Source organism: Cornus florida, unplaced genomic scaffold, assembly GCF_030987335.1.
Source record: "Cornus florida cultivar Cherokee Brave unplaced genomic scaffold, ASM3098733v1 CherokeeBrave_3.0.0_Hap2_Chr01, whole genome shotgun sequence".
Taxonomy (NCBI): Eukaryota; Viridiplantae; Streptophyta; class Magnoliopsida; order Cornales; family Cornaceae; genus Cornus; species Cornus florida.
The window spans coordinates 98,136,059-98,208,147 of record NW_026775571.1 but is presented as its reverse complement, the minus strand read 5'-3'; the positions used below and the strand labels follow the sequence as shown (position 1 = coordinate 98,208,147).

Genomic DNA, 72,089 nt, shown 5'->3' with positions numbered 1-72,089 from the left:
TTGGAAGGTTGTTCAAAGATACTATACTTTGATCGTTGAAAAGGAAAGAACAACACTTTTAGGAAGAAATTTAAGAAGGTTAGGACTCAATGGAGCCATTTTACAAATAATCTCTTATGATATATTTTCAGATCTTACCAAAACATTGTTTTCAAACCTTTAGGACTTAGGATTTAAGTTTGGCAAACTTGAACCGGTTCAAGCTTCTTGGAACCGGTTCAAGCCTTAAAACTTTGGCTTCGAAATTACTTTGCCATTCTTATACTGGTTCAAGGTCTTCTACAGGATTTAGTAACTTTTTTAATCATGTTCTAATTTATTTCCTAGTGGTTTATAATTATACCAAAAGTCCTATTCACGAAATTTTCTTTATTTTCTGAAGGATTAGGTCTTTGAAAATTCTATAAATAATATATCTAGGTTTATAATTTATTACGGCTTTTGCATTACAACTTCATTATTCTAAAAGCCTAAGGAAAATTATTTTTGTAAAAAATCCAAGTTGATTTCTTTGTCAGTCTTTCAAGAACATACATACACATAAACAGAGTGAGTTTAGAGTGTTATTCAAATCCTGATCGTAATCAAAGTCTTGCATCTACAACGATTAGAGAAAAACAGATCTACTTTGAAAGAGTCAAAGCATTTGAGGAGTGTTGTCTGATCTACTTATAACCTTTCTATAGAGCTTAAGAATAAGCTGGAGGTTAAGTGTTGTTGGACAGGACATCGCAAAGCCAGAGGATTGTAAACGATTGGTGTTTGGTGTTTGGTGTTTGGTAGAATGATAGGTGTGAGCCAGAGTCAAAGTTCAATGTACTTAGTTTCATATATAGTGGATCGGTTTACTTTGGACTGCATAGTCCACAAGGTTTTTCTTACGTAAACAGTTGATCTATTTTATAAACAGGGTTTCCTCGCTAAAAAACTTGGTGTCTTCTTTAATTTTTTTCTTTACTTCATTTTATCTTGTATGTGATTAATTATTTAATTGCTAAAATAAATAAAGTTTGAAAGACGCATATCTGTTCCTAATAATACAAAACTTTCTAAATATTTCGCTGCGTACAACTCACACTAATACCCATGTGCTTTAGAGGGTGGTAGATTTTGGTTGCCAATATTTTTTATCTCAATTTTCTTGTGCAACCCATATTTTCAGTTGCCAAAATCTAGATCTTATCATACATTTTTTGCTTTGATTTTTGTTATACACTTATTTTGTAAAAATTTGGCTTATATGTTACATGAACTCTTTTTAGAGATTTAACCACTCAATTCTATTCATAAACACTTGCTTACATCCTAGTAGTACCCATATTCACCTAAATACGAGAAAGTATTTAGGAACTTATAAAAAACTGTAACATTAATCAATATTGGAATTGACTGATTGTTCCTACTTGGAATTTTTTTTCTACCTTTTCACATTTGATGAATTAATTATGCAGGGGCTACACGTTCCATCTAAGTTTGGGTGTTTTCACTCTAGAACTTAGACATTAACTCAAAAATAATAGGATGAATTATAATGACACCCACACCCTTGTAGTCACTTTATTCCAATAAAGTGAGATTGCTCTTTATTATTATTTTTAATGCAATAAATACATCAGGAGATTTAAATAACAAAATTGCCCTTGATGCATTATTAACCAGTATTTCGCACATAACTCAAATTAAAATCAAATGAACAGGATATAGACATATATGCTGTATATATGTACGCCAATAATAAGGAGGTGATTGTACAGGTTAGGGCTGCAAGTTGGGTTGGCCCAACCCAGCCCAATCCCAACCCAAACTCAACCCGAATCGGGTTGGGTTGGACCAACTTGAATTGTACTCAACATGGGTTATGATCATAACCCAGCCCGAATAATTTTGGACGGGTTGGGTCGGGTTAATGGGTTGAAAATTTTTTTTTAATTTTTTTTTTTGGAAATTTATATATATATATATATATTATATTTGATTATATTATTATTAAAAACAAATTATATATATATTATGTATTTTATTTAGGGCAAATCATTTTAGCCTCCCCACTAGCCTCTCTCTCGCCTCTCTCTAAACTTCCCTCCCACCTCTCTCTCTCTGTGCAACAACTGCAAACTACAAAATCTACAAGAATCAGAACTTCAAAGCCCATATATTTCAGTTTCATCTATGTGTCTGCAACAATCAAAAGTTCAAAACCCATATCGGCATATCATTTCAGATTGTTCACAAAATCAAAACCAAGATCTTTCGGTTTCCATCGCCCGCTGTTCCAGATCGGGTTCGTCGTTCGCAAAGCTTCAACCGCTGTCTCTCAACTCTCAACCATTTCAGATTGTTCAAAAAATCAAAACCCAGATCTTCCAGTTTTCATCGCCCGCTGTTCCAGATCGGGTTCGCCGTTCGCCTTTCACAAGCTTCAACTGCTATCTCTTAACTCTCAAACTTGCCCCCATCTTTCTCTCTGCAACTGCTAACTTGAATGTATGGGGACGGCGGTAGAGAGAGAAAGAGAGAGAGAGAGAGAGAGAGAAAGAAGAGAGAGGAAAAAAAAAAGAAATTGTTTTTTTTATTTTTTTTATTTTTGGGTTTTGACAAAATCCAACCCGAACATGAATCCGATTTATAAACTTAAAGTCCAAATTTTAAATTTTCAGGTTGGGCTTAGATTAACCCGCCCAAGTTGCGGCCCTTATAACGAGGCACAAATCATTTGTTTTCATAAAAGGATGCAAAGTGGAGACTTAGACCGACGCTTTGGCAGTCAAGTCTGTTAACAGCACAATATCTTCTTATCGTTGCTATATCCACCATCAAACTTCCTCCGTATTTTGAAAAGTGGAACCTAAAGCCTATATAATAGGTGAAATCACTCTCCTTATATGCAACCTGAAAAGGGGAAGGCTTGAAAAGAGTATAGAGGAAAAATAACAAATAAATGCATTAATAGAACAACATCGTCAATTTTTAAAACCTCTATATTGACCTAAATCTTAATACCAACTAATTAATTCCAAAACAGTTTAAGTCTTGGAGAAAAAAATATTAATTGCAAAACAGTCCAAGTCGTGCAACGTTCAGTACATATCCCCACGCACACTGTGTGTGAACGGTTCGCCCGAGTATGGGAAATGAGCAAACCAAATGCTGTAGAAGGAGGGAGGAGGCATCTATCAAGTAACAGAAAATGGGGGTGCTAACGTGAAGTTTAAAATGTTGTTGCTAACGTGAAGTTTAAAAATGTTGTTGCTGTCACTTGTCTATCTTGGTGGTGTATTGTCCACTTTGTTTGTTGTTGCTATTGATCTTGAGTTCCTATGTGTTGCTGGTTGTAATTATTAGCTGTGTTGTTTCTTATTTTAGTCCCTACTATAATTGGGGCTTCTTGTACAATTCTCCATTATTTATACACAAGCTAACCTTTTAAAAAAGAAAAAGAAAAAAAGTAACAGATATTGGGGACATGCTAAAATTAATGGAGTGATCCATGAAACTGAACTAATGGACCATACAAGACACGATAAATTAGTGAATCCTGATAGATATATTAAAAATATATATTGTTTATTGAAATAAATAACATTATACAAGTTTAAAATAAATTATAAAAAATTAAATGTAAAAATAAGTTTTTATATAAAATTCTTAGTTTAGGATTTTATTTATGTATTTTGATATAAAATTGTTGTTATGTATTTATTGAAATAAATTATATATTTACTTCTCTAATTAAATTTCTTTTTATTGAATTTCAATATTTATTACTATTATGTTATAAGTATTAGTATTTAATTAGAGAAAGACATATATAATAGTAAGGAAATACTATTTATCTTCTAATTAGATTTTCTTTTATTAAATTAAATAAATATTTTTTTAATATTATATATGTCCTTATAATTAGATTTATCAGCTTTTATTGAATTTCAGTAATTCAGTTTTTGAATATTATAATTTTTATTTAATTAAATTTCCGACTAATATATCATAATTATTAGTAATTTCTACAATTATATTATTAAATATATTTTTTAATATTATATATTTCCTTCTTCAATTAGATTTTCGTTTATTAAATTTTGAAATTTCTTGAAAAAAAAAAAAAAATGGTGCAGCATTCGTGGAAACCATAAGGGGCTTAAATAAATCCAACTGTTCATAAATCTTTTTTTTTTTTTTTTAAATATCTGACGAACTTTTCATAAATCATCTGGACTTGACTCCATTAAAAAAGGTAATCCAAACATGTCCAATAATAATTGATGGGGTGGAACTTCTCCAATCTCATATTAAAATACATCATCTCATTGTGAACAGTTTAGATCAGTATGGTTCAAAGAAACCAGAAACCGATCCTATTTTCGATCTTTATCTCCAAGCCGACTTCGCAACCAAGTTGGAAAAAGAAAACAAAAAACGTTTAAGATCATGACCTAATTGGTTAAAGTTCTGACCTAACAAGATCATGACCTAATTATATTGTCCCAATTATTCTCATTTTCATAATTTTTTAGTCATTCAGTATCTCAAAATTTTCATTGTATTTGCATTTTATACTTAACTTAATAAATGGGTTAAATGACTTATTTAAGTTAAATAGGTTAAAGAAGTCGAGTGGTGCCATACATGACTCATTTATTAAATAAATCACATGAGTTATGTTATCAAATTATATACGGGTTGAGTTCGTGTCAAGAGCCGTGACGTTTATCAAATTAGTCATGTTTATATTGACTTATTTAGTAAAATAATTCTATGATGACACATAATTATGACCGGACCCGAAATGTCACTGGTATGCGGCACCTCGTCATTGGTGTCTGAAACACTAACCCTTTATATATGGAAGTCATCTAAATTCAGACACAAAATTCGCCACATTAGCTTACTGGTATATCAAGTGATTATTAAGGTCCAACAGCCTGCAAAAGAAATGAAATAGGGAAGATCATTTCATACAAATGTTGAACTGCAACAGAAAGAAGAAATTTTATAATTTCCATTAAGGGTTTTATAATCCAATACTATGTTACACTTTCCAAAACCAGTCATAGAAGCTCACCTTTAATTTCTATCGAATCCCGCAGATACATTTCCAAGCCTTCCAGATGATGAATAATATAAGACAAATAACTAAATAATCACTAGAAATTGTTACCCTCCCTACTAGTAGACATAGGACTGCAATTCTTTTTTTTTTTCTTTTAAACTAAAGAATCACTAATTCAACCGCTGCAGGTAATCTAGTAATCTTGTTTCTAGCATACTGGCAAGCTCTGTAGCAGCTTCCATTGTCCTAACTTGCCATGAATCTCCAACGTATAACACGGGATGGGGATCAATTATTATTCTTCTCTAATGATGTGGCAACCTCGAATATGTGCATAACAAGATCAATTTCGCTGCTGCTACTCCCAACAAACCCAACCAATTCCACCACCTTAAGGCATTGATGATGACATTTAGTCGCCTCTTTTTCAGCATCTATTTGACCATCCCTTACTACCTATTAGCACCACAAAAGAGGCATTATTTGCAGACAACATTAAGAATACAACAAACTCTTAAACCACTACAGATCTGTAATTTCAGTACCTGTTTACCATTCTCTCCCAGAATCATCTGCCATAGAGGAAGATAGTCAGACAAAAACTTGTTCACACAAGAAGATTTAGATAAAATAATTAAGAACCACCTACAGAATGAATTAGAAGCTAAGAACTACGGTTGGTTAACACGAGAAGATTTCGTTCTGCACTAAATGTGAAGGAAGCCAAGAGTTTTATTAAATAACAATAAGATATTTTCTTTCTTTTTTCCAATACTTTTCCAAAAGGTTTCTAAGAAAATCAACAAATGGCCTTGTCTTAACATTCCCATGGTGATTCAACTGCTCGTCTGTTCCCCGCACTGACGCACATTAGAGTCCCCAAATCATCCTGTCTAGAAGTAGGAGCAAGGCTGCCTACCATCCACCTCTTTTAGACCTTGCTAAATGTAGGAACCTTCTCTACTGGGTACGATAATGCCACCGGGTTATGCAACACACTATTGTCACAATCAGAGCAACTCAGTTACATATTTGTCATCAATAGTTGATACAAAATCAGGAATCATCCATATAAGAAATCCATTAAGAAACACCGCCACAATTTGGTTATTTTCACTATTCCTTCAGAAATTGAACCCTAATGCTTTAACTGGCATTGGAAGCTACAAAACACTCTAATAATAGCCACTCCTAGAAAGTAATCGTAGATTAGTAGCTGAGGGGAAAAAAGAAGAAGATGTCTTACCATCCATGCCAAGAGCCTGACTCTTGTCAAATCTCACTCACATTCTAATTCAATCTCTCTATTCAATGTCAATTATGAAAACAAAATTCACTTCATGCTTAGGGGACTTCATGCTTTGGGGAGGATTCAAGTGAACAATTCTCCATACAAATTTACTTCCAGTAGTACAAGGAGATCGAACATGCTTAAGACCAACGATCTGAGTTAATTCCTCAGGGCATGAAGGTTTTTAGGATAGCACAAAGAGTATATCGTGATGTCCTTAAGTTAATACTTTTTTTCCCGGTCAAGTAAAAGCACCAAAAAGGGGAGAGCACCCAAGAGAATATGTACAAATCAATAAGCTCCAAGCCAATAAAAATTAGAGGTGCATACGTTCCGTTTTGAGCCGGATTGGGAGTTTTTTGAGACCAAATAATTTATAATGGTTCTACTATTTTTGAAACCAGACCAAACCATAATGCGCATGGAACCAAACCAAACCAAACTGCAAAAAACTGGTTTGGATCGGTTCGGTTTGGTTTGTCAATTTTAGTAGATTTCCTTTTTATTTTATTTTTAAAACAAAATATTTTATTTTTCCCGGTATATAAGGTTTCATGACAGCCAAGGGAGGAGGTAGGATTTTAATTCAGAAGAGGCAAAGTTTAAAAAAAAAAAAAAAATCAACTAACATTGATATAACACATAAAAAGAAGAATTTTAAAAAGAAAAAAGGAAAGAAAATTGAGATATATTTAAAAGAAAAGGAAAAAAAATTGAGATATATTTGAAAGAATAGGAAAGAAAATTGAGATATGATTCAAAAAGGGAAATTTGACTTTTAAAAAAAGAAATTTAAGGAATTTAAAGAACAAAAGAAAGAAAAAGTTAAGATAATTTTGGGACCACGTGATACGTGAAAACTTTACTTGATTTAGATTTAGGGTATGATATATATATCCAGGCCGATTCGGTCTAGCAGGACCCTAAACCATGACCGGACCAAAAAATTACAGTTCCATAATTTTTAGCACAGGAACGGACCAAACCTCTATACAACTAGCTCAAACCACTCAATTCAATCCGATTCGGTCCGGTTTTTCGGTTTACCGAATTTTTTGAACACCCCTAATAAAAATCCCCTATACCCTCAAACTATCCACAGAGGCTACAATCCCTCCCGTTTACCCAACAAAGAGAATAAAAAATGGAAGATTTTAAAACCAAATTAGAAGATTCCAACCCTTTTTCCTCCACACCACAAGCCCCACCAAATACAAAGTGGAATCAGTTCTCCATGTATCCCTATCCCAGGCAAGTGACCCGATTATACAACTGTTCCAAGCTTCGAGCGTGCTCAACGTGGAACCTTGCAACAACCAGCTAATCAAAAAAGTGAAACAATCATGTCCATCCTTAGCCACAGCAAAATGTATGAGAAGATGCAAGGGTGGATCCAGTGTATGCTTGGGGGCACCCATTAAATATATATGGTAAAAAAAATAATAATAATAAATTATATACATAAATATATGAAAATTTTATGGTAATTTCCCCCTAAAATTATTAATTTCTAAAATTATCTATTAGTTTTCTAATTACTGTAAATTCTTTCAAAAAAAGTTATATTTTCCTTCTTAAATTAAACTCTAATTTTTTTTCCAACAATATTTGATGCTTCTTTCTTGTCAATTGTCAAGATCCTCCCCAAAGTAATTGTAGATTTGTAGTTGAGATTATTTATAAAATAAATTAAAAAAAAAAAAAAAGAATCCTTACTATGCTATGCCAAAAGCCTTGACTCTTATCAAATCTCACTCACATTCTAATTCAATCTCTATTCAATGTCAATTATGAAAACAAAATTCACTTCATGCTAGGGGGAGGATTCAAGTGAACACTTCTCTAAACAAATTTACTTCCACCAGTACAAGGAGATCGATCATGCTTAGGACCATCGTAAAATTTAAACAATCTGAGTTTATTCCTCGGGGAAAGACCACAAAGGGCATCAAGCAAGAAGGTTTTTAGAATAGCACAAAAAAAATATCTTGGTGTCCTTGAGTTAGCACCTTTATTTTTTTGTTAAGTAATATTTCATTAAAAGGACTCAAAAACGGAGTGCGCCCAAGAGAACATCTACAAAACAAAAAGCTCCAAAACAAAAATATCCCCTATAACCTTAAACTATCCACAAAGGCTACAAAATCCTCTTCAATCTTTCCCAATAAAACAACAAAAAAGAGAACAAAAAATGGACGATGTTAATGTCAAATGGAAGACTCCATCCCTTTTTCCTTCACATCACAAGCCCCACCAAATACGAAGTGGAATCAATCTCCATGCATCCCAGTCTAGCAACCCGACTATATACCTGTTCCAAGCTTTGAACATACTCAATGTGGAACCTGGCAAGACCCAGCTAAGCAAAAAGGGAAACAAACATGTCCACACATCCCTAGCCACCGCAAAATGTAAGAGAAGATGATCAATCAACTCCTCATCCCTCTTGCACATTGTAGATACTAAAATTTTAATGGACTTTGGTTTTGACAAATTAATCGATCAAATATGGATTTGATGTTTAATTAAATTATTTAATTGGCCCAAACTTGGTCCACTTAAATTATTTAATTAGCCCAGCCCAGATGATTAAATGGAAAAATAATTATTCCTAATAAAATATATTTGAAATAATTATCATAATATAACCGGCCCAACCCAGTTATAATTATCCTTATCAGGAGATGACAAGTGTCATCATCCTATTAATCCAAGAAGCCTATAAATAAAGGCCAGGAGGAAGAAGGAAGGGACAGAAATTCAGAAAATCCAGAGGGTCCAAAAATGGAGAGACTCAGAAATTCAGAGGTTCCAAAAATTGAGAGACTCAGAAATCCAAAGGGACAAAAATCCAGAGGAACATAAATTCAAAATTCAGAAATCCAGAATTCCAGAGAGAAATATAGAAACTCTTATCCCCAACATCCAAACCCAAAGGCAAAGAACACCAAGCACATCAAATCGTGCCATTCTTCATCAAATTTCACGATGATCAACAACAAGCACATCAAACCGTGTCGTTCTTCGTTCAAATTCTACGGTGATCAACAACAAGTACATCAAATTGTGCCGTTCTTCATCCAAATTCCATAGTGATCAACAATAAGCACATCAAATCGTGCCGTCTTCATCCAAATTCCATGGTGATTCAAGATCAAGCTCGTGCAACCCTTAGATCTAACCAACCAAAAAAAGGAGATCGAATCAGAGGACCTTATTCTTTGTAAAGAATATTACAGAGGGTTGTACTCCAATTTTTTTAAATTAATAAAATATTATTTTTACCCCATATTTTGTTCTTATTCGCAGATTATAAAATTTGTGTGTACAATATCTGGCATGCCCGGTGGGACATCCTCAGCCTCTCATCTCTTTCTTCTATATCAAATCCTCAACAAATTCATCGTCAGATTCTATGACTTCCAATAAGATTCAGATAAAGAGCAAGAATACCACCAAGGACATCGCAGTCATAACGGACAACATCAATACCACCACAAAAGGTGGCAAGAAGGTTACAACTTCGTCAAGTGGTACAAACACCTCTGCAAGTTCAATGGTGTGGAGCATGGTTAAATCATCCGTTCTAACTAAAAGACAGCACGTTGCGATGTGAGTCAATTCTGCTAAATCTGTCAAAGTAACAACTCAAACTTATATCGCCTTTACCTCACTGGGGGCAAGGAGGAAGGTTCCTACAACCTCAAAGGTTACTCCAGTCACAAGTTCAAGTTTAAGGCTGGTCCACTCAAGGCCAAAGATTTTTTCTAACTCGATCACTATGCCAGTCATCATGACGAGTACTACCTTGTACGAAGAGCAATTGATGAGTATGTCCCGTTCAATTGAAAGATTACAACACTCTCTTAAGGAGCAAGATCTGAAAATTGTCTCGCTGACAGACAATTTAAAATTGCATGACGACAATGCTCAGTCAAGCAAAGGCCGAATTCCTCATTCTAATTCCATACCAAAAAACACTATAATTGATGATCAAAATGACGTGTCCGCCAATCCAACAATTGATGCTGCCTCTGTCACCTTACTTTCTATCCAAATACTTCAAGACATGATAGTGAATTGCATAAGAGAACAATACAGTGACGTTTCTCAAAGTGCTCTCATGTACTCGAAGCCTTACACAGAAAGAATTGACATCTTAATTAAAAATGCCGGTTGGGTATCAAACTCCAAAGCTTCAACAATTCGACGGAAAAGGCAATCCCAAGCAACATGTCGCACACTTCGTCGAAACTTGCGACAATACTGGTACAAATGGAGATCTCCTTGTCAAGCAATTCGTTCGTTCCCTTAAAGGGAATGCATTTGATTGGCACACAGACCTCGAAGCTGGGGGTATTGACAGTTGGGAATAGATGGAACAAGAATTTCTCAACCGTTTCTACAGTATTCGACGTACTATAAGTATGCTGGAGCTTACAAATACAAAACAGATGAAGGGTGAACTCATGGTTAACTACATCAACTGTTGGCGAGCTCTAAGTCTTGACTGCAAGGATCGTTTGTCTGAAATTTCTATAGTTGAAGTATGTATGCAAGGCATGCGCTGGGAGCTTCTTTACATCCTATAAGGGATTAAGCCTTGCACATTTGAAAAACTTGTAACTCGAGCCCACGACATGTAGCATGAAAATCATGGTGATAGAGAAGATGTTCTTGATATATCCGACAACCTTCAAGAAGATGAGAGAAGTGAGTCCGAAGAAGAAAACAAAATACTTCCTAACTCGGATGACAAAATAGTTTCATCTTTCATTATAAGCATCATCTCTAAAGACTTGCATCAAAAAATGCATCATGCTACAACAATGACTTTAACCGAAAGTGCAAAATCACAGGGGGCATTAAGTAAAAGAAATTAAGAAGAAAATCCTTAAAGTGACGATGAGATAGTCCATACCCTCTAGTATAAGTTTGGATTGTCGTCTAATTTTTGCAAAGTTGAAGAATAATTAAAATTAAAGTGCTCCCAAATACGAGCCTAAACTATCGATGACACTCCTTGATACGAGTTTAAACTGTTTACCTGAAAAGAAAAAAAAATTAAGAACTACTTGATACGAGTTTAAACTGTCTCAAAAAAAAAAAAAAAAAAAAAAAAACGACACTCCTTGACACGAGTATAAACTGTCTACCTCGAAAAAAAATTCAGAACTCCTTGATACGAGTTTAAACTGTCTCCAAAAAAAAAAATCAAGAACTCTTTAATACGAGTATAAACTGTCTGGAAGAAGAAAAAAAAATGAACTACGTGATGACTTGATCCCTCTTTTGAGGGTACGTAGGCAACTTAGAATTTTATTCTAAGTTCAGTACGACGCTAAAAAAAAAAAAATCAAAGTACGCAAAATGGTAAAATGTGTTCGTCACGAGATATCAAAAGTGCTCGTTGCACCCTGTCAACTTGGCACACCACCAAATTGTAGCTGTAAATGAAATTTTGGCCTATCACCAAATTATAGCTGCAAGAAAGAAATTAGGCCCGTCGCTAAAGTGTAGCTGCAAACAATAATTTTGGATCGTCGCCAGAATCGTAGTTGCAAAGGAAAATTTGATTCGTCGGCAAAGTGTAGTTGCAAAAAATAATTTTGCTTCGTCACCAGAATGTTGCAAAAAAGATTTTTGGTTCGACGCCAAGGTGTCACTAAAAAATATGACTTGCCGCTAAGGCGTTGCTGAATAATCCGATTCGTCGCGATATCACTGGAAAGAAAAAAAAAATTTATTTGCCACTAGAATGTCATTGCAAAGGTTGGTTAGTCGTCGAGGTGTGGTTGGAAGAAATAAATAAATTCGACTTGCCACCAAGGTGTTGCTAAAGAATCCGGTTCATCACCAAGGTGTTGTTGCAACAAAATTTTAACTCACCACTGAAGTGTCGTTCAAAAGAAAAAAAAAAAAATTTTCTGCTCGCCGCCGAAGTGTTGCCGAAAGAAAATTTTGGCTTTTTGTCGAGGTATTGCTAAAAAAATATTTGCTTGCTGCCGAGGTGTTGCTAAAAAAAAAATTTGGCTTTTCGTCAAGGTATTGCTGAAAAGAAAAAAAAGTTATGCTCGTTGCCAAGGTGTCGCTGAAAGAAAAAAAAATTCTACCACTGAGGTGTTGCTGAAATAAAAATTTGACTTTCCGTTGAGGTATTGCGTCAAGGGAAATTCATAGCGTTGCCAAGGTATTGTTGAAGTAAAAAAAAAAAAATCTCTTGAATGTGTCTTCATTGCCGATGAATGTGGATAGGTATATTTATCTGCCTTATGTGAACATGAAGGAGGACATTGTACAACCACCTTGTGTTAATTAAATCAACATCTGAAGCATTCCAAGTTCTTGCAAAACTATTATGTTTGAAGCTCAAGAAAATTAATAAATTCAAATACAATATGTTGTCTCATGAGAATGGCAGCAAACTGGAACCAACTCCGTGACAGCGCAATTGGAGACCTATGGATCATGGTTATCTTCGTTGAGAAGAAAGCTTCCGGTGGAAGAGATGGATTCAATTAAATTACCGATCAAGGTTGACTGCGTTGACTGCATGGAACAGCTTCTGTGTTGTTCTTGGTTGGAACTGGAGAGCTGATTCCTATCGAATCCTTAAAAAAAAAAAAAAAAAAAAAAAAGGAAAGGAAAAATGCGTGAAAAAAGAAGAAGGAAGCATGAAAAAAAAAAAGCATGGAAAAAAAAAAAAGAAAAAAAAAAAGAGAAAGAAGCGTGGAAAAAAAAAAAAAAAAAGGAAAGAAAAAAAGAAGAAGAGAAAGATGAGTGAAAAGGAAGGAGGGAAAAAAAGAAGAAGAAAAAGACATACTGATTATTTGCTCCAGGCATGCAAAGTAATTCAGAGACTGCAATCTAACAATTATTATGATCAGATGCTGCAATCTAACAATTATTATAAGGCTTTGGAATTGATGTCTAACCCTATAGCATGGATAGGTATATATAGACAATAAAATATTTTCTATTTGTACTAGGATTTGTATAATTCAGTTCAAATAGGAAAATAAAATCCAAATCCAAAGTTGGATAGAAAAGGGAAAGAGGAAATCTTAGCATCCAAAGTTGGATAGGAAAAGCCTTTTACAATTCAAAGATTAAGTTGGATATTTCAAGTCCCAGTTGAAAAAGGAGACAAGTCCTATCAAACATGGGACTCGAAGTGGGGGCAATTTGTAGATACTAAAATTTTAATGAACTTTGGTTTTGACAAATTAATCCATGAAGTATGGATTTGATGTTTAATTAAATTATTTAATTGGCCCAAACTTGGTCCACTTAAATTATTTAATTAGCCCAGCCCAGATGATTAAATGGAAATGTAATTATTCTTAATAAAATATATTTTGAATAATTATTTTTAAGGATAATTATCATAATATAACCGGCCCGGCCTAGTTATAATTATCCTTATTAGGAGATGACACGTATCATCATTCTATTAATCCAAGAAGCCTATAAATAAAGGCCTGAAGGAAGAAGGAAGGAACACAAATTCAGAAAATCCAGAGAGTCCAGATTTGGATAGACTCAGAAATTCAGAGGGTCCAGAAATTGAGAGACTCAGAAATTTAAAGGGTCCAGAAATTGATAAACTCAGAAATTCATAGGATCCAGAATTCCAGAGAGAAATACAGAAACTCTCATCCCCAACATCTAAACCCAAAAGCGAAGAACACCAAGCACATCAAATCATGTCGTTATTCATCAAATTTCACGGTGATCAACAACAAGCACATCAAATCGTGCCGTCTTCATCCAAATTCCACGATGATTCAAGATCAAGCTCGTGTAACCCTTAGATCCAACCAACCAAAAAAAGGAGATCGAATCAAAGAACTTTATTCTTTATAAAGAATATTACAGAGGGTTGTACTCCAATTTTTTCGAATTAATAAAATATTATTTTTGCTCCATATTTTGTTCTTATTTGCAAATTACAAAATTTGTGTATACACACATGCAGCACCAATTTACCAAGATTTGAAGCCTCTTCCTCATCGATTGTCATGATCATCCTCAAAACAATCGTCCATTGGTATTCCAAACTGCCCTCCTAGGAATAGCAGACCCCCGAGTTATTCGAAGCCTCCGGTAAAAAGAGCACAACTCAAACCTACCTTGCCTAGAATCCTCCCAAAACCCATACATCTGCTCCTCAACTACCACCCTCTGATGGTACAACAACGCCAAGAACCCAACAATGCCTTCCATCTCCCAATCCTCAAGAGATCTCACAAACCACACATACCAAGTCGTGCTTCTGCTATCAAGGTTATAACAGCAGCTACCAATACATAACCATCTAAAGATATCCTGAACAACCTTGAGAAAACATTTTCTATTGACCTATCCCCACACCATTTATTAGCCCAAAACCTAAACTACCTCCCAGACCTCACCCTAAATCGGGTATGTTTGAAAATTTCAATTACCTCTCCCCCCCAATCCAAGAATAAAGTTGAAATCACAAGGGGCTAAAATTTGTTGTCTTACCTTTGTAATTAGTGGCCAAATTTAACTACATAGCAAAATTTCGCTCTCTTCTAGTAACGTTCAGTGATTTCCAACAAAATAGATTCCTATTTATAGGTTTTATAATTGTAAAACTTTACCGAACTACTTACCCAGAAAAGACAAAGTTGTAGAACTGCACAAACCCAACATTAAAAGTAACACAACGACAATATAGTAGCTCGGAGCCATTATCCTTTGTGCAGTGGTAAAAGGTCAAGCTGTTAATGTGTAACCATTGTTTTAAGGATAAGAATAACCACTTTATTTATATTAACGTGAAAGGTTTGATTTGCATCCAACATGCCTTTCCAACACCTTACAATGGTGGCTAAGCGATAGCCTTTTTAATTCTAAAACCATAGCGACTTTACAAGCAAGAAGATAAAACAATGTTTATTTGCATAATTCTACATTAATATAAGTTCCATTTTATTTAGGTGTAAATGGTACATTCACACACAAATTTTTGCATCTAGCAAGGTCCAATTTGTCAATCAAATGACCATGCAAATGTCACGTTAGCGTGTAAAGGATAAAGCAAGAGTAAGGAGTAGGGATGGCAACGGGGCGGGTTTGGAGCGGGTTTCCCTAAATCCCGCCCCGCCCCTTTTAATTTTTGTCAAGTCCATGCCCGTCCCGAGACCTGCGACGGGTTGGATTTTCATATCCAACCCCGCCCCGTTAAGAAATACTGTGCCCCCGTACCCGCCCCACTAACAAATTTTTTTCTCCCACTTTTTGGAACTTAAACTCCTGCTATTTAAATGTGCAAAGCCTAGGAATGACACAACATAAATAAAATTATGTATCCTAATAAAAATAAAAAAAATAACATGCACATAATATAATTCAGAGAACATAATAAACAAAAATAAAAGTTTAATACAATCAAATCACAAGAAGTTTTAAGCTCCAACTTCCACCATAACCAAAACAAAAGCAAATTTAATACCAAGTTTACATCCCAAAATAGGATTGTAAGAAATGGGTAATTGGGTAAGCCGCTAAAATAACTTATTAATATATATATATATATATATATATATATATATATATATATTAAATATAGTTATATGCGGGGCGGGGCGGGGCGGGGCGGGGCCCCTAGGATATGTATATTGAACCCTTACCCGCCCCGTGACCCTCGACGGGTACAAAATTTGTATCCATGTCCGCCCCAACGGTATAACAAGTGTTCCCATATCCGTTATTAACGGAGCGGGACGGGGCGGGGCCCCGGCGGGGTGGTAAAAATTGACATCCCTAGTAAGGAGGGAATCTCGTGTTCATTTTTGGATAAATTACACTAGCACCCTTTTAGGTTAGGTCAAATGTCATATACATAAACATTTTGAATTTAACTTTTACTCATTCTATCTAAAAATAAGGTGTGAAATATCATTTATGCCCTCATTTATTTAATAAATTTTTTATAGATTTTTTACGCCCTTAATTTTTAAAAAAAAATATCTCATATATATATATATACATAGGGTCGTGAGAGAGGGACCGATGATTTTGACCGACTTCTTTGACAGAATCTACATGGCAGTCCACCTAGCATCTAACTTACCAAAAAAACAAAAAATCTATTTTGCTTCTTCCCTCCTCAGTTGACGTCGATTTCACCTTCTTGAGGAGTCCGGCGTGACCTGCAAGACTGCAAACCCAAACCTTCATCATCACCAAGGGCAACCCACAACCTTCCATCACCACACCACAATCACCTTCTGAACCAAATCAATTTTTGTCATACAAACCACAACCAACCAAACAAAACCCAAAACCATCACCACCCATCACTACAATCAACCCAAAACTTAATCCCAAGAATTGCAAATCCATCACCACCGATTTGTTGTTTTCAGTTTTTTTTTTTTTTTTTTTTACCTATCACTATATGTATATAAATATATAAGTACAATATTGAAGCAGGAGTTTTGGAGAAAAAAAAAAAAAACTACAGTGAACAGGCGCCGGAATCCTCTTTGGTCGCCATCATCCGAAGCCGTAGTTAACAGCCATCGCCGGAATCGTGACTTTACTCGTCGCTGTCCCTGTTACCGCCAGAATCCTCTCTAGCCCGAGAATCAGACCTTGCTCGCCGGCCGCAGTTCCTATCTCTCCACCGACCGTCTCCATTTGCACTAGACCGTCTCCACTGACCGGCTCCATCCGAGCCCGTCTTCATCCTTGCCGTCCATCTCACCGTCATCCCTCCCTTCGCCGGAATAACGACTTCTCTAGTCGTTGCTGTCGCCGCCATTGGGCCATTCTTCCATCGTCGTCAGTGGGGTCTTCTTTTGCTCATGGTCATTCCAGCCCCGCTGTCGACCATTTGCTCACTGCCATCACCACATCATCGAGGTTGCCGTCCTCCAAGTTCTCTACACCGTGTTGCTCGACGGACTCTGTGCAGCAACGTCCTTGTGCCGTCGATCTCACAGACCCCATACGAAAAAAATGGGTTTGTTGGAAAGAGAAAGAGAGAGAAGAGAGAGGAGAGAGAAATTAAGCATTGACAACTGGACAGCCACGTGTTTCTGCCTAACAAATCTGTCAAAATAATCGGCCCAACTATCATTTTCCATTTTCCATATATATATAGATACACACAACGTGATTATTATTATTATTATTTTGAGTTTTTTTTTTTCCTTTTTTATTTTCTCTCCTCTCTTTCTCTCTCTAACCTCTCTGTAGACAACAGGAATTACAGAGCAACCCAAACCTCTACTCCTCTGCCATTCTCTCTCTGCAGACGAGGAATTACAGACCAACCCAAACCTCTACTCATCTGCCATTAACGCTCTGCTCGAGCCGAAACCTAAAGCGGCAAAATCCTCTCCACCGACACTTGCCTCTCCACCCTCTCTCATCACCTCACCAACTTCAAATCCATACTCGACAAGTTACAATAATCTCGAGGCCTCAGTCGTTCCTCACTCGCCGAGTCACCACCCACAAGATCTCCCAAGTCGTCGGCTCTATCGAGTCGGAGATCCAAGACTGGATCGATCGCCAAAGCATCGAGAATCTGATTCGATTCAACAATGATGTGTTCGAGGGATAAGTGTTGATGGGTCAAACAATTCAAGCCCTAAAAGTTTTCTCATCAAGAGTCCATTAGTGGATGAATTTGAATGGAATTGTGACATTCCCAAAATTATATTATATATATATATATATATATATATATATATATATATATATGTTGAGAAAATGCTGAAAAGAAAATGTTGTAAACCAAAATTTGGATTCTGAGAAATTGGGAACCTAAATTGGATTATGTCTAATGAAATGCACTGATTGGCTTGAGTTTAATTCTTCAAACACAGAGTTGTTACTCTATACTTCTCTTATGCTTGAGAGTTAAAAGCTACAAATGTGACAGAGAGCAATTGCATGGCTCTCGCAATATATCTCAACCTATCGTGGACTCGATTCAAACATTTATGATTACTAATTTATAACTTAGTATTAATTGCCATTACATACACATATAAATTATATCTTGTAATCAAGTGGACACAATCAATTTCATAATGAATCGAAAAAAAAAAAAAATACATTCCATTCACCCATCGTATAATGCCTTAATAAAATAATAAAAAAATATCAAAAAAATACATTCCATTCACCCATTGTATAATGTCTTAATAAAATAATAAAAAAATATTCAGATAAGGAACCATGATTTTTACAATCCAAATAAGAATTTGCTATGCTAGGGCACACATATCCCAACATTAAAAATAAGAATTTGCTATGTGTAACTGTGTTTCCTTTTAATTTGTTGTCAACTAATGTCCAGTAAAATAGGTTTGGCTTGTATGTCTTCTTTTTATTTCATGAATAGAGTGGATTGAGTTTAATGGGTACTATTAAAATTACTCTTAAGAATCGCGCGTGCATGTTTAACGGCTAAGGACTAAGATTCTCTCCCTTAGAGGGCTCTCACATGCACCAAAACTACCAAAATTACATCATTTTGATTCACAGAGCTCAAAAAAGGTTGCACGAAACCCCAACACGAAACTTGAGTTGGGCTCGATCTGTGCTTGTGCATAACCCTTATTCTTTTGCATAGAAAAAAGGAGAAAATACTATTTGATCTAAAGACTCATTTATGAAATTATAGTGTATGTGAAATTGTAACTTAAGAGATTTGAGAAACTGTAGTGCATGTGAAATTGTAACCTAAGGGAATTGAGCTACCACTAATTTAGCCCTATATGTTCACATATAGGGTTAAGATCAGCGCATGAAAGTCATATTAAATGGTCCGCGCTATTTTGACAGGCATGAAAGTCTCGTGACTTTATTAAAGTTATAGTACAAATTGATCATATTTTGACTTTGGTTTTTGTACATTGTGTAGTTGATTTTTTTTCAATATATGCTTGAGGACTGATATCATTATGAGTTCAGAAATATGAACCACGCCAATTTTCACTTACTACTACAATTATTGGACTTTTGACTCTAAATTATTATCTTATATTTTATTGTGATTGTTTAGACCCGGAAACAACTAGCCACCTAAATTTGTTAGTGTAGTCTCGCTCTTTCAATCTAAATATGTAATTTTCACAATAAGAGTAGGGGAGGGGTACTGATTTACTTATTACTCTACATTCACAACAAGAGTAGGGGAGGGGTACTGAGTTTCATTGTAAATGTAGAGTAATAAGTAAATCTATAGCGACCCCATCAACAGTCATCTGCCTTCTTAATATAAAGCCTACTTCACTGACAAATCTCCTTCATAAGAAGAACACGTCTATGTCTATGTATGTCTGTCTGTCTCTCTCACACACAAACACACACAGTTCATCATCAATACACCAGTGTTCTCCAACAGCTTGATTATTTTCTGAGCAATCAAAGTCACAGCCATGACTGAAAAGGTTTGTGAATCTTGTAGTTCTCCCTCTATTTATATATTACGTACCCATTTGATTATATGCATAAAATTGTTCTGAATTAATTCAATTTTCCTTCCTGCAATGTAAATTATAGGTTACAACAATGATACTACATGTCGATCTTCAGTGCTCTTGCTGCTACAAGAAGATCAAGAAAATACTATGTAAATTTCCTGGTGAGTCCCTATATACGTACCTGCCTGATCACATATATATTCCTATAAACACTGACACACACACACACACACACACATATATATTATACTACATATATACACATTTCCTCATCATCAATTCATCACAATTAATACTGAAAAGATGAATGGTGCCCAACTTAATTCTTATATATTAAATCCTTATATAATTTATTGATTTTAAGAACTGAGTCTAACTTTTTTGTGATGTTAAATGATGTTTGGGACATTGAGAGATTCGAGACCAGGTGTATGACGAAAAAAAAAATACGGTGAAGATTACCGTAATATGCTGCAATCCCGAGACAATTCGTGACAAGTTATGCTGCAAGGGAAGAAAGTCAATCAAGTGTATTGAGATACCGCCGCCGCCGCCGCCGCCGCCGCCGCCGCCAAAGCCAAAGCCGACGCCGACGCCGCCGCCGACGCCGCCGCCGACGCCTCCGCCGCCGCCGACGCCGCCACCGCCGCCGCCGCCACCGAATAAATGTATCCCGATCCAAGTGTGTTGTGGGCCATGTTATCATGGGTTTGGAAGGACGACACCACCACCACCACCTTGTTATTATCCCCCAAGAATACCATGCTATTGCTATGGAAGACCATGTTACATGACTAGTTGTGATTGCTACACAGTAGGTAATCCATCAGAACGCACAATCATGTGACCATGGTGCACTGGGTGGTCATTGTTGTTAGGGTCCTGATCATGCTCATTAAATGTCCAATTTTTTTTTTTTTTTTTTGGTGACAATGTGGTTTTGTTTACGAGAGTGAGTGCTAGTAAATTTCTGTGTGCCTCAAAATAAATTTCATTTTAAAAAGTCAATATAACAAAATTAAATATCTTTGGGATCATATTTAAAATATGAAAAGTTTTTCAAATTGTTAACCATAGCACCAGGGACGTACTTTGCATACATGTGGTCCTGTGGAATCTCTTTAAACTGTTGCCGCTCTGAAATTACTAATCACTTAATGGTCTGGTCCTTCCCTGATGATTTGCCCACAAATTCATTACAAGAATGGAATTTGCTTACCGTGAATATTAAGTTATATATAATAGAAATATAGAATGCAATAGTAAATAAAGAGTAATTTTTTTTTTTTTTTTCAAGACTCAAGTGAAGCAAGATTGTACAATAATGTATCTAACGGAGAGAATTTTTCTGTCTATCTCTGTATTCCTGATATCCAAGCCATCAATAGGGTTAGCTAGGGCATTTATAACACGACCCAAATAGGCCTCCCGATTGAGTCTAAACTATTGATTAGTAAAGCAGTCATATTTTCTTTGCCTAAAGGTGAATTTAATTTAGCAGCTCTTTCTAAAAAGGCTTGAATGCAAATAAAAAACATCTCCAGAATAAGTTTCGCAACCAGACAGTCTTACAAAGAGTGATGGAATAATATACTTGTATCACGGTTATGTGTACGTAATTGAACAACTTATTATTTTGAGAGTGAACAAATTATTTTAAAATTTAATTTTTAATATGTTGATTCTCAAAATAAGTTATTCATGTGACCATGGTGCACTGGGTGGTCACTGTTGCTAGGGTCCTGACCATGCTCATTAAATGCCCAAATTTTTTGTGGCATGTGGTTTTCTTTTCACTTTTTTATGAGAGTATGATTGGGTTGAGAGATGAGCATGATAAATGTGTCTAATCTTTTGTGGGGAATTTTTTTTTTTTTTTTTTTTGGACTAGCAACGGAACAAACTGGGGTAGGGTTCCTTCGGGACCCATCCCAGACTACAAACTGGAAATGTTATCAACGGCCCTACACTTCAACAACAATTTCAATTGAGGGTTATAATGGTGATGAACAGGTTCGAAGCTGGGACATTAGTGTTCCTAAATCGTTACCTTACCAACTCGATCAAGCCCGAGACTACTCTTTTGTGATTGAGAGGCACTAACTTTACAAAAAGTTGTGTTGACCCCATTTATTAGACCAATTGATGTTGCCATTAGTGTATTCCATATATTAGTACATGCCTTTTGCGATAACTTTTTTCTTATTGTATTCATTTTCTCTATGAAATTGTGATGCCTATGCAATGCTGTTTGGTAACACAAAATAAAATAAATAATTATATTCTCCATTATCTTTGTGTCGTCCACTAATGCGCAATAATTTTTATATTGGTCTACTATTGTCATGATCAAACAGCCAATAGATATTGATGTGTGTGCGCTCGCGAGTGTTAGTACTAGTAATTATTGCACTCTAAGAAAATAAATAAATAAAGATTAAAAAAAAAAAAAAAAAAGTGAAAAAAAGTTAAGTACTAGTAGTATTGAGGTTAGTAGTGACAGAAATAATTGTCACTGAAGCTCAAGTTTTCGTCACTATATCTCTTTAGTGACGACACTTGTTTTGTCATAGGTATACTTTTAGTGAACTCTCCTTTGCAATGTTGAGGACAAATATGATATTGTATATGAATCAATGACGATCAATTGTTGTAAATATAGACTAGGACGATCTTCTTTTGTCACTAAAATCTTTTTGTGATTAATTTTTATATTATTAGCACCATTTGGTTTAATTGCTAAATGCCCTTATAAGACTCAAAACTACCACCCAATTAAATTTCTATACTAAATTATATTCATTTCAACACAAAAATTGAAACAATGTTGAATAAAACATCAAATATAATTACAAAATTGTATTACAATATTCGATTTGATTACAAAAGAAAACTAACTCCCCAATTCCCCAGTTGTACAACACAAATTCAAACTAACAAGTAAAAAATAAACTCTCATTCCTTTAAAAAAAATAAAAATCTCTCATGCCTTTGTATTAGTCTTCTAAAATCTTAAAATTCTTCAAACTGTTTTTGACTTTCTGCACTTAGCCTTTGAATACAGTAATTCCGCACCAAGCCACTCCAGAAGCTGCAACAAAATTGAATTTTTTTTTTTTTTAGTAAATGGAACAATGGGGTCTGTGAAAGTCAAACTTCAAAAATTAAATAATACTCTGTATTTTCTAAGCAATTAATTTTGATTAAAATAAATTCCTTAAAAAAGATGCATATTATCAACATGAAAAATGAAATAACAAATGCAAGAATTATTTATCTAAGTGGTCATCTCAACAAGTTCTTGGAAGTAACCTCATTGTTCGGGCTGCCCATTGCTTGCATTGAATTTCAGTTAGCACCGAGTTTCCTGAGAAACATCAAAAATCTCAATTATTACTTCTGTAAAACAAACACTAAGCAAAGAATATTTATCACACAATAGGCTTACATGAAAGGTAGTACGTCCTAATCCAAATTCTTTAAATAAGCCAATTGTTGATAGAACACCAGAGGAATATATAACAAAAAGAATATATAACTTAGCAAAAAGATAAGAATGAAATAAAACAAGATACATATACTAATGGCTAAACTGATCCAACAAAGATGAAACAAAAAAGCAAACTATCAGATGAAAGATTTGAAACTAAAAAATAAAATATACATCATCTACATATCAGCTGACAAAAAAAAGGGCATAATTTTAAGAATCCCCTCCAACACACATATTCATTTAAACCCATAAATAAATAAATAAATAAATAAATAAAAATATGAAGAAGAAGAAGAAGAAGAAGTGGAAAGGGGACGAATTCATTTTATCATTCTTTCAATGTTTCTAAGACAAAAATTGTTGACTTCCAAAAAAGAAAATTAAAAGGTTGGTGTTACAGAATATATAACTTCAACCACATGGGTAAACTAATAATATCTAGGATAGGGATAGGGATGGCAAAAGTTTGCACGACTTGTCACCACGATTCGAACACGACACGAGTTAAATGAGTTTGGGTTGACTTTAAACGGGTTCAGGTCATAAACGGGTTGATACGATTAATTCATTTAGTTAATCGTGTCGCATTTAAGTTGAGGGGTTCAACCCGTGTAACTCGTTTATACACATTTAACTATATATATATCGTAAATAAATTTCTGTTTAAGTTTTAAAATTACTATATAAACTTATGTCTTATAATTTAATCTTTTGTAAACTATAAACTATTTAGTAATTTGGTTGATTAAAATTTATATTTTTTTAGTATTTATTATGTTATTGAGTATTATTAATAATTTAAATAACATAATTTATTTATTTATTATTATTATTATTATTATTTTTTATGAATAGGTAATTAAACGGGTTACATGTGTAACCCGTTTAATAAACAGGTCGTGTTAGTGTTGAGAGTTTTCGATTATTAAACGGGTCATGTTTGAGTTGAGCTGTTTAGTATAATACCCTTAAGTTGACACGGCACGATTACGACCCACGAACACGAATTGTCACCCCTCATAGGGATCAATTTCTACACATAATGATTAATCTTTGGGAAAAGAATCAATTCCAAAACCACAAATTATTTATGGTTGATGATTTAGCTTGGATGAGGGAAAATAATTCGAATTTTGCAGTCAGAATTGTTATGAGGATGATCTAGAGGAAATTTGAGAGATCTGAGATAAACGTATAGAAAGAATGAGACTCCATCAAATCACACTAAGGCCTAGTTTGGTGTGATGGAATGGGGGTGGAATGGAATGACCATTCCACTTTCTCATTCCTTTCTCTTGTTTGGTGTGCCACTTTAAAAGTGGAATGGGTGCTCATTCCAGCTTTTAGATGGAATGACCATTCCTCTTTTGGACTTGTGGAATGGTCATTCCATTCCCACTAAATTAAAATAATAAAATTTAAAGACCAAAAAAAAACCATACACATGGCAGACTCTCTGTCCATCTCTCCTCTTTCATTACGCGATTGTACACCCTCTCTCTCTCCTCTTTCTCTCTTCACATTTCACTGTATACCATGGAATATATATATATATATATATATATATATATATATATATATATATATATATATACCATAAGCACCCAGGATAAATAACTGATAATGAACTATGAGAGAAACAGAATATTGAAAAGGTTAAATAATCAACGAAATAATGAAATAATATATGGAAATATGCAAGTTAATAATAAACAATAGAACATGAATAACTTTGAAGAACTTTTGATTAAAACATGGAACTTACAACTTTGATCTTTGAATACAACACTTTTGTTCTGAGCCGAGCTCCTTGGATGAAGTAAAACAAAAAACTTAAACTTAAAAATCACAATTTGAACTGAGAACTTTTGAAATGGAAACTAAGAATTACACTTGAAATGAGCCTGCCTCCAATGTCTTGAGGAGCTGTTATTTATAGGGCCTCGAAGGAGCCTTGGGGAGCTTTGGATTCCTTGGTGATAAGGATGCAGCAGGAGGCCATGTGCAAAGCCTGAAAGGCTGATTTGAGGTGATGTCTTCTGATTGATGCTGGAAGCCATGTTCAAAGCCTGAAAGGCTGAATTGAGGTGATGGCCACTGACTTGCCTTAGATTCCTTTTTTGAAATGCTTGTCTGTCATGAACACCGAAAGGTGCTAAAAGACTGAAAATGGAGAACTGTTGAATAAAATTTTAAACTGTAGATTTTCCCTTCTTTTTTTTCTTTTTTTTTCTGTCGCTATGCAGCGGCATTGAATGACTGAGGTTAGAAACTTTTTTGAAATGAAATGATGATTTTGAGAATATTGTTTACTGGAGTTGTTGGGTACTTATGGTATCAGAGCCATCAGGTGGTGATTAAGCCCATTTAACCTTCTACATTTCTGTTTCTGGACCTAGATCCCGTTTAGGCTAGGTGTGCCGCTTTGGGTTGGTCGGACGGACGGTCATTTAGGTAAGGTTCAATGAGTTTTTTCAACCGTAGCATGTCCTCACTTCTCTTAGAGAAAGAGTGATAGTTAACCAAGAAGAACAGCATATTGATAGTGGTCAGAATGATCAATAGGATACTTGGAATATACCCAAGGTTCCCATTAGGGATATTTACAAATCTTCGACTTTCAACCTCAAAATAGGATACTCCATCAAAACTATTGAACAAACTATTTCTCTCAAAAACCCTTTTGAAGTCATCCAACTTTTGCAAAAAAGAGCCATAGTAGAACACAAAAAGAAGAACAAATTCCTACATATAGGGCTTGTCCAAGTTGCAGTTAAACCTCTTACCTCAAGGGGACTTAACACTGCTATCATGCTTACTCTAAGGGATTGTAGGCATCTCGATTTTGAAACCTCTTTGTTAGGAGTTTGCCAAACTAGTCTTTTTGATGGCCCACAATACTTCAATTGTTTTCTAAATTATTCAGTAGCTCTTGATGATCTAACAATCCTCCATACTTTAATCCTCAATGTCTCAAGTAGTGGTTATAAAATGATGGATGGAGCCATACCCTTCAATGTTGTCTATAGAATCCACTACAAAGTCTATACAACCCAAGTCAGCCCTCATGCTCTTCGTGAGTCTCCCAAAGGAGAAACCCTTCTTCTTCATGCTAGTGACGAAAATTCACAAACTTATGTTCCAAAAACCATCACTTGGAATGAAATCACCTTTCCGGGAGAGTGGACTCTCGAGCATGCAGCTCCTCCTTCAAAGATCGAGAATAAAAGGTTGGAACAAATATCTCAATTTTCTGATGGCACGGTAAAGGTTAGATTTAATTCTAACAGGCCCAATAGACTTACTATCCAAGAAATAGAAAGACCTAGACCTTTTATCCAAAAAATAGAAAGACCTAGATCCTCTTTTTCTCATGCTACTCATATAAACTATTCAAAAGCCCCTTCCCGAAAATCATTTTCAGGAATGCCTATAAGGTATCCAAACCTCGTTGGTGTCAAAAACAAAGAAGTTGCTAACCCAATTTACCAGGACAATGTTAGCATACAAATTGAGGAAGAAGACATCCATCCTCTTCGCAACACTCATTTACCTACCCAAATTAGTTCTCAAAACAAAGGTCTGCAAAACCCTCCCCTAAACGAAGATCATCATGATTCCCCTCCATCCCCAAATGATTCTCAATTTGAAGACCCCGATCATCAGGTTCATCAGCTCTACATGATAGAAAAGGTTTATGAGATCGATAAAGACTTCTTACGCAAAGATTTCTACTCTGCGATTAATGATTCCAAAAGACAATGGTATTTCCAAACCTTTTCTGCTCAAAAAACCATCCTTATTAGAGAAGAGTGGTATGCTTTCTGCATACAACACAAGTTCTCAGACCCTTTCTTCCCATGGTTTGAAAAATATTGTCTCAACAACAATATTGATTTTCCTTTCTCCACAATCAAATCCTTAAATGTCACAACCAAATCCACCATTACCTGGCAAACATCACGTGGTAAGGCTCTTGAAGCCATCCATCCCCCAGCCGAGGCAATCGAATTCAAGACAAAGGCGTCAGGAACAGTCACATTTACTGCTTCTCCTTTCAAGACAAAGGCAGTCGCCAATGACAATACCACATCCACAACCCGTGATGTCCGAAGCATCATGGAACAAAATAACTACACAAACCAACACCTCCAGACACTTGGCGATCAGCTTTCTAGTGTGAAAACCTTGCTTCAGAAAGAACAAATTATCCCCATTCAATCTGATAATGCTCCCCCTTTCATACCCCATCAAATCCCCTTACACTTGTCTAAACAACTATCAAAACGTAGTGCCATTGAAGAAGCACAGGACAGGATTAAGCGTATCGAATCCCTTATGACCTCCACAACTACGATTCCTGATACGCCTAAAAGACCTCTTAGAGTCATCAATACTCTTGACCAAGAAATTGGTATTGATACTGAAACTGATGAAATTACTGAGGTCTTCCGGAACCAACACGTCAATACTTTAGAACCAATTTCTTCTCGAAACTATTATCCCAGGCCAACTTTCCCTGACCTCCAGATCGAAGAACGAGGCCAGTTTTCCCAAGCTGCTTATCATGGTGGTACCATTTATGAATGGAATATAGATGGCAAAACTGAGTATCACATTCTCAATACACTTCAAGAAATGACAATGGTCAGCACTGCTTACAAAACCAAGAATGACTCTTCTGATCATGCTATAACACAACTCCTAGTAGGAGGATTCACAGGCCAACTCAAAGGATGGTGGGACAACATCCTCACTCCAGATAAACGACAAGCCATTCTTAACTCTGTTAAAATAACTCCTGAATGAACAATTATCAAAACAGAAGAAGGTGCAGATATAGAAGATGCAGTTGCTACTCTCATTTTCTCTATCGCCAAACAATTCCTCGGTAACCTCTCAATTGTTAGAGACAAGACCTCAGAAATTCTAGCCAACCTTCGATGTCGTAAACTTCAGGATTTCAGATGGTACAAGGATGTCTTCCTCTCAAAGGTCCTCACCAGGACTGATTGTAACCAAGTCTTTTGGAAAGAAAAGTTCATTACTTGACTCCCCAATCTTTTTGTTGAGAGAATTCACAAGCATTTCAGATCAAAACACAATGGCCATATTCCTTATGACTCCCTCACCTATAGTGACATCATCAGTACCATCACAGCTGAAGGAATTGCTCTCTGCACGGATTTCAAATTCCAACAGCAAATCAAGCATGAGAATGCCACTAGCAGAAAGGAATTAGGAACTTTTTGCCAACAATTCGGCTTCGAAAACCTAACCCCTCCTTCCAAACGAAAAAGTCACACCCGCTACCGAAAGCCTTTTCCCAAGAGATACGAAAACAGGTCACGGTATAACAAGAACAAACCCTCCTTTGTAGATAAATATCTCTCTTCTGAGAAAAATAGACAGAAAAATGCCATTCCTCCAAAATATTTTCAAAAGAAACCTGCCACCTCAAAAGCAGATATAAAATGTTTCAAGTGTGGCAAGATGGGTCACTACAAACGCGATTGTAGAGCCAAACAGAAGATCAATGAGCTCGATCTCCCTGAAACCATCAGGAGCCAACTGATGCAAATTCTTTTAAACTCTTCAGATGAAGAATCCGAACATGATATCAATGGTATTCAAGAAGATGACTATCATGCTGATACAGATTATAATTCTGATTCTTCTAACCCATCTTTGGATGACCAACCTATCAAAACCAAATGCATCTGTATCATTACTAAGGACCAAGAATTCATGTTGGAACTCATTGACAAAATAGAAGATCTTGATCAGCACAAGGAATGCTTGATTAAATTCACCAATAGCATTGGCTAAAGAAATGACAAAGCTCCCGTTATTATACCAAATACTTACAACCTTACTAATATCTTTGAAAGATTTGGTACACAACCCCAGATGCCAATTACAATTCAAGATCTCCATAAAGAAATCAAACAAACCAAGCAATAGATTTCACTCCTAAAGCAAGAGGGCAAGGCTTTGAAAGATTCCACTGCTCATGATATTCTTACCCTTAGAAGCCAAATTCTTTTTCAACAATCCCAGATAGATGCTTTACTACCTAAGTCCTCTGCAAAACTTGAACAACAAGTTTCTGAAAATCCCACCAAGGACAATGAGACTTATATCAACCTTCTGACCCAGATAACATTTCAGAAATGGCATGTTAATCTAAAAATTGTCATCAACAAAGACTATACCATTCATACAATGGCTCTCATTGACTCTGGTGCTGATCTTAATTGTATCAATGAAGGACTTGTCCCTACGAAATACTTTGAGAAAACCAAAGAATGACTTCAAGGTGCTAATGGTTCACAACTCACTGTTCAGTACAAGTTAACCAAAGCCCATGTTTGTAATCAGGGTCTTTGTATTAAAACACCTTTCATCCTTTTCAAAGACCTCAATACCCCTGTTATTTTGGGAACTCCATTTATTTCTCTTCTTTACCAGTTCAAAGTTGATAGCCAAGGCATTTCAACAAGTTTAGTTGGACAAGAAATTTGTTTTCCTTTTGCTCATCCTATAAACACCAAGGATCTCAATACCATTAAGGATTCCTATGTTACTCAGGTCCCTGCTGTCAACAGGATTGAGAGCAAAACAAAGCATTTAGACTTTCTCAAATAAGAACTAATCTTCAAACAGATTGATGAATGACTCAGTCAAAAAAGTCTCCAAGACTCTATTCAAAGGTTCAGATTAAGACTTGAAAGTCAGGTTTGCTCTGATCTCCCAAACGCTTTTTGGCACAGAAGACAACACATTGTTGAATTACCTTATGAAAAATCTTTCAATGAAAAGGATATTCCTACCAAAGCCCATCCTAGCCAAATGAGTCAAGAACTTCTTGATTACTGTATGAAGGAAGTACAGGAATTATTGAACAAATCTCTCATCCGAAAAAGCCGTTCCCCATGGAGCTGTGCCGCTTTCTATGTCCAAAAGAATGCTAAAATAGAAAGAGGTGTTCCCAGATTAGTTATCAATTACAAGCCCCTCAATGAAGTTCTTCAATGGATCAGGTATCCCCTGCCCAATAAAAAGGACCTAATCCAACGTCTCGTTCATGCAACCGTTTTTTTAAAGTTTGATCTCAAGTCAGGATTCTGGCAAATCCAAATTGCTAAAAAAGATAGATACAAAACAGTTTTCACGGTTCCTTTTGGCCATTACGAATGGAATGTGATGCCTTTCGGATTAAAAAATGTCCCTTCAGAATTCCAAAAAATTATGAATAATATTTTTATTCATCTTACGAATTTTTCAATTGTTTATATTGATGATATACTAATATTTTCTTCTTCTATAGATGCTCATTGGAAACATCTCAATGTATTTGCTTAAACCATCAAGCATAATGGATTAGTCCTTTCTTTATCAAAGTTAACCTTGTTTCAGACCAAGATTAGGTTCTTAGGTTTTCAGATCCACTAAGGAACTGTCATCCCAATCAACAAATACATCCAATTTGCTGATAAATTCCCTGATGAAATTAAAGACAAAACCCAGCTTCAAAGATTTTTAGGGTGCCTAAATTATCTCTTTGAGTTTTTCAAGGATCTTTCTCTTCTTTGTGCTCCACTACGCTAAAGATTAAAAAAGTCCCCTCCCCCATGGTCCGATGAGCATACAAAAACAGTCAGAATCCTTAAAAGCAAAGCAAAAAACCTTCCTTGCCTATCTATTGCTGATCCAGAAGCCTTCAAAATTGTGGAAACTAATGCCTCTGAATTAGGATATGGAGGTATCCTAAAACAAAAAACAGGTGACAAGGAACAACTAGTTCAGTTCGCCTCTGGCACATGCATCCAAGCACAACAAAATTACTCTACAGTCAAAAAGGAAATTTTATCTATAGTTTTATGCATTTCAAAATTTCAAAGTGATTTACTAAATCAAAAATTTTTAGTTCGTGTTGATTGCCAATCTGCAAAAACTGTTTTAAAGAAAGATGTTCATAACATAACCTCAAAACAAATTTTTGCCCGATGGCAAGCTATTCTTTCTGTATTTGACTTTGATATTGAATATATAAAAGGAGAAAACAATTCTCTTCCTGATTTTCTCACCATGGAATTTTTACAGGGAAAAGTAGGAGCTTAAGGGCGGTTACTATGCCTCCCAAGACAAGTAGAGGAGCCTTAGTTGCAAGAACAAAACCCCACAAAACAAAAGATGCATATACACAATCATCCTCTTCTCAGAACCCTTCCAAAAAAACCTGGTATGATAAAGTTGAGGAAGATGAAGAAGCTATGTGTGCTAGTCCATCTCCATTAATTACAAACCAGTTTTCAGCCCTAACCACAATTCCCCAATATGTCATAGACATGTCCCCAATCCAGTATGACCCCATCTAAACATACTTACAATCCCAACAACCAATTTTTCCTCCCCTTCAAAAAACTTATGCTGCAATTTCTTCAGCATCAGATAAACAAATTTCCTCAAGATCCGTTTCACAGCAAGTGGTGGTCAACAATCACTCTCTCAAAAAATCTCGTTATTTTCAAAAACCAAATTCATCAACCATTGGTGTGGTTGAAAAAGAACTTTTTAACCAAAACCCAATTTTACTTTCTCAAAATCATTTTGTTAAATGTTTTCATTATCCAACATCAGATTTTCGGAAAACACAAAATTTTTATGAGTTTATTTTAGTGGACACTGATTCCATCAAAATTCGAACTCATTCAAAACCAGGTGATGAGTTTTTCATTTCTCACACCACATGTACCATTCAAAAAGTCCATATATATATATATATATATATATATATATATATATATATATATATATATATCTCCCTCTCTGATTCAAAAGATGCAATTGTTGAAGATTTTGTTATTAAAACTTTCAAAAAATGTTGCCGAAGAAGATGATCGGAAAATTCGTCAGGCGAGTGAGACGCCTCCCCTCTGTTCGATCACCTTCCAATTCATCTTTATCTTGGGAATTTAGTAAAGAAATTCGCACTTTCCAGACGACGATGATGTTGATAATGTTGAGATTGATGGTGATGTTGGAGATAGTTTGGGGCTAGAGATCATTTGAACAAGAGGAAGACAATCCATAACCACTCTTTCCTAGTTTCATGTTTGGTAAGACGCCTCTGACGATTGGGCAAAGAAGCAAGACGAACTGGAGCCCTAATTTGCCAAGTCTTCAACCTCATCCTTCCTTTTCAATTATTTTTTTTCATCTATTTTCTCTTTTTATTTTTTAAGATGTTAATTTTTTTAGTTATTTTTTTTTTGCTAATAATAAAATATAATTTAAAGAAACAATATAAATTCATTATATTACAACTTTCTTACCAAATAGTGGAATAAGAATGAGCATTCCATTTTTATACATTCCATGTTTGCAACTAAACGGTAGAATAAGAATCATCATTCCTATTCCATTCCATTCTCATTCCATTCCAATTCATTCCACCATACCAAACCAGCCCTAAGTTGCCGCGTCTATACATAGATATAATCGTTAAAGAGTACAAGGAAGTACATCTAATGCTTAACCATAAATATATATATATATATATATATATATATATATATATATATATAATTTTGTGGAGCTTAAGCTACTCAATCCTGTTATAGATACTTTTAGTTCATGTAAGAAAACTCAAATTGTATTCACTCTATAATTAGATCCTTGACATAAATTGCTTTTATATCCTCTCCAGCGCCATATCACTCTCAATCTTTTTACATTTTATCTTCATTTCATCTTGGTCTAGAAGTTGGTTGCAGCTTTAAATTATGTTATTTTGGATACTTTCATCATGACATGTATTTTAATTTCTTCAACAAATAAACATCCTCGATCAAATAAGGATTTTAAATGGGTTCACGGAGCACACCGAAAATTTTACTTAGTAAGTATTTACAATGGAGAGCTCTTACAAAAAAGAACAAAGGGACATTTGTAAAACAAACACTAAGGAAAGAATATTTATAACATAATAGGCTTACATAAAAGGTAGTACGTTCTAATCCAAATTCTTTAAATAAGCCAATTGTTGGTAGAACACCAGAGGAATATATAACAAAATGAATATATAACTTAGTAAAAAGATAAGAATGAAATAAAACAAGATAGGTATACTAATGGCTAAACTGATCCAACAAAGATAAAACAAAAAAGCAAATTATCAGATGAAATATTTGAAATAAAAAAATAATTTATACATCATCTACATATCAGATGACAAAAAAAAAAAAAAAAAAAAAAAAAAAAAAAAAAAAAAAGGCATAATTTTAAGAACCCCTCTGTAGGTGCAAAATTTCGCTCAACCAATAATGATTGAGAAAAATAAAACAACTCACTCAAAAAAACAATAATAATAAATAAGAACTATGTATAGAGAAGCGTAGAATTGCTTGATCCTTTTATTGGAGGTCTAGGCCTCTATTGATACATAAAAATTGGTAGAATTAAGGTAGGACTTGCGTTGCTTGTCCTCCAATTCTTCCCATACATGAATTTCTTTACAAATAGAGTTCTTTCTATTGTACAATATTTCCTACACAGAACTTGCCTTGTATAGGACTTCCTATCAAAGAATTCTTTTTTTATGGTAAATCCTTCTACCGATAGGACTTGTTCAATCTTGGACAACTGGGCTGAATATACCTTAAACCAGTTGGGCTTGAATAACGGGCCGGATGTTTAATATTAACATGGTGGGCTGATAATCTCTTGATTCGGGCTTCAACAGGGCTGAAGGTCAAATAACAGTAGTATTGGGCTTGTGAACAGTGATCTTGAACTAATATCAAACTCAATTTGGGTTTGAGTGAGGTGGGCTTCATAAACTTATCAAGGATAAGTTTATATTTGCGATGACGTGTACAGTTCTCATTGGAGGGAGATTTTTCCCTCCACACTTTGCCCCCAATTCCCCTTTAATTGGATTACGGCTCCTAAGTAAAAGGGAATTGGAGTTGTGCAGTTACCACTTTCGCACAAGGCGTTTCCATTTGTGTCTATTGTTATTCTGACTCAAGGACTTCTTCAAGACTGCTTTTGCCTTCCTTGCACTCGTTTCGTCCCTTGCGTTCTTCTCATTCTCATATTACCAAGTTAGTTCTTCACTGTCTTCCTCCACTCTTGCATTATGAGTACTTCGAATACTCCTAAACATATAGAAATCGCGGATTCTGAGTCCTTGCCCTCATCTTCCCCTAACCTTATTAGGGTTCCTCCTCCTAGGGTTTCAACCCTCCTTAGATCGACAAATGACTTGGCCACTCAGCCAGATGTTTTCTTACTTCAGGCTGAGACATCCACCTCTGGGTCGGATAGTATTTTTATTAAGGAAGAACGAGATGCAATTTTATCTGTTCATCGTATTACGTTCTCCATTGAATCCGTAATAGAAGATTTTGAGATTCCCAAGGGGGTAGAAATAATAGAATATCCCAAAGGCGCTGATTTTTGCGCCGGCGAGGGCGTCGGGGATGACGAGTTGCTCCTCTCTGTTGGGCATCCTAACGCTCTTCGGTTCCCTCTTCATCCTTTTTATCACTTAGTTTTTAATAAATTGGGGATTGCTCCCCTTCAAGTAAAACCCAATTTCCTTCGAGTAATCTCGGCACTCCTGATTCGCTAACAGCTGGAGAGTCTTGATCTGACTCTTGCTGATTTGCTGAACACTTATACTATTTCCAAGCATGGGACCGAACCTGGTCATTTCTATTTCACCTTTCCCTTGCATCAGAGGATATGTACGGACCTCCCTACTTTTGAAAAGAAGTGGAAGGAGAGGATGATAATTGTTAAAGGGAGATGGGCTGTACCTCAATCGAGCAAACTCTCGATCCCAAGCAAGTTTAGGAAATTAGGTATAGAATATGCCCCCTCTTTACATAAAAATTGCTCTGGTTGTTTTCCATGTCGATTCTTACTCTTTCGGTATATTTATGAATTTCTTAGTCTTATTTCAGTGACATTTCCTTCCTCTGCTTCAAAAAAGAGACTTTCTTTCCTTGAAAGTAGAGTCTGGTGCGAGCCCTCTTCTGTTGAGGATTTGCTTACTTCAACTAACCTTAAAGAAATCGCATCCCAAGCCGAAGCTACAGACCTCATGGATCTATCTCTACCAACCTTTGACAGCTTTCCATTGACCGAGGAAGAAATGCAGAGGGCTGAAGCCCTAAAGAAGAAAACTGTTGAAGCTCAGCCTTTGACAGTCGTTATGTCAACTGAGCAGGAGATAGAGGCTGAGGAACCTCCTTTGAAGAAGACTAGGCCTAATCCTCCCTCCCATGGCAAAGGTAAGACCTCTTCTAAGGGCAAGGGAAAAAAAACTGAGGAGGTTAAGCCAGAAGATGAGGTCAGAGCATACATCCTGGCTGAAACCGGGACACCTTGGACACCCTCATTCTCTAGGGCTGACAAGTCAGTCTTGCACTCTGGAGATTCTATGATCACCGACCCATCAGTTGCCTTGGCAGTGGCTCGGGGAATGTGGCTCCCCAAAGGTGAATAATTATCAGCAACATAAGGCTGGAACAGTTGCTTCCCTCTGCCCCCGTTCGTGCCATAGAGGTTTGCTCCACCCTCTCTCCCTTGTTCTCTTATTTCTTGTTTTCTGCTATACTCATGTTGTTCTTTCTATTGTTTTCGGATGTAGGGTCTGTATCATACTATGGCCCTGTGTGCCACCACTAAAGCCCAATCTCTCTCAATCAAAAAGCTGGAGAAAGACCTTGGCCATACTGAGAAGAAAGCCTCCAATGCTATCTTGAACCTGAAGGTAGATTCGGACGCTAAGGATGTTTACAAAAAGCAACTGGCCACTTCTGAAGCTAAAGTGGCGACCCTGGAAGCTGAGGTTCAACGCTTGACCGATGCTCTCAACACTTGCATCATTGCTGGGAGGCAAATATAAGGCCGTTATTCCTCCTTTGTGCGCTTATCCAGTGCAAAAGCATACCGGTCCGGCTTTAATCAAGGATCAGGCCCCAAAACGACAGATCCCGATGCCTTTGATGCCAACATGGGGGTATCATTCCCTTATGATGAAGGTCCGAAGGCTCAGGAAGCTGAGGTTCTTTTTACTGAAATGGTGAAGGCTCATCCAGAGTTCATCAAGGATACTTTTAAGAAGATAGCTCTTATTAAGGATCGCATGCGTACTGCTCAAAGTAGGCAGAAGAGTTATGCTGATCGGCGTACTCGTGCTTTGGAGTTTAAGGTTGGAGATCAGGTTCTACTCAAAGTGTCACCTATGAAAGGTGTCATGCACTTTGGGAAGAAAGGGAAATCGTCACCACAGTTTATCGGTCCATTCATGATTACGAATCGTGTTAGAGCTGTTACTTATCGGTTGGCACTTTCGGATAACTTGGATCGCGTCCATAATATGTTCCATGTTTCCATGTTGCGGAAATTTCTGCGAGATAAGGATCGGTATCAGTATATTGATGTTGGGGAGATTGAGTTACAGCCGGATGCAACTTATTTGGAGCCACCATGTCGGATTATCGACTGTCGGGATCGAATCATTCGTAACAAGGTTATTCCTTTAGTTCGTGTCCAGTGGAGTCATCACAATGAGGCTGAGTCTACTTGGAAACGGGAGGACATCATTTGCTCGTAGTTTCTTGAAATTTTGGAAGAAGGTAAGAGCGAATTCCGAGGACGGAATTCCTTTTGTTAGTGGGGAAGAATGTAATACCCCTAATTTCAAAAGGATAGTTCTGGTATTTATTTTATTGTTTAAATTTCAATTTTTAATTGTTTAAGTGTATTTGTGTTTGTTTCATTGATTTAATTAGTTGTTTTTATTTAATGGTTTTAATTAATGCTTTAATTGTATTAATATGTTAATTGTTATTTAATTGTTTTTGTTTTAATTAATTGTGTTAAGTATTGATTTAATGTTATGAACTTATTTAATTAAATGTAATTTATTTTTTTGTTAACGTAACTGTAAGATTTGTTGCATATAGAGTATTCACATAAATAGTCGACATAGGTTTAACCTAGATTTTTTTGCTATGGGCCGAGTAATCCGATTAGGGTTTAACTAAGCCTAGGGTTAGTGTGGCCTATAAATACTCACCTAGGATGTCTGCTTAGGGTTTTAGAAAAATATTACGACATAGTAAAGCTGTGAGGAGTTTTAGAGTCGACTGGGAAGAAAACAGAGAACAAACAAAGAATTCGCCGGAGAATTGAGACGGAAGTCAGTGTAAAGAAAGTTCTATCCTTACTCTCTCCCTTAGGCTTTGTGTTCTTTGCATTCCTAAATAATTCTAGGGTTGATTGAATCAATAAAAAACGTTATATGTTTATGTTAAAACTTGAATAGAAACAGTCTGTTTGCATGCTTGCTATAACTGTTAAAAAGTGATATTTGCTTGTTTAATTCTCTGTTTAAACCTATGTATGGAATGTAATTAAGCCTTAAACATGGACTGGGAACATTCTGGGATTGGGTTACAACCTCTGGGAACCATAGGAGTACTGGGATACCCCTCGGATCCGAGACACGGGTTGATCAGGCCCAGGCCCAAACCCGAGGGAATATCAAATAATTAAAGTATTTTAAAACGAACATAGATGACAAAATGAAATAATAAAGATAGAATAAAGTTGAAAGAAATACTAATTATAAAACCCTCCATGTATAACTGAATAATAAAACTCCAATCTTCCAAAACTTCAAGGTTACAACTTGGGAATCCACTGGTGGACCCCTAACCAACAGTTCAAATGAAACTGAAAACTGAAAATAGATAACGCTAGAAACATCGAGAGAAGTCCAACGTAATCAGCTGAATGTGAGACTGGCCTTAACAAGCACGATCAAGCTCTAAGGCTGGAACCGTCCTGTACCTGAAAAGAATAATAAAGGAGTGGGTCAGACCCACGAGCAAGTTCTAATCTAACTGCAATCCATACAGTGACCCGATACGCAGATATACCGTAAACACCTTACAATATCTATCTAGTCCATACATATACATATATCCACACTAAGGGACATTCACTGGTCTATAATAGGGGTCTCAACCTGAATAGAAGGCAACATGCGAATACGCACCCAAAGGTGGGCATGAGTACGTAGACCTAACAGGGTACACCTCAACCTATTATAACCAGCTACGCATCCACTGCATATACGCACCCTAACCAACGAGTCTGAGACTCAAGCTCAACTCGTGGTACCATAACCATATATATAAAGTCCGTCCAAATCCAGGGTATGTAGTTCAATTATTTATTAAACTGACATACAATAAACCAACTAGTTAGTCACTCAACTTATTCAGTTGATATGACTTAACTACCATCCGTTAATCCAGGAAGTTATCCAACTTGGTTATAGCTGATCTGACTTAGTCACAATTAGGATTCGATATCTTCTAATCCATTCCATTAATCCATTAAGTTAGGTTTATGCGTTTTGAGCTAAACCGTCCCTAGTATATCACCGTCCCATACCGGTACATACAATCCTCTATATCCATGTAAATTACAACATATATAATAGTTCAATAATTTACAGACCAAAACCACCATCCAAATAATTGCAGAAAAATATTTAAAGTTTCAGCAATTCAAAACTAAGCATTTAACCATATAGTTGCAGGAGATGATTTAATAAATCAACAACTAACATCCAGAGCATACATAGACCAAATTTAATATGTCAAGGACTCTATCATGCATGTGAATAGGTTAAATAATCCTATTATTATCCAATAATTTGCTAAAACAATTTCAGAAGATTGTTTAATGTTTCATCAATTTAAATCCAAGCATTAACCATATAGTTGCAGGAAACGGTTTAATAATTCAGCAACTAGCCTCTTAAGCATGCATAGATCAAAATTAATAATTAAATGACCTTATCATGCATTTGAATGCATTTTAAAACAAGTTTTATAAACACATTACATTCCATCAAATTGCTGAATTTTAATTCAACAATTAATTTATCTTCTATTTGTTAACAACATAGGAAGTGCCTTAATTTTTATACTGTTTGTCACGACAATTTAGAATTAAACCTTAATCAATTTAAGGTCTTATTAACACCCAAATTCAGCCTTCTAATCTCTTTGTGGAACCCCAAAACTAACAGATTAAATCCAATGCTCCAATAGTATTAAACAGTACGTAAAAAACTATAAAAAAACAAACAGAAAATAAGAATTGAAGATGGAGCCTGCTCCAAATTTTGGGAGCAGGCTCTTTCAGCCTAGAGCCGGCTCTAGGAGTCCTTAGAGCCGGCTCTAGGAGTCCTTAGAGCCGGCTCTACTTGTTGTGGGAGCCGGCTCCCACATCCATGGAGCCGGCTCTCACCTCCTTTGAGAACCTGTCCCCGTTGCTTCGTTTCAGTCCGTCTGCTCCCTCTCTGATCAATTTCTATCACTTTGTTGGTTTCTAAAACTAATCTTAGGAGTCTTAATTGAGTCTAGAAGCATCCCCAAGGTTGCTTACAATAAATTTGAAAACAATTACAGAGTTTAAACAAAACCATTAAACTAGCATGCTTGGAAACAACACTGGAACAGGTTTAAGAAAATTTCAGTTCTCTTCCAAACCCTCTGTTCCTCTTCACCACTGAACCTAAGGAACTTATATTAATCCCAATAACATCCCCATGGTTCATTTACAGAGACTAAAAACAATTCCAAAGACTAGAGTTACAACAGAGCAACATATTTAAAGAACATAAAACTGAAACGAGCCATGCATGAACTGTAACAGAATGGTTTTCAATATAAATAGATCATTCATATGACATATATTAAACATATATCTTCCAGTTATTGATTGATTAAACCCTAGAGATTATCTAGGTGCACAAAACACGAGCCAAAGAGAAGGAGAAAGAGAAGAACTTGCCTATGATTTCAATTATGAAATCCCTGCGTCGTCTCTAAGTTTTTCGGCAATTCTGAACACCGTCAAGCTTCCTATAACTCCGTCTCTAATCCTTACTCAACCTCCTTGGTCCTCTCTGTACAATTCCTCTTAAGCCTCACTCTAGTTTCCCACAACTGCTCTCTGTTTCTCTCTCTGTATCTTTTGTGTACGTGAATAGGGTTTTTCCAACCCTTGATACAAATTATAACCGTGTATATATAGGTGTAAAAATCCTAAACCCTAATCCTTGATTAATTAGAGACAGATCCCTAATTCTAAGCCTAGTCGGCCCATGAACCAATCTCTGTTACCATAGTGCGGCTTACCTATACATGAATTGCAACCCAAAGCTAACTGTAACTTAAACCATAATTAAATTAAAAAAAATCCAATTAAATACACTTAACCAATTAATGCAAATTCAATAATAAAAGATAACTTAATTCAATTTAAAACACATGACACATGGGTAAACAATTAAATCAAATTAATAAATAAAAAATAACACATAGGTAAACAATTAAATCAAATTAATAAATAAAAAATAACACATAGGTAAACAATTAAATCAAATTAATAAATAAAAATAATTAACCCAAAAATAATAAAAATAATAAATAAAATGCCGAGACTATCCTTTTAAAATTAGGGGTATTACAAGTAGGGTAGAGAGGGTGCAGAAGACATCTGAAGAAGAGGGAAGACGAAGAGACGAGGTAGAGAGAGAGAAAGAGAGAGCCGGCTCTCCCTTGGAGAGAGCCGACTCCCTTGGAGTTAGAGGCGGCTCCCAAGTGTGGGAGCCGGCTCCAAGGCCTAAAAGCGGCGGCTCCACTTTTTGGAGACGTCTCCTTGGTGATTTTTCCATTTTTCTTTGTTCTTCAGTTAGTTTTTGCATGCAGTAGTTGATTTTGGAGTTTTCTGTTGGTGCAGAATTGAATATGGAGGGTCTAAGTGATGTATATGGTTAAATTAAAGCCTCAGATGTGGGGTTAATTAAGTCTACTTACTTAGAATAGCTTGGACAATAGGGACTTAATCAGGTAATTAAACTAGGTTTAAAACTGTGAAGCTAGTAATGTTTAATTTTCTCTGCAATAGTAATCTTGTGAGACAGATGATATAATTGGAACATGTATAACTCTATATCATGAGCATGTATCTGAATTACACTTGTTTAGAATATGTTAGTGCTGAAGAATAATAATTCTTAAACTTAGCACTAATGGGATTTTGTAAAACAACTTAAACTAAGCATGTATATATACATACTGTAATTCTGTCTTGATACTTGCACTAATACTGTTAGTATCAACTGTTGGAGGAATGGACTTTGTTGATGTTTACTCTAAATATCTGTAATATCAACTGCTGAGTGTTGAATGATAATTTGAAATAATCCTATCATTATATCAGATTTAATGAAACAACCTAAACTGAGTAGGTTTGTATATATATGGTGAGTATATTTCTTGATGCTTACATTATGACTGTTAGTATCAGTGTTTGATATACAACTGAACATGTTTATGTATATAGTTGATTCTGTTTATTGATGCTTACACTATGCCTGTTAGTATCAGTTATGGAGATATGGATTTAGTTAATGTTTACTTTAATTGTTGATATTATCAACTGCTGGATGATTAGATAGTATACACTGGTATGGGACGGTGGTATACTAAGGACGGTTTGATTTTAAAATACTAAAACCTACTTACTCTGGATTAAGAATTGGATTAACTAAAAGTTAAGTCCTATTGATTGTAGTGTCATGGCAACGACTAGTTAAACGGCACTACTAGGATTCAGGATGGATTTTAAATATATTGTTATGGTACCTCGCTATGAGCTTGAATCTTAGGATCGACGGTTAGGGAGCGTATATGCATTGGGATGCATAGCTGGATACGATGGTTAGAGGTGTACCCTATTTAGGTTTAGGTACACATGCCCACTTTGTGTGCGTTTTAGCATGTTACCTCTATTCAGGTTGAGACCGGCCTGTAGTCCAGTAAGAGTCCTTTAGTGTTACTATATATATATTTACGGACTATGAGCTATTGTTGAATTGTTTAGGATGTACATGCGTATCAGGCCTCTGTTTGGATTGTAGTAGTATAAAACTTGCGCGTGGGCCTGACCCACTTCTATTTTTCAGGTACACAACTGTTTCAGACTTAAACATGTTCGTGCTGAGCAGAGGTTTCTACTCACTCTACCGATGATATAGGATTTCTCTCCATAGCTTATATCAGGATGTTCTTTCAGTTGTTTTATTTCAGTTTGGACTTTTATTAGGGGTCCACTAGAGTTGGATTCCTGAGTTGTTAAACTTATGGAGTTTTGGATTGTCAGATTTTCAGTATTCAATTTTTAAATGATTTATATTTAGTTTCTTTCAGCTTAAAGTTTATTTCTTAATTCAATTTGTATTCTGTGTTCATTATAAAATATTAATTGTTTGATATTCCCTCGGATTTGGGCCTAGGCCTGATTAACCCGTGTCTCTGATCCGAGGGGTATCACAGTTGGTATCAGAGCACTCCAGATTCAAGTGTCTCTAGGATGTTTCATAATAAGACTTCCGCGTAGCGTTTTCTCTTTATTAGAGCTTAAGTTTAGGATTCATTGTATTCCTTACGGTTCGTTTGAAAATGTTACTGATGTCTATTTTTTTGTGTTAACAGATGGTTAACGCTAGAAATGGACAGAATATGCAAGGAACTAGGACGGAAAGGAAAGCGGTACGTAGGCGACAATATCTCCTACGGCGTCAGCAAATGGAGGAAGAGCAGCAAAGGCTTGGGTTTTAGGATGGTGATGGTCAGGTTCAGGAGGCAATTCAATAGACTCGGGATTAGGGAGGAGATCCAGAGTATCCTCCTCACATCAACGACCTCATTGTTCGGGTTATAGAAGCTGGGGTAACAGCTGCACTTCGGAATCAGCCTCAAGTACAGCCGGCACCGCTACCAGCACCAGTTGTTCCGACTGATACTTGGAAAAAAGACAGGAGTTCTTTCACAAAGGGAAGCCCACCTGAGTTCACAGGCTCCACCGATGCGAGAGCAGCTCACCAATGAAAACAGGACATCAAGCGACATCTTCGCTTGGTTCGGTGCATGGAGGTTCAGAAACAGATGCTTGCTACATTCAAGCTAGTTAGGGATGCACTACAGTGGTGGGAGTCAGTTACCACCGCAGAGGAGAAGATGGCATTGACTTACGATCAGTTCAGTGCACGCTTTGATGAAAAGTACTTTCCTTATGCAGTCAGGGCAACTATGACGACTGGGTTTCTAAATCTGCAACAGGGGAATATGACAGTGGTGGAGTATGAGCAGCAGTTCACACGCTTGTCTCTCTTTGCACCAGAGGAGGTGGATACAGAGGAAAAGAAGCAGAACAGTTTCGTTAAGGGACTGATGTGGTCTATCAAAAGAGTGATTACAGGTAATCCAGCTTATACTACCTATTCTCAGGTGGTAGACGCCGCTCTACAGCAGTATCAGTTGACCGAGGACATTAGACAGTCCAAGGGTGAGAAGCGGGGTGACAGAGACTCTGCTAATCAGTCAACTGAGAAAGGGAATGGGAACGGTCACCGACAGAATGACAAAGGCAAGTTTCAGGGACAACAGCCTTGGAAGAAGCACAAGGGTGGATCAGATGCTCCGAGGGATATGGCACCTGTTCAGCGATAGCAGAATAGGGGACCACAAGCAGGATAGGGTCAGCCACAGGCTAACCGACAGAGGAGGCCATTTGGTACTTTCTAGGGTAATTGTTACACTTGTGGAGAGTATGGTTACACTTCCAAGCAGTGCCCTACAATAAGACAGAGACAGAGACAGGGACAGGGACAACATGTGCAATAGGGGCAGAGGGCGCCAGTGCTTTTGCCAGCTCCACAGGTTCCACGGATTCAGGGACAGACTTATCCGACTTTACCAGCGCCGCCGCAGCCTCAAGGACAGGCACCACAGTAGTTACATTATGGTAGGGTATACAACCCTAAGCCACAGGATATGCAGGCACCTCAGGCTGTTGAGGGTAAGTTTTCTATTCATGGTTTACTTGGACGTGTTTTGTTTGATACAGGTGCTATACACTCATTTATCACTAGATCATTTGTTGCGTTGTCTGTGATGATGACTCGGGTATGCAGTAGACCACAGGGTATTTCTACACTGTTAGGCGATACAGCCATTCTTCATGAGAATGATGGGCCTGTGGCACTAGATATTGGCAGACTCAGATTTCTAGCCAATCTATTGGTCCTGGACATGCACACTTATGATGTGATACTTAGGATGGATTGGTTATCGCACTACCATGCCCAAGTTAATTGCTTTGATAGGTCTATTGTGTTTACCATACTTAGTCAGGACATGTATGTCGTCACTATGCCACGTTCTAGCGGGGTCATTAGCACTTATTTGTTCCATGTGGAGGAGGAAACGGATGAGGGGACTATTGTATCATTGGATAACATATCGATTGTATAGGATTTCCCGGATGTATTTTAGGAGATTCCAGGGTTGCCACCTAGTCGCGAGATCGATTTTGTGATAGACTTAGCTCCAGGCACTGCGCCTGTTGCTAGGGCACCCTATAGGATAGCACCAATGGAGATGCGTGAGCTGAGGGATCAGATTCAGCAGCTACTCAGCCAGGGTTTCATTCGTAGGAGTACTTCACCCTGGGGAGCACCAGTTTTGTTTGTGAAAAAGAAGGATGGTTCGCTTCACCTGTGTATTAATTACAGGGAGTTGAACAAGGTTACGATTCGTAACAAGTATCCTTTGCCCAGGATTGATGACTTGTTTGATCAGTTAAAGGGGGCTACTTATTTCTCTAAGATTGATCTGCGGTCTGGATATCATCAACTTTGGGTTCGGGAGCAGGATGTTCCGAGGACAGCATTTCTCACTAGATATAGATCTTATGAGTTTCGGGTGATGCCGTTCGGGTTGACTAATGCACCAGCGGTTTTCATGGATTTAATGAACAGAGTCTTCCGAGCCTATTTGGATCAGTTTGTCATTGTTTTCATTGACGATATCTTGATCTATTCTAGGTCTGAGGACGATCATGCTAGGCATCTATGGATTGTGTTGCAGACGCTTCGTGAGCACCAGTTGTATGCCAAGTTCGAGAAATGTGAATTTTGGCAATGGGAAGTGAAGTTTCTGGGTCACGTGGTGTTAGAAAGGGGAATAGTAGTGGATCCAGCCAAGGTTTCAGCAGTGGTTGAGTGGGGACAGCCTACTTCACCTACTGAGATTCGGAGTTTTCTCGGTCTGGGAGGATATTACAGGAGGTTCATCTTGGGGTTCTTAAAGATAGCAGGACTACTCACTCATCTGACTAAGAAGGGTGTACGGTTCGTGTGGGATGAACAGTGTCAGAAAGCTTTTGATGAGCTGAAGACTAAGTTGACTTCTGCACCAGTTTTGTTTACCCCATAGAGTGGAATAGAGTATCTGGTCTACACGGATGCTTCATTGCAGGGTCTCGGATGTGTTTTGATGCAGGAGGAGCAACCGATTTCGTATGGATCTCGGAAGCTTAAGCCTCATAAGCTTAATTATCCAAAGCATGATTTGGAGTTGGCAGCTGTGGTCTTTGCTTTACGTATTTGGAGGCATTATCTGTTGGGTGAGTCCTTCAGGTTATTTAGTGATCACAAGAGTCTGCAGTACTTGTTCACTCAGCGGGAGCTGAATATGAGGCAGCGCAGATGGTTGGAGTTTATAAAGGACTATCATTTTTCTATACAGTATCATCCAGAGAAAGCGAATGTGGTGGCGGATGCCCTCAGTCGCCGACCTGTTGGTAGTCTTTCCGCTCTATTCACTACTGAGTGGAATGCGTTGAAGAAGGTGGATGAGTTGTCGGATGCTTTCATGGCTTGTATGGTAGTTACACCTTCTATCATTTATAAGGTTTTAAAGGCACAACTCACGGATCAGCAGTGCATTGACAAGGTTGCAGAGATAGCTTCCGGAAAGGTTCTATTTTACTATATTGGGACTGATGGAGGTTTGAGGTACAATAGACGGTTAGTGGTACCTTCTGCTGATGATTTGAGGAAGGATGTGATGATTGAGACTCACCACTCTGAGTTCTCTGTTCATCCAGGAGGCAACAAGATGTATCAGGATATGAAGCGGCAATTTTGGTGGGCAGGTATGAAGAGGGATATTGCTCTTTTTGTCTCGTAATGTAGTACTTGTCAGATGGTCAAGACTGATCATCAGAGGCTGCCATGAGCTTTGCAGCCACTACCAATACCGGAATAGAAATGGGAGAGTATTTCTATGGATTTTGTGGAAGGGTTGCCAAATTCCTTCAAGGATCACAATTCCATTTGGGTTATCGTGGACAGACTGACGAAATCAGCTCATTTCTTGCCTATTCGCACTGACTTCACTTCGGAGCAGTTGGCGAGACTTTACATTTCAGAGATTATAAAGTTACATGGCATTCCATTGTCTATTATATCAGACAGGGATTCGAGCTTTGTGTCTGGATTATGGAAGAGTTTTTAGCAGGCCTTGGGTACAGAGTTGCACCTTAATACTGCTTATCATCCTTAGACTGATGGACAGACTGAGTGGGTGAATCAGATTATGGAGGATATGCTTCGGTCGTGTGTTCTTGATTTCAAGGGCCACTAGGAGGATTACTTACCGCTTGTGAAGTTTACTTATAACAATAGTTTCCAGAAGACTATTGGGATGGCACCATTTGAGGCATTATATGACCGATCGTGTCGATCGCCTGTTTGTTAGATAGAGGTTGGCGAGAGCCGATTCTTGGGTCCTGAGTTCATCAAGGATACTTCTGAGAAGATAGCTCTTATTAAGGATCGCATGCGTACTGCTTAGAGTAGGCAGAAGAGTTATGCTGATCGGCGTACTCGTACTTTAGAGTTTAAGGTTAGAGATCAGGTTCTACTCAAAGTGTCACCTATGAAAGGTGTCATGCGCTTTGGGAAGAAAGGGAAGTTGTCACCGTGGTTTGTCGGTCCATTCATGATTACGGATCGTGTTGGAGCTGTTGCTTATCGGTTGGCACTTCCGGATAACTTGGATCGCGTCCATAATGTGTTCCATGTTTCCATGTTGCGGAAATTTCTACGAGATGAGGATCGGTATCAGCATATCGATGTTGGGGAGATTGAGTTGCAGCCGGATGCAACTTATTTGGAGCCACCGTGTCGGATTGTCGACCGTCGGGATCGAATCCTTCGTAACAAGGTTATTCCTTTAGTTCGTGTCCAGTGGAGTCATCACAATGAGGCTGAGTCTACTTGGGAACGGGAAGACATCATTCGCTCGTAGTTTCCTGAAATTTTAGAAGAAGGTAAGAGCGAATTCCGAGGACGGAATTCCTTTTGCTAGGGGGGAAGAATGTAATAACCCTAATTTCAAAAGGATAGTCCTAGTATTTATTTTATTGTTTAAATTTCAATTTTTAATTGTTTAAGTGTATTTGTGTTTGTTTCATTGATTTAATTAGTTGTTTTTATTTAATGGTTTTAATTATTGCTTTAATTGTATTAATATGTTAATTGTTATTTAATTGTTTTTGTTTTAATTAATTGTGTTAAGTATTGATTTAATGTTATGAACTTATTTAATTAAATGTAATTTATTTTGTTGTTAACGTAACTGTAAGATTGGTTGCATATAGAGTATTCACATAAGTAGCCGACATAGGTTTAACCTAGATTTTTTTGCTGTGGGCCGAGTAATCCGATTAGGGTTTAACTAAGCCCAGGGTTACTGTGGCCTATAAATACTCACCTAGGATGTCTGCTTAGGGTTTTAGAAGAAGATTACGACATAGCAAGGCTGTGAGGAGTTTTAGAGTCGGCTGGGAAGAAAATAGAGAACAAACAAAGAATTCGCCGGAGAATTGAGACGGACGTCGATGTAAGGCAAGTTCTATCCTTACTCTCTCCCTTAGGCTTCGTGTTCTTTGCATTCCTAAATAATTCTAGGGTTAATTGAATCAATAAAAAAACGTTATATGTTTATGTTAAAACTTGAATTGAAACAGTCTGTTTGCATGCTTGCTATAACTGTTAAAAAGTGATATTTGCTTGTTTAATTATCTGTTTAAACCTATGTATGGAATGTAATTAAGCCTTAAACATGGACTGGGAACATTCTGGGATTGGGTTATTACATCTGGGAACCATAGGAGTAGGGTAGAGAGGGTGCAGAAAACATCTGAAGAAGAGGGAAGACGAAGAGACGAGGCAGAGAGGGAGAGAGCCGGCTCCCTTGGAGTTAGAGGTGGCTCCCAAGTGTGGGAGTCGGCTCCAAGGCCTAAAGGAGGCAGCTCCACTTTTGGGAGACGTCTCCTTGGTGATTTTTCCATTTTTCTTTGTTCTTCAGTTAGTTTTTGCATGCAGTAGTTGATTCTGGAGTTTTCTGTTGGTGCAGAATTGAATATGGAGGGTCTAAGTGATGTATATGGTTAAATTAAAGCCTCAGATATGGGGTTAATTAAGTCTACTTGCTTAGAATAGCTTGGACAGTAGGGACTTAATCAGGTAATTAAACTAGGTTTAAAACTGTGAAGTTAGTAATGTTTAATTTTCTCTGCAATAGTAATCTTGTGAGACAGATGATATAATTGGAACATGTATAACTCTATATCATGAGCATGTATTTGAATTACACTTGTTTAGAATATGTTAGTGTTGAAGAATAATAAGTCTTAAACTTAGCACTAATGGGATTTTGTAAAACAACATAAACTAAGCATGTATATATACATACTGTAATTCTGTCTTGATGCTTGCATTAATACTGTTAGTATCAACTGTTGGAGGAATGGACTTTATTGATGTTTACTCTAAATGTCTGTAATATCAACTGCTGAGTGTTGAATGATAATTTGAAATAATCCTATCATTATATCAGATTTAATGAAACAACCTAAACTGAGTAGGTTTGTATATATATGGCGACTATATTTCTTGATGCTTACATTATGACTGTTAGTTTCAGTGTTGGATATACAACTGAACATGTTTATGTATATAGTTGATTCTGTTTATTGATGCTTACACTATGCCTGTTAGTATCAGTTATGGAGATATGGATTTAGTTGATGTTTACTTTAATTGTTGATATTATCAACTGCTGGATGATTAGATAGTATACACTGGTATGGGACGGTGGTATACTAAGGACGGTTTGGTTTTAAAATACTAAAACCTACTTACTCTGGATTAAGAATTGGATTAACTAAAAGTTAAGTCCTATTGATTGTAGTGTCATGGCAACGACTAGTTGAACGGCACTACTAGGATTCAGGATGAATTTTAAATATATTGTTATGGTACCTCGCTATGAGCTTGAGTCTCAGGATCGACGGTTAGGGAGCGTATATGCATTAGGATGCATAGCTGGATACGATGGTTAGAGGTGTACCCTATTTAGGTTTAGGTACACATGCCCACTTCGTGTGCATTTTAGCATGTTACCTCTATTCAGGTTGAGACCAGCCTGTAGTCCAGTGAGAGTCCTTTAGTGTGACTATATATATATATTTACGGACTATTAGCTATTGTTGAATTGTTTAGGATGTACATGCGTATCGGGCCTCTGTTTGGATTGTAGTAGTATAGAACTTGCACGTGGGCCTATCTCACTTCTATTTTTCAGGTACACGACAGATCCAGACTTAGACGTGTTCGTGCTGAGCAGAGGTTTCTACTCACTCTACCAACGATGTAGGATTTCTCTCCATAACTTATATCAGGATGTTCTTTCAGATGTTCTATTTTAATTTAGACTTTTATTAGGGGTCCACTAGAGTTGGATTCCTAAGTTGTTAAACTTATGGAGTTTTGGATTATCAGATTTTCAGTATTCAATTTTTAAAGGATTTATATTTAGTTTCTTTCAGCTTAAAATTTATTTCTTAATTCAATTTGTATTCTATGTTCATTATAAAATATTAATTGTTTGATATTCCGTTGGGTTTGGGCCTGGGCCTGATCAACCCGTGTCTCGGATCCGAGGGATATCACACTGAGCCTGAGGGGATGTTTGCTGAACCGGACACTTGGGGTCCAAAGTAAATGAATAATTCCCCGACGCTGAGCCTAAGGGGATGTTTACTGAACTGGACACTTGGGGTCCGAAGCGAATGAACTACTCCCCGGCGCTGAGCCTGAGGGGATGTTTGCTGAACCGGACCCCGGCGCTGAGTCTGAGGGGATGTTTGCTGAACCGAACACTTGGGGTCCGAAGTGAATGAATAATTCCCCGGTGCTGAGTCTGAGGGCATGTTTGCTGAACCGAACACTTGGGGTCTGAAGCGAATGTATTACCCCTTGGCGCTGAGCCTGAGGGGATGTTTGCTGAACCGGACACTTGGGGTCCGAAGCGAGTTTCGGAAGTTGTTTTTTTTTTTGTCTTGCAAATAATCGGTCACGAGGCCGAAGAGTCAGAAAATGACAAGAGGCCAAGAAAGAGAATAACAGTGACTGTGCAGTCTCCCATTCGTGTATTTGGGCGACTTTCTTCCACTGAGATTCTCTTCTTGGCAACCATATGTGGTGGACCAGGTATATATCAATTGCATCCCTTTTCTAATTCTATTCGATGTGGGACATAGATGAATATAGGTCTATAACTCTAGTGTTACAAAAAGGTCAGTGTAAGGAATGCCTCTGGTACTAGGCTTAGCCGCTTTCAATACCAGTGGGCCCTCCTTACACTGCACTCAACTATTTTAATATTTCCATATATAATGGAATGCAAAACGTATATGGAATGCAAAATGTACTTTTTTTTATCGATGTGGGATAGAGACTATTACTTTTCATATGGGCCAGAGCTTAGGGTTTTTGTTTGTAAAAAAAGGATCATTATGGCTTTTTGATATCAATCATTATGGCCTTGATATTGCTTTTTGGCATAAAAATTACATACTGCGTCTTGGCATAAAAATAAAAATTGGCATAAAAATTACAAAATGCGTCTTGGCATAAAAATAAAAATTGGCATGAAAATTGCATAATGCATCTTGGCATAAAGGCATAAAAATAGTTGTTATAGGGTACCAGTATAGCCCCCATTTTTATGGAAAGACAGAAATGAAGTAGAATTGTATCCCACACCGAAAATGATAACATAAAGAAATAAATGAACTGATAGTGGGCATAAGCAGCCTTATTTGTGTGAAAAAATTCTTGTAAAACTTATCTAATGGTAGTACCTTTTAAGGTGTATCGCATTCCAAGGACGCGCAATGGGACTCCCGTCAGTTTCGGCCAAACGGTATGCTCCCTTCCCCACTACTTCGGTAACCCTATAGAGTCTGATCCAATTAGGCTCAAGTTTCTTTACATGAGTTGTCTTTTGCTTCAAAACCCAATCGCCTACCACAAACCTCCTGAACCGGACACGTTTGCTATAACTGCGGCGTAACTGTTGCTGGTACGAAGCAAGCTTAATTGCTGCAGTATCCCTCTTTTCGTCCAGGTGATCGAGGCTGTGTTCAAGCTGCTGCCCATTGTCTCCTTCAAGTAATAAGAATGTCCGTAGGGTTGGGACGGCTGCCTCAGTTGGGATCACAACTTCGGAACCATAGGCCATGGCAAATGGACTCTCCCCGGTGGGCCGTCGTGGAGTGGTCCGGTACGCCCAAAGCACCTGAGGGAGATTCTCGTACCATTTTGTTTTGAGTTTCTCCAACTTCTTCTTTAGACAACTGAAAATCATGCGGTTAGTTATTTCAGCCTGCCCAGTTCCTTGTGGATGATTAACTGCAGCCAGCTTTTACGCAATTCCATGTTCAGTGAAGAATTTTCTTGTACTCTTATTGTCGAGGTCTGTACCGTTGTCCATCATAATGACCTTTGGTACCCCAAACCGGCAAATGATGTTGTTCCAAATGAAACTTTTTACCTGCTCATGGGTCACACTTGAATAAGCCCTGGCTTCTACCCATTTTGTGAAATAATCTGTAGCAAGCAGCGCAGTGCGTATTCCTTTTGTTCCACGATTTTGGGTAAAGGGCCCACCATATCAATCCCCCATTATGTGAAGGGCCACAGATTTGCCATTGCGTGCAAATCTTTGGCAGGTTGATGCTTCATTAGACCGTGGCGCTGACATTTATCACATCTGCGAGCATACTCTTTAGCATTCCGAGCCAAGTATGGCCAAAAGTAGCCTTGAGTTAGAACCTTATGTGCGAGGGATCTGCCCCCAGAATAGTTGTCGTAATCTCCATCATGAATCTACTTCAATACCACTAGAGCCTCAGTGGGGGCTTAAACATTTCAGGTAAGGACCTGAAAATGACTTTCGGTACAATTGGTTATTAATGATGGCATATTTAGCTGTGGTGAGTCTGAGTTTCCGTGCCTCATTTTTTTGGTTTGGAAGAGTTCCATGCTTGAGGTAGGCTTCCAATGGGTCAATCCAGCATGGCTGTCGCGGAATGACTGGGATCACCATTACCTCTTGTCCAGAGTTGATGCTAGGTTCGTCTAAGATGTCAATTGGCACAATCCGAGTCAGATCTTCATTTGAGGATGAAGCTGCTGTGGCCAATTGATTTGCTTCAGCATTCTCAACACGAGGTACTTGGTTGAATTTCTATTTGATCAAATCTTTGTGTAACATTCTCCACAGCTTCTTGTATGCTTTCATTCTTTCTTCTTTGGGATGATATTGACCTGTCACTTGATTTATAACAAGTTGTGAGTCACTAAAAATTTTTAAACATCGTACCTGAAGCTGGCTGGCCAATCGAAGACCAGCGAGTAAAGCCTCATATTTGGCCTCATTGTTAGTAGCAGGGAAATTCAAGCAAATTGACTGCTGCAATTTGGTGCCTTTGGGTGTTGATATAACTACCCTAACTCCTGCACTTGTTTGGTTTAAGGAACCATCAACCCGAAGCTCCCACTATGGTTCAGGGAGTTCTGGTCCTTCGGGAGTGTCCTCATATTCTAGGAAAAAATCTGCTAAGGCTTGTCCCTTGTGTGACACCTCCGGCTAATAGGTTATGTCGAAGGAACTGAGCTCAATGGCCCATTGGTAATCCTTCCAGATAAATCTGGCTTAGAGAGTATACCCCGTATAGGGTAGTTAGTGAGTACCACGATGCTATGAGATTCGAAATAATGCTGAAGCTCCCTCTTCGCATAAACCAAGGCTAGGATGATTTTTTCTGCTTTGCTATACCGTGTCTCTACATCCGTCATTATCTTACTTATGTAGAAGACTGGGTATTGATTCTTTCCTTCTTCTCTAATTAGCACTGCACTTGTTGCTATGCTGGAAATTGCTAAATACATAATAAGAACTTCTCCCGATTTTGGAGCGGATAGAATTGGAGGTTCAGCCATGAAATGCTTCAACTGGTTGAGGGCCACCTGTTGCTGAGGTCCCCATATATCTTTGTTCTTAGATCTTATGACATCGAAGAACGATTTGCACTTATCTGATAATCGAGATATAAACCAGCTAAGAGCTGCGATATGACCGGTTAAAACTTGCACCTCCCTACGAGTTTTTGGTTCTTGATTTTGCATGAGGGCCTTAGCCTGAGCCGGGCTTACCTCTATCCCTCTCTTATTCACTATATGGCTGAGGAATTGACCTAACGACACCGCAAAGGAACACTTGGAAGGATTCAGCTTCATGTTATACTTCTTCAGAGTGTCGAAGATTTCTTGGAGGGGCTTCGAATGGTCTTCCTTCTTCACACTTTTGACCACCATGTCATCTATGTACGCTTCAACCATCTTTCCTAACAAATTATCGAAGATCTTATTAACAAGGTGTTGATAAGTGGCCCCGGTATTCTTCAGCCCGAAGGGCATGACCTTGTAACAATAGGTACCATTTTCTGTAATGAAAGCAGTTTTCTCTTCATCTTCTAAATTCATGGGAATCTGATTATATCCTGAGTACGCATTAAGGAATGTGAGCATCTTGTAGCCAGTAGTAACATCTACCATCTGATCTATCTTTGGCAGAGGGAAGCTATCTTTAGGGTAGGCTTTGTTAAGGTTGGTATAGTCTACGCAAACCCTCCAATTCCCATTCTTTTTTTAGACGACCACTACGTTTGACAGCCATTGTGGATATTGCACCTCTCGAATAAAACCTGCTTATAACAGCTTGTTCACTTCTTCAGCTATAATGCGATTGCGTTCAGGAGCAAACCTTCGGTGTTTCTGCTTAACCGGTTTAAACTCCGGATCCACCTTTAGGTTATGGCAAGAAACTAAAAGGTCTATCCCTACCATATCCGAATGATCCCAGGCAAAAGCTTCTGCATTACTTCGAATGGCGTTGATTAATGCTTCCTTCTCCTCAGATGTGGAGGAAGAGCCCAGATAAGTAACCTTCTAAGGATCGCCGAGGATAACTTCTATGGCTTCAAGGATCTCCTCGGTAGGCTTTGCAGCTTCTTCCTCCTCTGCCTTAAGATACTTGGGCAGAGGACTCTGTAATTGCTATTTAGGTGTATTTCTGGGAGTCATGCTTGGTTGAGGTTGTTTAGGCATCTTCTTTGCTTCAGCCTGGGTCAACATATAGCATTCTTTCGCAGCGACTTGATCTCCCCATAGATTAATAACATCTTTTCCATCCGAAGACAAGCACCGCATCACTTGATGAAGGGTGGACGGGACTCCATTCATTCGGTGTATCCAGCCTCTTCCCATGATGAGATTATAGGAAGGGTGGATCTCTGTTAAGACAAAGTTCTCCTTCAGAGTCCTCTTTACCGCAGTTATGAATAAGACAATTACCCCAAAGGGATCTACTTTTATGCCATCGAACCCCATCAACAGGCTAGAAGTAGATCGAATTGATGATGACGGGATCTCGAGCTGCTCAAAGACCGCCTTCGTGATGATGTTGGCACTGCTCCCTGGGTCTATCAAAACCCTCTTAATCACGCAATTCGCCACTAAGAGATTGATAACCAATGGATCCTCGTAGGGAATTTGAACTCTGGATAGGTCGCCATTGTCAAATCCAATACTGATGCTGCCCGAAGCGATAACATTGACCGAGGATAACTTTCTGAGCTTATGGGCTGCCCTCAATCTGGATCTGTATACCACCTCAGACTCTTGATCATCTTCAGATCTGCCATGTATTGCGTGAATGACTTTTACTTTATTACCCTCTACTTTACGAAGGTTGACCTCGCGGGGCTTTATATACTTCTTTGTCGTGAGAAAATCTGCCAACTCACCTCTGGCTATCATGCTCTCCAACTGTCACTTAAGGGATCTGCAATCATTGGTTGAGTGCCCATAATCTTGATGATAAGCGTAATGCTTGCTTTTGTCCCTCTACTCTATGGGTTGCTTCATTGGCTGCGGGGTCGTGAACCTCATCTTATTCTCTTGGAAAAGCCGAGCCAAGGTAGTTCGGAGAGGTGTAAATCCTTCATCTACCCTTTGCCTCTTCTCGGGTGCCTGGGTTATTGGCGTTGAGGTTCGCTGGCTTTTCTGGATTTTTGAATCTGGAATTCTCTCCTGAGGTTTGTTCTCCACTGTCACGAGGGTGGCGTGCTGCGCTCAGTGGGCTACGTTTTCTTCGAGCTGGATATAGATCTGGGCCCTGGCATTGAGAGTCTGCATATCGGGAGGAGAATACTTGACCAAGGAAGTATGAAACTTAGTCCCTTGAATTATTACAAGTTTGAATGTCTCTATAGCAGTTGCGGGATGACAATCTGTTATTTCCGAGGCTTCCATGTTGAATCTGGATAAGAAATCCTGCAGTGATTCCCCTTTCTTTTGCCTTACGGTGAAGAAGCTGGCAATACTCTTCTTTTGTTTCTTATTTCCACAGTATTGTGCTAGGAACATAGTGCACAGAGTTACGTAATCCGAGATGGATTTGTGTGGCCTATTCCTGAACCACTCGAGTGTAGCTCCTGTCAGACTGGTAGGAAAAACTCTACACATCCATGGATCATTGCAGTTGTCCAAAGCCATTTTTTGGGCGTAGTGATCCAGATGTCGAGAAGGATCTCCCGTACCGTCAAATTGAGTAAAAGAAGACATGGTGAATTTCTTGGGCCTCTCGACCATATACACACCGTTAGTGAAAGGAGTCTTCACCAGGGAGTTTTTGTGCTCTCTGGTCATCTCAGTGGGTGTTTGAATCTTCAGGAATCTTTTCTCATCAAATGCATCATGTACACCAAAGCCATCTGGAATACCATTGGACCACACCGTAAGCTTACGGCTAGACTCGGCCTGTTCGTCTTGTGTGCGGCGAGGGAAGTTATCCGAAGCAATTACCTCGGTCCTTGTCCTCTGTTGTTGCTGAACCTCATTTGGCTGAGCTTCGGTGGGTTGTGCCCCATTAAGTTGAGGCTCGTTAACCGGAAGGATATTCTGATTAGGGGGTGGTGCTGCCGTATCACCTGGTGGTGGTAGTGGTGTCAACTGATCTACCGCCGTTTGGAGAGTGTTGTTCTGCTGTTGAAACAAGGCGATCTGGGCTACGCTAGCTTCGTTCGCTTGACGTAGTACTTCAAACTGGTGCAAAAACTCTTCACGCATCATCTGCATCAATTCCGTCTGTTGATTCGCTGAAGATCTTCCGTTCAACATCCCAGACGGTAGTAGTAGAATTTACTTGAAACAAAAGTGGGAATATATTTGCATACAATTCCCACAGACGGCGCCAAAGTGTAGGTGCAAAATTTCGCTCAACCAATAATGATTGAGAAAAATAAAACAACTCACTCAAAAAAACAATAAGAATAAATAAGAATTATGTATAGAGAAGCGTAGAATTGCTTGATCCTTTTATTAGAGGTTTAGGCCTCTATTTATACATAAAAATTAGTAGAATTAAGGTAGGATTTGCATTGCTTGTCCTCCAATTCTTCCCATACATGACTTTCTTTACAAATAGAGTTCTTTCTATTGTATAATATTTCTTACGCAGAACTTGCCTTGTATAGGACTTCCTATCAAAGAATTCTCTTTTATGGTAAATCCTTCTATTGATAGGATTTGTTCAATCTTGGACAACTGGGCTGAATATACCTTGAACTAGTTGGGCTTGAATAACGGGCCGGATGTTTAATATTAATATGATGGGCTAATAATCTCTTGATCCGGGCTTCAACAGGGCTGAAGGTCAAATAACAGTAGTATTGGGCTTGTGAACAGTGATCTTGAACTAGTATTAAACTCAATTTGGGTTTGAGCGAGGTGGGCTTCATAAACTTATCAAGGATAAGTTTATAATTGCGATGACGTGTACAGTTCTCATTGGAGGGAGATTTTTCTCTCCGCACCCTCGTACACACATGTTCATTTAAACCCACAATATATATATATATGTGAGAGACAGAGAGAGAGAGTAAAGAAGCAAAATATATATATATAGTGTTGTTGGTAATATATATACTTTATGTGACACTTAAGATTTAGCAACCCTTATACTAATATGTTATGAGATAATTAACAATATGCTAAAAATACACAACTATATATTTAATTAAACATGCAAAATAAAGTAATAAATTAATAAATAATAAATAATAAATAAAGAACCTGGACCAAGGCTAGTATTAAATACTATGTACTTAAGACAGATTCGCCCCGCTATGGTGCTAACGGACTCAGCGGTGTCTATCTCTCAGGATACAACGGTTTACATCCACTAGTAGCAGCACTACAAATTCGTGGATACGGCAAACCTCCTCTGTGTAATACTCTCTCTGACTCAAAAATACATCTATACTATATAAATGTTGAATTGGGTGTAATCCGAACCAAATGGTTCAAACCAATCTTAATATGGCTCAATGAAATTGGATTAGGGTCTAAGTGGTTTGAACCACTTAACCTGTGATACCCCCTAATTTTGGAACACGGGTTGATCAAATCCGTGCACAAAATTAAGAGATATCAAAACAATTAAAATATTTCAAACAAGCACATATTACAAAAAGAATTAAAAAATAATAATAATTCGCTGAAGAAAACTAATAAATAATAATTTTATTAATACTTCTTCAAAATTACAACTCGGGAATCCCGTAATGCAAGGACCCCTAAAAACATTATCCAATAATCCAGTCAACTATAAATAAAATAAGTCTATCATCCTACTTTGGAATAAACTGAAAGAGTAGATAAGTTTTCTAGTTGCGAATCCTCAACCTTAAGACTTGAACATCTAATAACCTGAAAAATAAAAATAAGTGGGTCAAACTCACGAGCAAGTTCTCTCTACAAGGTCTTTGAAAACCAACAAGCAGATTATCTTTGATCAAAACCAATCTTATTAAAGTTGTTTTATCTTTAATATACAATAATACACATATTTATAAATAATTATATATACTACACTAATCACACCCATTAATAGGTTCATTAAATTTCCAAACCCATTAAATAATGATTAAATCTATAATCATTACAAAACCAATCCACAATTTATTTTCTTTTAAAAAAAACCTCTTTTAACCTTAATCCCATCCTAGACAATTATTTAATCATTTAAACAATATAATATAATTAAATGAATATTATATTTAATCCAAAACCCAATAGTGATTTAATTATTCAAATCACACAGCCAATATTTAGTCTTTGACAAATCATCCATGTCTCTACCATTATTATTTTATTAATATACATAAAATAATACATTAACATGTAATTATTAGATTATTCTGATTTAAGAATATCTAATCCTAATCCAGCCTATATATACAATAACCATAAATGAAATTTTAATCATCCAACACATAGCAATTTAATTATGCTTTGGCAAATCAACCATGCCATTATAAATATATTTATTTATATATTGGCAATTCAATCATGCCTCCTTAAATATATATTTATACTTTTAAATTAGCAACTCATCCATGCTTTCTATATATGTATGTATTTTGTTAATACAAATAATAAGGCAATATATTTAAGCATTTGTCAATTCATCCATGCCTACAATTCAACCATGTACCAAACCTTAGAATTAATAAAATAATAAAACAACTCATACCTAGGCATTCCATGCATATGATATGCATACAATTAATTTAAACAACCAGCCTAATACAATAATATCAATCATATTACCTATAAACCATGATATACCAAAAAAGAATAATAATATTAATTATCTTAAATGATATACATATCTTATATAATATAAATATATGTACAACACCTTTCATAATAATTCTTGATTATTTAAAATCATATATACATATATATCAATAAATATATAGTTACGGCCCTCGTGTTCTGGTGATGAAAGACAGCTTGGGATGATTTTTAGTGTATGGATAGGTTCAGGAGAGAGAAAGAGTGTGAGAATTATAAAAGAGAAGCTTTTAGAGCATACAATCTTTAGTCTGATTTTTAAAATTTGAAATTTGAGTTAAAAAAAAAAAAAAAAAAAAAAAAAAAAAAAAGGTGGAGGGATTTTGAAATTTTAGACGGAGTTACTCCTCCGTTTGCTACCTTCCCTATTTTGTGAAACTTGTGCTGACATAGAATTTTTTTAAAATTTTTAACACATGCCGTGTTTGTAGTAGATGGAGGTACCATGTCAGCACAATAACATGATATCTTTGGGGTACTGAATAATTTCCCATTCATTTGACTTTAATTTGAGTTATATGTGGAGTATGGGTTAATTTCTCGTTCATTTGATTTTTATAAATCATTTTCTTTTCACTTTCTTGCTAACTAAACTAATCGAACAACATTTTCCCACAAAAGTTTTACAAAAAAATCATGCTAACCAAATGTATGATAGAAACATAATTTTCTTTTCTTTCACTTCACTTTTCAACGTCAATTTCCGACTAACCAAACGAACCCCAAAATGAACAGGATAATAGATACATATGGTGTATTTTTTTATGCCTCTTTAATAAGGAGGTGGTTGTACATTGTAACCAAAAAAAAAAAATTAATAAAATAAAAAATGGTACGTACTAGCAATTGATCAGCTCTTTATTTCCTGTAAAGACCCAAAAATGTAGAAGCACGAAAGTTTCAGTAACCAAACCTGAAAATTGTTGTAACAAACCAACTTAAGCCCGTGCATTTAGAAAGTAGACAATGAATTACAGTCCCTAGATCATTTGTTTTCATTAGACAGACACTTTGGTAGTCTATTAACACGACGATATCTTCTTATCGTTGCCATACTCTTTGGTTAAGAGATGAGAGATGTAAATGCCATTATATATATATATATAGATATACACACATGGGCGGAGCCAAGATTGCAAAGTAGGGAGGGCTAAAAATAATTAAATCCATGATTGCTTAATGTGTCATCCATGCTCTAAATACATAATTATCATGTATCAGTTATTCAATTAAACCCAATAATCTACAACCTTCTAATACATTTACACTTCCAAACTCTAATGTATTTTCATAGTCAATAATCCATTGAAGTTTGCTTCATACAAGTATTAAAACAAACAATTACAAGAATGCAAGATATATATGTTCCTTATCAATAAATTCACATTAGAAAGTAAGACATATGTGCTCCGCCCCTGACTAGTAAATTATTCAATTATATTGTAAATTATTCAATTTAATAAGAAATTATCAAGTCATCAACAAAGCCCCCACCCCCCCCCCCCCCCCTTTTTTTTTTTTTTTTTTTTTACAAAAATAAAATTCAATATTTCACTGGATTAACAAAAATAATCCATGATATCCATCCACCTATACCTTAGTACCTTACACACGGAGAGTTTAGGTCTTCTTCGATAGACTAACAATGTGTTTGATTTACTGGGTTGGGCCCTATTATATTTTATTATGGTTTATTTTTGTGATTGGGCATATCTATAGTTCGTGGGTTTACTCATATTTAAGGTTTGACCTTTGTAAATTTTAAAACTCTTTTTATTTATAGAAATATTATGGACTGGGCTGGGCTGATAAGAAGATGAAGAGTAGTACATAGAATTATAGGAACAATAGTACTAATTTTTTTTTTTTCAATTCGACCTGGGCTATAGCCCTGGTTAGCCCATTACTAGTTCCTCCCTATAATTTATATGTGCTGAAACCATCATTACAGCCGATTGGAACCTCCCAAGCTCTTTCTTCGAACCTTCCCACAACATGCAATCCCTTCTTCTCTCTCGCCTTATCCCATTATTGGGTGATGGATGCTCACTGTTTAATTTGTTTACTCTATCTCTATCTCTATCTCCTTCTTATTTTAATTTATTTTATTATTATTACCTTTCTTTGAGATTTGGGAAGTAGCTAGTGGACCCAAAAATATATTTTGAGGTGGGTTAATATCACTTTTTTTTTTTGACTGGGCTAAAATTACTTGTAGTAATTTTTATTTTAATTTATTTATAATTATTTTTATGTGGGTGGGCTCAAGCCCACCAGAGCCCCCTGCATCCGCCCTTGCACATGGGAGGAGTAAAGACGAGCATAGGGAGAGGTCGATGCTGCCGTTTAGAGTGGCAGGTGGCGGCGGTGGCTCGTTTGCGTTTGGGGATGTGGTTGCGAGCGGTGGCGATTTCTATTGGCTCACTGTGTCTGTATTTCTTTCCTCCTGTTAGCTCAAATCCTCAATTTTTTTGGTTTATCATATGAGTGATTAGAAATGGGTTTGGATGGAAGTTTTTTTTTTTTTTTTTAATGATAAAGCAAACGCACACACACTTTTTGCCCACGCCTAGGCTGAACTCCTCTCTCCTCTTTGAAGATAGGGAGGCTATACCATTAGGCCAAAGGCCCTTTGGTGGTTTAGATGGAAGTTCATTTGGAGTATTGGGTCTTTGATTGTTTTAGGTGTTTTTGTTGAGGTAATGGATGTTTCCTTGGTTGTGGACGGCGGCGGCGGCGGTGGTGGTGGTGGTGATGGTGGTGGGCCGAAGATGGGGTGGTTGTGGAGGTTGCAGTGGTGGTGACTGGTGGTTGTGGAGGTTGTGGTGGTGAGTGGAGAGAGAGAAGTATACATGTAATGTGTGTATATTGAATGAGGTTACTTTGGCCATTTTAGGTGGTCATAGGGTAAATATGTATTTTCACCATGTTGGGGTTGTTTTTGTTCAGTTTACTAAATTTGAAAGTGTCGTCTTGAAGGGGTGTCAAGCAATTTACCCTAAATGTTAAAAACAGTAAAGTTATTTTCTTACCTCTTGTGGAAGGAAAGAATAAAAGCCCACGTTCATTAGGGTCCAAAACACTAACCCCTTTTTAGATGGAATTCATCTACAATCAGACAAAAAAAATAGCTATATCAGTGACTTTCAAGGTCCAAAAGCATGCAAAATAAATGAAATAGAGATTTGATCATTTCATACAAATGTTGAACCGCATATGAAGAAGAAATTTAATAATTTCTATTAAGGGTATAATAATCCAACACAAACTTTCCAAAGCCAGTCATAGAAGCTTAGCTTTACTTTCAATTGTAATCCCACAGATAAAGTTCCAAGCCTTTTAGATGATGAATAACATGAGAAGAAGTAAGAATAATCACTAGAAATTGTTACCCTCCCTACTAGTAGACACAGGACTGGGATTTTTTATTTAACTAAAGTATCACTAATTCAACTACTGCAGGTAATCTTGTTTTAAGTTGCCTGGCACGCTTTCTAGCAGCTTCTATTGTCCTGACTTGCTCTGAATATTCGGCATAAAACTGATACAACACAGGACGTGGATCAATAATTATCTTCTCCAGTGATGCGGCAACCTCAAGTATGTGAAAAATAAGATCAACTTCGCTGCTGTACTCCCATCAAACCCAACCAATTGCACCACCTTAAAGCATTGATGATGACATTTAGATGCTTCTTTTTCGGCATCTATTTGACTATCGTTTATTACCAACCAGCACCATAAGAGAAGTCATTATTTGCAGACAAAGTTAAGAATATAGCAAACTCTTAGACCAGTACAGATTTGTAATTTTCAGTACCTGTCTACCATTGTTTCCCAGAGTCATCTGCCGTAGAGGAATATAGTCCGACAAAAACTTGTTTACACAACAAGATTAGATAAAATAAATAAGAAAAAACTACACAATGAATTAGAAGCTAAGAACAATGGTTGGTTAACACAAGAAGATTTGGTTGAAAAGTAAATTGCATGTTTTTCTGCACTGAATTTGAAAGAAGCCAGTTGCATCTAATAAAAATAAAAAATTAAAACTTTTTCTCGATAATTTACCAAAAAGTTTCTAAGAAAATCAACAAATAAGCATGTTTTAACATTCCCGTGGTGATTCAAGTGCTCATCTTTTCCCCGCAATGACGCGAATCAGCCTATCTAGAAGTAGGAGTAAGGCTGCCTACCATCCACCTCTTTTAGACCCTGCTAAATGTAGCAACCTACTGTACTAGGTAAATAAAAAATAAAAAATTGCACTGATGATTCAAGTAATGCCACCGGATTATGCAACAAACTATTGTGCCAAAAGCAATGTCACAATTAAAAAAAAAAACTCGGTTACATATTTGTCATCAATATTGGATATAACATGAGGAAATCATCCAATATAAAAAATCCATAAAGAAACAACACCACAATTTGGTTATTTTCAATATGCCTACATAAACTGTCCCCTATTGCTTTAACTGCCATTTGGAAGCTACAAAACACTCTAATAATAGCAACTCCCAGAAAGTAATTGTAGATTAGTAGCTAAGGTGGTTTATATTCCGTAAAATAATATTCCTTACTATGCTACAAAAGCCTGAATCTTGTCAAATCTCACTCACATTATAATTCAATCACTATTCATTGTCAATTATGAAAAAAAAAAAAAAAAAAAATCACTTCATGCTAGGGGGAGGATTCAATTGAACAGTTCTCTATCAAATTAAATGTCACCAATACAGGATTTCAAATGTGCTTAGGAACATCACAAAATTTAAACGATCTGAGTTTATTCCTCAAGGAAAGACCACAAAGTGTATCATGCAAGGTTATAAGAATAGCAAAAAGAGAGTATATTGATGTCCTTAGGTTAACACCATTTTTTTTTTTTTTAGAGTAATATTTTCATTAAAAGGACTCAAAGGGGAGGCACGCCCAAGAGAACATGTACAAAAAATAAGCTCCAAGCCACAATATCCCCTATACCCTCAAACTATCCACAAAGGCTACAAAGTCCTCTACAATCTCTCCGATTAACCCAACAAAAAAGAGAATAAAAAATGGACGATTTTAATATCAAATAGAAGATTCCATCCCTTTTTTCTTCACACCATAAGCCCCACCAAGTATGAAGTCGAACCACTCTCCATGCATCCTGGGCTAGTGACCCGATATACACCTGTTCCAAGCTTTAAGCATGCTCAATATGGAACCTGGAAAGACCCAGCCAACCAAAAAGGGTAACAAACATGTCCACACATCCCAGCCAACACAAAATGTAAGAGAAGATGATCAATCAATTCCTCATCCCTCTTGCACGAGCACCAATTTACCAAGATTTGAAGCCTTGTTCTTGTCGATTGTCAAAATCCTCCCCAAAACAACCGTCCATCCAAAAAAACAAAAAAAAAAAAAAAAAAACCACCTCAAGGAAACCTTCGGTATTCCAAACTGCCCTACTAGGAAAGGCAGACCCCCAAGTTGTTGGAAGCCTCTAGTAAAAAGAGCACAACTCAAACCTACCTTGCCTGAAATCCTCCTAAACCCATACCTCTGCCCCTCACATACCACCCTCTCATGGTACAACACCACCAAGAACCCAACAATGTCTTCCACCTCCCAATCCTCGGGAGAGATCTCACAAACTACATATCCCAAGTCGACCTTCTACTATCAAGGCTATAACAAACAGCTACCAAAACATGACCATCTAGAGATATCCTGAACAACCTCAGGAAAACACTTTCTATTGGCCTATCCCCACACCATGGATTAGACCAAAACCTAAAATGCCTCCCAAATCTCACCCTTAACCGAGTATGTTTGGAAAATTCAATTACCCCACCCCCTAATCCAATAAAAAATATTTAAAACACAAGGGGATAAGATTTGTTGTCCTACCTTTGCAATTAGTGGCCAAAAATACAACTTTATAGCAAAATTTCTATGTCCTAATAACATACAATCATATCTAACCAAATAATGAATCCCATTTAGCGACTTTACAAGCAAGAAGATAATTTCTCAGCTTAATTGGTACAGTTAATTGTGTCAAACAAAATCTGAGAAATTATGCATATACACCCACAATAAAGAACAAAGTTGGTGACATTTTGTAGATGTAATTAACTTTATTTAAAAAGACAAAAATGCCCTTGAACCAATTTTACACAACCAAAAATATGTCTATCCTCTATCCATATCTTTAGACTCTTCACCTCTCTATAACATTTCATCTCTATCTCAGAAACCCTATAATGTCTGGCCCATAAATTTTATTTTCGGCATCCTTTAAAGACCCATCATTTTTCATTGGAACAGGACCATCAACCAGATTAAGAAAGACCCACGGTAAGAAATGTAGAAAATTGGACAGGTATAAAATATTTTCTCTCTTCAATAATCAACATCTGCAAACACAAATCCTTTAATCCAATTCCAATAGGACGCCATTTAAGCATATTCAAGAGAAAAAAATAACTATACAACACGTAAAAAATGACACTTGAACAATCATAAGACATTCAAAATAGCTCCAGAAAATATTATTTTACTTATGCAATTAAGAAAGCAAATTTAGGAGAACTATCCACGCCCTGTAAAATTACTCGAAACATAGACACTGTCATATCATATGCAATAGAAAAGGAAAAGCAACTCAAAAAGATCCCTTTATCACTGGTGTGTCTATATTGCAAAAGAGTGAATTCCATAATTTCACCACAAAACAAACATAGATCTCAATAGAATGAAATACACGTATAAATATATCGAGTCAAGAGAAATGGTATTGCCAAAAAACAAGAAACCAATAATTATAAAAACTACATATATGTATGTAAATATATATTTGAATGCAAGATGAAGGAAAATAAAAGAGATAAATATTTATTAAAAGCAAAACTAATTTCTAAATCTATTAAAAAATCAAAAAGAAAATCAACCTCCATGAAGTGGTATATTAATAAATGTAACAAGGTAAATACATGGATATATGCGCACGCACACACATACAGAACAAAAGTTGAGGGTATTTTGGTCCAAATTGTAATGTGTACGTAAGTCATTACAAACAACTAGAAGGGTACTCTTGCAAATTTAACACACTTAAGGGCAGTTTGGTCACTTCAGTGCATTTTTGCAACCCATCCGATGATCACTTAAGGGCAGGGGGAAATTTGTGATTTTTTCAAAACCTTGGGGAAAGTTGACCACCATTTTGATCAAAGTTTCATCTGAGAGTGAAAAGGTAAAAAGACGGGGGAGGTGAGGGTAATTCACCCTTATCAATTTAATCACTTTATTTAGTATAACTTACTTTTTTTTTTTTAGGCTGGTAATAACATATTGATATTATTCACATTCTAGTAACACATTGTAATACTTGACTTTTTTTTCATTTGTAATCACATATTAGGCTAAGCAAGATAACTGTGGGTAGGATCAATGGATTCTTTATAAAATTATGTTTCCTGATGATATTTAGATATATATTCCTTCTCCTTTCTTTTCCCTTATTTCCTTTTTCATAATTGAGGACAATTTAAGATATTTGCCTCTCTTTCAAATTCTTATATTTCCCAGCTTCTTTTCCCATTCCTTCTGTATCTACTTTTCCCTAACACTTGACGCCTAGATGTGGTAAATTCAGAAGGCCTCCATGAAATATTTTAGTTGGGTTACTCAAATCGTACAAGTACAAACACACAAAGTTCTCAAAACTAAGGGTGTATTTGTAACTGCTTTTTTTAGGAATGCATTGCTTTCAATTTTTATCTTCTGCATCTTCAACTTGTTCTTTAAATTTAATTTGGGTAATTTTTTTTGCAGTAAGAAATCAAGTTCGATATGTTTCCTTTTTGAAGTTCTAGATGGAAATTTACTTGCAAAAGCGAGCACGCCCTTTCACCTCCTCAGCCTCTTAAACAAAGATCTTACGTTCTATCACATATGTCTCTCTCTCTCTGCTTTCACCTCTCTCTTTCTCTCTCTTCTTATCAGTCTACATTTATAGTCTATTTAAAATTATACACATAATTTTAAAAAATCAATAATAATACTTCCATCAGCAAACATTACCTTAAGATTACAAAAAAAACGATACTTACCCGAACAGAAAACTTAGACAAATTAGGAGATGTCTTAATCATGGAAGTAAACCTAAGAAGGCTGCAACCAGCTAATCCCCCCGTGATTGACAATTCCATATGCTTGAGATTACCTAGCTCACGAAAATATATGGGGAACCGAAAAAAATCCTACCAAAAGTAAGCAGAAGTTAGTAATGATGTTTACAGAAGAAGAAGAAGAAGGCATACTACCACAATGATTGTGTATTCTAACCTGAGAAAACACTTTTAACTTGAGCTTTTCTATTTGAGGAATATAGTTGGAATGCTTGCAAGATCCAAAAACAAAGGATGAACAGAATGGCCCTGCAATAGATAGCTCAGAGAGAAGAGGAACGTTTTTAAAAGGCACATTTATATCTTGTCCCATGTAGGTGAATGAAACAAGATTTGTTGCAGAAATTTCCAAATTTTTCAAACAGTGGCAGTGAGATATCTCTAAGCATGTCAATTTGAGTGATGGCCCTGATGGGCCAGCAATTTTTAGATTCACTAGACATGTTGTACCCACAATGCATTACTGTTCAAGAAATGGACAGCTGGATAGGAAATTCTCAAGCACCTCCTCCATGATATTAACACCAACCAAACGAAGGGTTGTCAAGGAACTAAAGCCAGATGCAGAACCAATATGACTGTGTGAATTCCTAAATAAGAATTTGAAGTTTTCCCTGCTTGGAAAATCATAATATTGAAGCCCACGAGTGGGTATAGTCTCAGCAAACACATTGAATTCAAACCTTTGAACTCTCTTTTCCATTGCAAACTTGATCCAATCATTGATATCACGAGGGTAGTGCTCACCGAAATTAAAAGAAATCCTCATTTCATCTATAGAGGAGCCAAGATGCAATTTCAAGACTTTATTCACACAACTTACATACTTAGTACGCCTTTTTTCTTGTCCACGTAAAAGTTCACGTTTACGTTCACGTATACGTACAAGTAATCGGTCATGTAAACGGTACCGGTCCCGTTCCGATGATGAAGTAACATCATCTACAGAGCTCTTAGTAATGAGGATTTCATCAGGCAATCCACATTCATATGCTCTTCTCTCTGAGCATCCAAATAATTGTAAACACAATAATAATAAACCATCATAAAAAAAAATAATAATCAAAAAAAATATAATGAAACCAATATTCTATTAAAAAATTTAATTATACTAAAAAAATTAAGGACAAGCATACATACATTAAGTACTACTTTGTCAAAAATTTAATAACCACCACACTAACAATATCCAAAAGAACATAAGAGTTTGGCGTTATTCGTGTAAGCCATTATTATTTTTCTTTATTTTTTTGTTGTTATGTAAGACAAACACCCAACAATTACTTTTTTTGGGTGCTTGGAATAGAACTCACCTTTTGTTGCTTGAAAAAAAGATGTTCTTTGTACTATCTTCCTAATTTTAACGATACAGTTGTGGATAAATAATTTATTTCACTACAAATACTGCAAAACCAAAATGAAAACCAAAAACACAATCGCAAAATAAAACAGACACAAAATATAAAACCATGAAAAAAAGCGAAGAACTAACGAAGATTACAGATTATAATGCCCCGACAAAATAAAGGCCCATTCTTCACAATTTAGATAACAATATGCTTGCTTGCTACGATCATTCAGAGATCTTCCCTTATTTGATTTCGCCTACAAAAAGAATAAAATAAAAAATAACAATGATTCAGAACTTAAAAAATCAGCAAAAGACATATATATATATATACACACACACGCACACACATGTGCAGAGATATAACATGCTATGAAGTATGGAAAGTGAACATAGTAATGGAATATATATATACACACACGCACACACATGTGCAGAGATATAACATGCTATGAAGTATGGAAAGTGAACATAGTAATGGGATTATAAAACCCTTAATTGGGTTTGGGTATATTTTGCCAGCCCTAACTTTGGGGAGATTAATTTATGGGATAGTGCAAGTGGTAAACTGCCACAGAAAAAGGGGCCTAAGGCGAGTCATGTTTCGATAGTTGTTTATTGTATATTTTAGGTAATTGTTTTTTGTTGGATAATTTTGAAAATTTTTGAGAGCTATAACGGGCTCTAAGTTAGAGGTGGCCGTGCATCAATAAGAGAATTTAAATTAGGTTGGGAAGGTAGAGTCATGCAATGTATTTTTGCCTTAATTGATATCGAAGCGGAAAACTATTGCTAACATAAAGGAAATTAGGACACAACCGTCCCTTTTAACAGCTTCAGAAGCTCTTTCCCTTTGTTGACTTTCTTTGTTGTTATCCTCTCCCAACAAGTCACCAACTTCCCCTTGCCTTTCTCATGCATTTGTCAAGTCATGGCTTAATGAACAATGCTAATTAGCTACTTTGGCTTTGCTTTTGGAATGCTTTGTTCCCAAGAAAAGCTAATTAGTACCGTCAATTAGTTTGTCTGGTGATGTGGTGGGTCCTAAGTACCTTGGGCCTACTGTTTAAGATAACTTTTATGTTAGATTAGTACAGAGTCGAGACTGACATTAGGTCCACGGAACACATTGCAACACCGTCCCAAATTTAACTGGCCATATTTACGCAATTTTTTTTTTTTTGAAAAAACTCACTCCAAAATTAAGTTTAATCAAACACCAACACGTTGTTTTGTCACTGAAAAAACTCATTATTAAAAAAGGCCCATTAGGTGTTCTATTTTATTAATTTTTACCTGCAAATAAAATCCCAACCATTTCAAGGTTTTTTTTTTTTACCCTTAATAGTTGAAATTTTGACACTTTAAAGTATATCCATACAATACAATTAGCTAGACATTAAAATATTTAAAGGTTTATTTTTCTTAATAATCGAAACAAGGTCACTTTATTATTACTATTTTTTTAAAAAATCCTTCAAATGCAAGCAGCTAATACATAATTTTTTTTTTTTTTAAACAATTGAAATAAGGTCACTTTAAACTTTTTTTTGTTTTTTTTTTTTTTTTTTTCTTAATAATTGAAACAACTCATTAAACTATATGCATATATAGTTTTTAAAAAAAAAAAAAAAAATCTCAAGGGTTGTTCTTAAGAATTAAAGGTTCTTAGAAACTTTTATGTGATTATGTGAGTTTTTAAGAACCTTTAATGCCTAAGAACAAACTTTGGGAATTAAAAAAAAAGTAGCTATATACATATATGCATATAGTTTAAAGTGACATTGTTTAAATCATTAAGAAACCATTATGTACTAGCTGAAGGCTTTTTAAATATATATATATATATATATATTAAAGTGACCTTTTTTCAATTACTAAGAAAAAAGAAAAAAAAAAAACAAAACCTTCAAATGCATTTTTGTCTAAGCTAATTGCATTTAAAAAAAATAAAAAAAAAAAAGCTTCAAATGGTTGTGAGGGGGATTTTCTGCCAAAAATTAAAACTAAAAGGGGCACTACCCTCGGGATATCGATGATTGGATCAAGTTTGCAATGGAAACTTCTGCAATAAATCTTGTTTCATTCACCTCTACTTTGGACAAGATATAAGTGTGCCTTTTAAAAACGTTCCTCTGCTCTCTGAGCTATCTATCGGGAGACCATTCTGTTCATCCTTTGTTTTTGGATCTTGCAAGAATTCAAGCTACATTCCTCAAATAGAAAAGCTCAAGTTAAAAGTGTTTTCTTAGGTTAGAATACACAATCATTGTGTGTGTGTGTGTTTTATTATTATTATGATTATTTTATTTTATTTTTTTGGGTTATTTTTGTTGTAATTAACATCATTATTAACTTGTGCTTGCTTTTGGTAGGACTTTCTTCGGTTCCCCAAGTATTTCCGGAAGCTAGGTAATCTCAAGCAAGTGGAATTGTTTATCCTAGGATTTGCTGGTTGCAGCCTTCTAAGTTTCACTTCTGTGATTCAAGGCATCTCCAAATTTGTCTAAGTTTTCTGTTCGAGTAAGTATCCTTTCTTTGTAATTTAAGGTATGTATGCTGGTGGAAGTATTATTATTGATTTATTTATTTTTTCTAAATTACATGTATGATTTTAAAAAGTCTTTTAATATAGAAAGATAAGAAGAAAGGAGTGAGAGGTGAAAAGACATAAGATCTTTGTTGAAGAGGCTGAGGAGGTGAAAGGGACCATCACCCTGCTATTCTTGCCTCTACAAGTAAATTCCCATCTACAATTTAAAAGAGGAAACATATCGAACTTGATTTTTTACTAAAAATTTAACCCAAATTAAATTTAAAGACCAAGTTGAAGATGAAGAAGATAACAATTGAAAGTAATGCATTCCTAAAAAATGTATTTCCAAGCACACGGTTAATTTTGAGAAGGTTGGTTTGTTCTTGTGGAGGGAAAAATATCCTCCAATAAAGGCCCGACACCTGTACAGTTGTGTCCTCAATCATGATATGACACGTGTCAAATTCATGGCCCAAACCAAATACATATCAAAATCAAAGAGACGGGTCGAATGGCCAATCAGACAATCAGTCCAATGAAATGTGACCAACTTGGCAGCCCAACATGGAAATTCGTAATAACCTAATATGAGCCAACGAGAGAGCCAAATAAGAAACAGCTTTTACCCCAAGAAAAGGGGATCCAT

The 72,089-nt window shown here is 36.6% G+C and overlaps 4 protein-coding genes across 4 annotated transcripts; 2 read left to right on the top strand and 2 right to left on the bottom strand.

The window, feature by feature from the left end:
- Positions 1-19,456: 19,456 nt before the first annotated feature.
- LOC132309021 (sulfated surface glycoprotein 185-like) lies at positions 19,457-20,734 on the top strand. Its single transcript, XM_059807398.1, has 3 exons — positions 19,457-19,780; positions 19,893-19,974; positions 20,227-20,734. Exons 1-3 carry the CDS (start codon positions 19,769-19,771, stop codon positions 20,658-20,660), a joined length of 528 nt encoding a protein of 175 aa, XP_059663381.1. The 5' UTR covers positions 19,457-19,768; the 3' UTR covers positions 20,661-20,734.
- Positions 20,735-28,284: 7,550 nt separating this feature from the next.
- Positions 28,285-29,135, top strand: LOC132278480 (uncharacterized). The gene is made up of 2 exons (XM_059780275.1): positions 28,285-28,301; positions 28,400-29,135. The coding sequence occupies exons 1-2, from the start codon at positions 28,285-28,287 to the stop codon at positions 29,133-29,135; spliced, it is 753 nt and encodes a 250-aa protein (XP_059636258.1).
- Positions 29,136-54,729: 25,594 nt separating this feature from the next.
- On the bottom strand, positions 54,730-55,491 carry LOC132278475 (uncharacterized). The gene has a single exon (XM_059780262.1). The coding sequence runs from the start codon at positions 55,489-55,491 to the stop codon at positions 54,730-54,732; it is 762 nt and encodes a 253-aa protein (XP_059636245.1).
- A 315-nt stretch (positions 55,492-55,806) lies between these two features.
- On the bottom strand, positions 55,807-56,853 carry LOC132278465 (uncharacterized). The gene has a single exon (XM_059780251.1). The coding sequence runs from the start codon at positions 56,851-56,853 to the stop codon at positions 55,807-55,809; it is 1,047 nt and encodes a 348-aa protein (XP_059636234.1).
- Positions 56,854-72,089: the final 15,236 nt, after the last annotated feature.

What these genes read in the sequence shown, in the direction of transcription:
- LOC132309021 (XM_059807398.1), top strand. An exon ending in AATACTATGTAAATTTCCTG is followed by an intron (nt 19,975 to 20,226) that starts GTGAGTCCCTAT and finishes TGGGACATTGAG; the next exon opens with AGATTCGAGACCAGGTGTAT.
- LOC132278475 (XM_059780262.1), bottom strand. Translation starts at nt 55,491, where the DNA reads ATGATAGCCAGAGGTGAGTTGGCAGATTTTCTCACGACAAAGAAGTAT.
- LOC132278465 (XM_059780251.1), bottom strand. Translation starts at nt 56,853, where the DNA reads ATGTTGAACGGAAGATCTTCAGCGAATCAACAGACGGAATTGATGCAG.